Source organism: Apium graveolens, chromosome 7 (assembly GCF_009905375.1).
Source record: "Apium graveolens cultivar Ventura chromosome 7, ASM990537v1, whole genome shotgun sequence".
NCBI classification, from domain to species: domain Eukaryota; kingdom Viridiplantae; phylum Streptophyta; class Magnoliopsida; order Apiales; family Apiaceae; genus Apium; species Apium graveolens.
In genome coordinates, this window is record NC_133653.1 from 174,742,375 (window position 1) to 174,814,463 (window position 72,089).

At 35.7% G+C, this 72,089-nt stretch overlaps 1 protein-coding gene across 1 annotated transcript; it reads left to right on the forward strand.

Moving 5' to 3' along the window:
* The first annotated feature begins 29,406 nt into the window (after positions 1-29,406).
* LOC141671205 (serine/threonine-protein kinase/endoribonuclease IRE1a-like) lies at positions 29,407-43,811 on the forward strand. Its single transcript, XM_074477367.1, has 7 exons — positions 29,407-29,764; positions 30,372-30,594; positions 31,858-33,188; positions 33,788-33,960; positions 39,941-40,187; positions 41,632-41,935; positions 43,397-43,811. Exons 1-7 carry the CDS (start codon positions 29,634-29,636, stop codon positions 43,538-43,540), a joined length of 2,553 nt encoding a protein of 850 aa, XP_074333468.1. The 5' UTR covers positions 29,407-29,633; the 3' UTR covers positions 43,541-43,811.
* Positions 43,812-72,089: the final 28,278 nt, after the last annotated feature.

The following is a 72,089-nucleotide window of genomic DNA, read 5'->3' on the forward strand; positions in this document are numbered from 1 at the left end:
AGGCATTGTGATAAAAGAAAAGACAAATCCTGAAGCAATCATGGTTAAATCACAACTGCAGGATCCAAGGTCCAAGGGCAAAGAGAAAGTTGGTGAACCTATCAAGGTTTATGTGCCTCCTGTGAATGAAGAAATTACTGATGAAGATGCTGATCTTGCTCTGACTTTAAGAAAAGTTTCTAAGACAACCTCTGACATGGCTCAAGTTGTTCAGAGTCAAGAGATAGTTAGTTCTGATAAATCAAAGACACTCCTACCAGGATTCACTAAAGCCAAATAGACTCAAACTTTGAAGACTGCTGCAAGTGGTTTTGAAGCAAGAGTGGTTACTGGAAAGGAAGCAAGAGATAAAACTGGATTGGGAAGTGCTGATGAAAGAAGAATACAGAACACTACCAATGAACCAACTTCCTTAAGTGAACCAGGTACTGGAGCAACTCCTGAGAGATTGAATCAACTGGAATCTGTACAAATGGTTTACCATACCTACTTGAAAGAACACATTTTGTTGTACTTCATGACAGATGGTAGGGTTTATCATATAAGGGAAAATGCCATTCCACTGAAGTATTTTGAAGAACTGGAGCATGTATTATTCTTACTTCAAGTGAATGACAGAATAACAGAAAGTGTTGCAAACTATTTGAAGAATCAGATTCAGAGACAGAAAAGGCTTTATTCTGTTAAGTCTGACAGCACATATCTTCCAAAGTACAGAGATAACAAGGGTGATATAGTTGAGATGAAGCCCAACACTGCCAAGATTATAACTACCTTTCTGGGTTACAGGGCTGTGGAATTCAATCTTGAGTCTGATAAAGCTTATTTGATCAGACTGGATCAGGACATAAGGAAAGCTAAAATTAATGATCTCAGGGCTGCAATCTTTAAAATTGGTGAAGATTCTGCAGAACTTAAAGATGCTAAAAGGAGGATGATTGATGAACTCAGATATGCTGAGAGATGTTTGTTGAAGAATTATCTCAGAACAACTCTTGACATCAGAGAGATCAGAAGATGAAGCCAAGTCAAGATCTACAACTGCTTACATTCTGATATGAATACAGACTAAAGTTGTTATCAGAAGTTAAAGATTGGTAAAACTTTAAGGACTGTAAGTTGTAGTTATCTAGTCAAGTTCTCATGCATTTGTACTTAATGTTTTTGACATCATCAAATATCTGTTAAACTTGTATATTATGCTAATTTACAAGTTGGGGGAGATTGTTAGATATATTTGATAATGTCATGGCTAATGTGATTAATGTTTAGTTTTCAGATCTTACTTAAATAGGATAAATCAGTACTTACTGGAAGTCAGGACTTAAGGATATCAGTACTTATATTATCAGGAGATAATCATCAGAAGATCTATATCAGAACTTAAGTACTGAAGGACGTTTAGATAATGAAGTCAGTTGGTTAAATGATAGAAGATCGAGACAAACATAAGAAGAGATATGCATGAAGAAGGAATTCTATGAAGAATAGAATACTTGGAAGAAAAGATATATGATTGATATATTTTAGGAAGCAGAATTATATTCCATATCAATTAATGATTATCTTGTAACTGTGTAGTATATAAACACAGACATAGGGTTTACACTAGAAGTGTTATCACAATCGAGAAGATTAATTATTGTAACCCTAGCATCTCTCGTGATATTTGTTCATCACTGAGAGAGGACAGTTTTATACTGTAACAGAGTTTATTGTTCCAATAAAGTTTGTTTTCTGTTACTTGAGTTATTAAAGTTCGATTTGATTGTACTATACACTGTATTCACCCCCTCTACAGTGTGTGTGTGTGTGACCTAACATAGTCAAAATCAGTTTGATTTTTGAGAGCATACCCGATTTGTTGGCTGAATATGGGAATTGCATCGAAATTGGAACATTTGTTTGCAAAAGCCTTGGTTATGCAATCAAAGAAGAAACTCCATTCCCTCATTATGAAAGATCTCTTCAACTGGCCCAGCTTTACCAATGTCTTCTCATATCCCAAACTGGCCATCATGTTTTGAAGAACTGGCTCTTCAACAGTAGAATAAACACAGTTCTCAGGTAGCTGTAGTGCTTGTCGAATCGTAGACAATGTCACAACATACTCATCCTCCCCTGATGAAAAATAATACTTGGGGACCCTTGAGCACCACCATCATCATATACACTGCTTCTCCAGAACTCCAGTACTTGAGTACCAGAGACTGCTTCGGGTTCTGTCAGAGCATACCCAATATCAGAACTAGCAAGAAAGTCCTGAATGAAGTGAAATTCAGATAGGGCTTCTGACTTGCTAAGAATAGCGGAGAAGTTATTAGGAACAAACATAGCTCCATCAAAAATTATGTCCTTGGGTGCCATGAGAAATACGTAAGAGATAAAATTGCATGTAAGGTGTTTGATAAAATGTCTGTGTGAAAAATCGTCAGTAGATGTGAGAGAGAATAAAAGTAAAAAGAGAGAGATAAAATTTGAAGGTAAATAAAAGATTTTACAATCTTTTCTCTCTTTTACTTATACACGGTAAAAAAATAGCCGTTTGAGACACCTGTCAGACATGCAGCAGTAAAAGATAATTAATGGGCACGGGTATTCAGTAATCATTACTAATCACATGCAGTTTTTCAAGGAGAAAAACCGTTCCACTTACCAAGTAATCCCATTAATCAAGGACGTTCAGTTTTATTTTAAATTTTAAAACTGTTCCCACTAAATAAATTATTATTACTGCTTTAGCAATATTCTGTAAAAATATGACCAATGAGAGAATGACCATAAATAAACCAAGTAAATAAATACTGCCACGTCAGAATCAGAACTTGATTTGTATCAGAGCTAAAAAGGTCATCAGAATATGGTTAGTATCAGAATTTAAGATATCGTCAGAATATGGAACGACTCAGAGACAAAATCTTGCAAAAAGATAAAATTTCATTAATATATTAAGCAAAGACATTTCATGAAACTTAAAGTACATGCTTAAAATTACAAGATTGTCCTAAGCTACAATGTCTAACATCAACAGCTTTAGTCCTAAGCTAAGAAGCCTAATGACTAACTTCTTCTGCTGTTGAAGAAGAGCACTGTAAGACGGATAATCCGTTCTTGCTGATGGAGAGCTTCTCTCCTTTCTGCTTCCAATCTATCAAGATGGAGATGATACTCCATTGATAAAAACAAGAGTTCGGTGTCAACCTCTTGTGGAACCGAATCCCAGAGTTTATCAGGAATGGCAGTGACATGCCACTCCTGCTGCCAGTAAGCACAACTCAACTCAATAGTGAAAGTATCATAGTTCAAGAATATGTTGAAACGAACCATTGTTGGTGATATGAATAAGAAGATAGTGAGTTTGTGAGAAAGTGAAGAATGTTTTGGCTGGATGAAATGTTGGTTTAAATAGCCAAAGGAATACCAAGGGATGGAAGGATTGGGCAACAATTCCAAGTAAAAATGATGACCCCTCGACTCCCTAGATTGATGAGTAATAACAACAGCCATTGGAAGCTTAAAACAGGAGTTAATGAGCACACGAAACAAGTAAAAATTACTGTGCATATACAAGTACCACTAACCCAAATTATGTTGACTGTTTATATCTCACCCAAACATATTTTGATTTTAAATATGACTGTTTCAGATTTTAACCACAAATAAGTCAAGTAAAGAATCAGGATTTAATATCAGAACTTAGACTTATATCAGAACTTAACAGTCATTAGAACATGATTCCTTAACTCGAAAGGTGAATGCTTATTTCTGTAATTCTTCACACAAATTCTGATTTTGTTTCTGCAGAATTTAATCATCAAAATTTCCATCATAACTTGTCCTCAGAATTTATACCAGTGACACTTAACCTATTCATCTAAAACCACATTTATCGCCACAGTAATTTTCATCATTCATATGGAGTGTATGTGTGTGCAGTAAGCTAAATATCAGATAAAGATTAAAGTCTGATTCACTTCAGTACATCTTAGAAATAAGGCATAACTAAGAACGTTGCTCAAAATCTGTTAGTATTCTGAGGTCTACTTTAGAATGAGTTCATGCATGAGTCCACCTCAACTGTTTTGTGCTCATTTTATGCATCTTTTGAAATTCCATTTTATAGTGGCTTCTCAGTGTAAGTGAGTCACGACTGCTTATCAGAATTTATGCTATTACCAGAGTATTTCTCCAGTAATCATAGAGTGTGAAAAGTCACCAAGAAAAATATTTATTTTGCTTTTCTGATGCATATTACTTAATACCAGCAATGCACTTGGGTCTTCCCTTCCACACTTTTACTCTAGATCTCAAAGGAGTACCTGATTTTTATTATTATTTTTTTCTTTTCCTTTTTCTTTGGATAAGTGAGGTTTATCAGAACTTAGTACATCCATCAGATTTACTAACATCAGAACTTAACAGATAAGACACACTATTCTAGTTTTTGACTTAGTAATAAGATACACAAAGTAAACTTAACTAAGCTCAATATCAGAATTTGCTTGTGTTAAAAGATTTTCACATAAACGATTACTTCAAACATGGGACTTTAGTATATTGTAGACTACTAGGTCAGCATCTAGCACAATTATCCTCATTGGATTGAATAGTCACAGAAGCATGCATATCACTTTCAGAGTTTAGAAATTCACATCAGACAACAATCAGCACTTAAGCAATTTTCAATTTAAGCACATAATACATAAAGATAGTAATATCTGTAAATACTGATCATAACATTTGATGTATCAGAACATAAACTAAGCAGATTTAGAGAAAGAATCTGAAACCATTCCAAGTTCATTTACCAATCTTGTAAAAGTAGCTTCACACAATGGTTTTGTGAAGATATCTGCTAGCTGTTGATCTGTTGGAACAAAGTGCAATTCCACTGTACCTTCATCTACATATTCCCTTATGAAGTGGTACCTAATGTTGATGTGCTTTGTCATTGAGTGTTGAACTGGATTACCTGTCATAGCAATAGCACTTTGATTATCATAGTAAATAGGGATTTTAAAGTATGTTAACCCATAATCCAGTAACTGATTCTTCATCCAAAGAATCTGTGCACAACAGCTTCCTGCAGCAATGTACTCTGCTTCTACAGTTGATGTGGAAATTGACTTTTGTTTCTTGCTAAACCAAGAAACTAATCTGCCTCCAAGAAATTGGCAGCTTCCACTTGTGCTTTTCCTGTCAATTTTGAATCCTGCAAAATCTGCATCTGAGTAACCTATTAGCTTAAAATCTGATTCTCTGGGATACCACAATCCCAGATCAGTTGTACCCTTAAGGTACTTGAAATTTTTTTTCACAACTGTTAAGTGAGGTTCTCTTGGATCTGCTTGAAATCTTGCACAAAGACAGGTAGCATACATGATATCAGGTCTACTTGTAGTTAGACAGAGTAGTGAGCCAATCATACCTCTGTAATCAGTAATGTCTACTAATGTACCAGTATCCTTATCCAATTTTGTTGCAGTGGCCATGGGAGTGGATGCACTTGAACAATCTTGCATTCCAAATTTCTTCAGCAAATTTCTGGTGTACTTGGATTGACAAATAAAAGTGCCTTCTTCATTCTGCTTTACTTAAGGCCCAAAAAATAGCTAAGTTCCCCCATCATACTCATTTGATATCTTGACTGCATCAGTTTGGCAAACTATTTGCAAAGTATGTCATTTGTAGAACCAAAAATGATATCATCAACATATATCTGCACCAAAAGTAAGTCCTTTCCATTGTTGAGGTAGAACAGTGTTTTGTCAATAGTTCCTCTGTTAAATACACTTTCCATAAGAAACTGAGCTAAAGTCTCATACCATGCTCTTGGAGCTTGCTTAAGGCCATAAAGTGCTTTGTCTAGTCTGTAGACATGATTAAGAAATTTTGAATCTACAAAACCTGGAGGTTGTTCAACATATACTTCCTCTTCCAATTCTCCATTGAGAAAAGCACTTTTCACATCCATTTGAAAGATAGTAAACTTTTTGTGAGCAGCATAAGCCAAAAATATCCTTATGGCTTCCAATCTAGCAACGGGTGCAAATGTTTCATCATAATCAATTCCCTCATATTGAGAATATCCTTTTGCAACCAGCCTTGCTTTATTCCTTGTAATTATGCCATCACTATCAGTTTTGTTTCTGAAAACCCACTTTGTACCAACAACATATCTGTTTTTTGGTCTTGGCACTAGGGTCCAGACTTTGTTTCTTTCAAATTCATTTAACTCTTCCTGCATTGCTTGCACCCAATCAATATCTTGAAGAGCTTCTTCCACTTTCTTTGGTTCACTCTGAGAAAGAAAAGAATTATAAAAACATTTATTTGATGTAGCTGTTCTAGTTCTGACACCTGCATCAGGATTTCCAATTATTAAGTCAGGTGTATGTGATTTAGTCCACTTCCTTGCAGATGGAAGGTTTTCTCTAGAACTGGATGCTCCCCCATGATCCATGCTATCTTCATCAACATTTTCTGATACTCCCCCTGAAACTATGCTCTCTGAGTTGGATCCTTCAGAATTTGAGTTTCCAGACTTATCAGAACTTAGCTCATCAGAACTTGATGAATCAGAACTTGAAGAGCTAGTTGTAGGTTTTGATGTTTCTTGAGATGTGGTTGTATCAGTATGCTCCCCCTGCACAGGTGCATCTTCCTTTGGCGTAGTCACCACAGTTTTAATAACATCAGAGTTTAATCCATCAGAGTTTGCAGTATCAGAATTTAGACTGTCAGGATTTAGACTGTCAGGATTTACAGTATCAGAAATTAAATCTTCATTTTCAAATCTCAGCTGATCATTATCATTGAAATCTTCAAGTCCAGTAATCTTCTTATCATCAAAGGAGACATTGATAGATTCCATGACAACCCTTGTTCTTAAATTGTAGACTCTGAAGGCTTTTGTGGAAAGTGGATATCCAACAAAAATTCCTTCATCAGCTTTTAAAACAAATTTGGATAGCTGTTCAGGATGAGTCTTAAGAATAAAACACTTGCATCCAAATACATGGAAATACTTCAGATTTGGCTTCTTTTTCTTCATCATCTCATATGGTATCTTTCCATGCTTGTTAATGAGTGTTGCATTCTGAGTGAAACAAGCAGGCTGCACAATTTCAGCCCAAAAATAGGTTGGTAGCTTTGCTTCATCAAGCATAGTTCGTGCAGCTTCAATAAGAGTTCTATTCTTTCTTTCAACAACTCCATTTTTCTGTGGAGTTTCAGGAGAAGAAAATTCCTGCTTGATTCCATGGTCTTTGAAGAACTCTTCCATGATTAAATTCTTGAACTCAGTGCCATTATCACTTCTTATGATCTTCACAGAATCTTTGACCAATTTATCCAGTTGCTTGACATGATCAATCAAGATAGATGTAGTTTCACTTTTTGTGTCAAGAAATACACCCATGTGTATCTGGTGAACTCATCCACTATGACCATAACATATTTCTTCTTTGCAATAGACATGATATTAACTGGACCAAATAGATCAACATGTAGTAGGTGATAAGGCTCAAGAATTGATGACTCAGTCTTGCTCTTGAATGAAGATTTTCTTTATTTTGCCTTCTGACATGAATCACAAAGACCATCAGGAGCAAATACTGATTTTGGAAGTCCTCTCACAAGATCTTTCTTGACTAGTTCATTTATATTGTTGAAATTTAAATGAGAGAGTTTCTTGTGCCAATTCCAGCTTTCTTCAATTGATGCTCCACTTAACAGACAGATTGCAGAACCATCAGTACTTTTTGAAAGCTTGCCTTCATAAATGTTACCATGCCTGTATCCTTTCAGAACAACTTTGCCTGTAGATTTGCTTACAACTTCACAGTGTTCTTCAAAGAAATCCACATGATAACCTCTGTCACATATTTGACTAACACTCAGCAGATTGTGTTTAAGTCCTGAGACCAGAGCTACTTTCTCAATGATGACATTCCCAAGATTGATATTTCCATATCCCCGTGTTTTTCCAATATTGCCATCTCCATAAGAAACACTTGGGCCAACCTTCTCCACAAAGTCTGATAGCAGGACTATATTTCCAGTCATATGTCCTGAGCATCCACTGTCCAGAACTAGGATGTTTTTCCTGTTGCCCTGCAATCACAAAGACCACTAATGATTAGTTTTAAGGACCCAGACTTGCTTGAATCATTTGGCCTTATTAAGTTTTTTAACATTTGCAGTGGATTTAGCATCAGAGTTTGTGTTAACATTTTTCTTATCAGCATTTACACTATCAGACTTTGTATCAGAACTTACACTAGAAGGAACAATGCTAACTTTCTTTAAAGAAGGTTTTATTTGATAATAATCATAGTACAAACTATGATATTCCTTACAAGTATAAATGGAATGCCATAAACTACCACAATGAAAACAAGGATTTTGTGGCCTATATCTAACAGACTGACTCTTAACTCCTGACTTTGAAGGTAAGGAGTTTATGTTCTTATTTTTCCTGCAAAAAGAAGCAAGATGGTTAGAACTTCCACAGTTATGACATGTTTTTCTAGGAGCATTAGGAACAAACTTATAATCATTGCTTTTATTCACACCTTCCTTTCCATTCCTATTTTTCCTAGGTGACTTTACCTTATTTACATTCTTAACATCTTTCAGCTTATGTTTAAGTTGTTTCTTTGTCATTAAGCCTACGTTTACTTCAGTTGGCTTATCCTATTTTAGCTTGTCTGAAGTTAATTCCTCTTTAACTTCTGATTTTTCATTATCAGACTTTACAGCTACAAACTTAACAGGTTTAACCTTTGGCTTTTGTTTAACAACTATAGGCTTAATTTCTACAGTTCTTTTATCATTCTTATCATCTCCATAACCTATGTAATAACCCCAAATTTTGGAATTTTTGAAACCCTTATGAATAGTGATTTTGCTGAATAAGAAAACTTTTCATGCCACACTATGTAGGGGTTCTTCTATTGTTATTCTGAGATCTTATTAGTACTTTATATGGGATATAAGTGTATGTAAAGATCGTCAGAATCCAAATTCGAACACTTCGATTTTTCCCGAAAATCCACCAGATACAGAAAGAAGTGAGTATAAGGTAATAGGATAAATAGGATTTAAATTCAAGGATTTTAAGAGGGGATCATAAAAAGGAATATAATGTTTCGAGAAAGGTTAAGGAAACCTAAGTAATAAGATCCCGGGTATGATCCCTCAAACGATAAACGAAAACGAAAGTTAAGCGAACCGTATAACAGATCAGCGGTTATTAGCCAAATAATTAAAAGCTAATCAAAGAGATTAGTGGGGATGATGTCATCAAACCAATGAGAAGAGGACAAAGGAGGGAGGGTGACATCACATGGTGACATAAGCATGACCAAGCAAGTGTGTTGTTGGATGATTGTGAGCCACACAATATTTACCATGGTAACAACCTAATTAACAAGCAAAATAAACACAAAAATCAAAAGCAACCAAAACAAAAACATTTTCTTCTTCCCCCACTCTTTGCTCTCAGCTTTTCCATGAAAAGAAAAGGAGAAAATTTCAAAAATCAAGCTACACACCTTCATAATTCAAGAGGTTTGTTTCTTTAGCTTCCATAATTCATAACTAAGATGAGCCATAAGTTTAAGCTCAAGATTCCATGTTTAACATAGCTAATCAATTCATCAAAGTTCTTGGTGAATAGTGTTTTCAAGAAACTAACTTTGTGTTTTCTTATGTTTTCTTCAAGATCCAAGCTTAGTAAAGATAGTTAGTGGTTATTTAAGGCTTCCTAAGTGATTCTCCACTCTCCAAGGAAGTTATAACCCCTCCAAACCCTAACTTTACTTTGAGTATTAGGTTTGGTTTTGTTTGTTATAGTTCATGAGAGCATGATTCTTGTATGTTTAGAGTTTGGATGGAATTATAATGATTTTGGGTTATAAATCTTGGTTGTTGGTTGATGAACCTTAAGTATAATTAGTAGCTCTTGTTTGAGATTGAATAAGTTGGAAAAATCATGAGGTTATGGACTGAGTTAGTAAGGTTTGGATGAAGTTTGGTGGTATTGGTGGTTATGGGTTGATTTGTGGTTGATTGTGGTTGATTGGAGTAGTTTAAAATTTGGTAATCGCGTAAACATAGCCGTCGTAATGTCCAATTTACTTTAAGACTATTTTGTTCTTAACAATCAGGACCCGTGAACTCACTGTTATGTTTTGAACATTGCCATGATTAGATAGTTCATGTTACGAGCTTCGTTTTGATATGTGGTTCGTTTGAATCTGATGTACGGTTTAGGAGAAACGACCGTTTTAAATAACGGCGTTTCGCGACCGAACTATTACCCCTCGCCTTACTTTGAAACCTTGGTTAAGGACTTTAAATGACTAATTGGGGTATGAAACAATTATGTTAAGTTTATTAGGCAATTGGTAAGGTACTCGCGAAAGAATCGCTTTAAAATTCTTAATGGTTAATTTATTAAAAATGGTGGAGCCGAGGGTACTCGAGCGACATAAATGAATCGTTAAGCGCAAAAGCAAGCGTTAGAGTCTAATTGGTTAAAGTCTAGATTCTTAAGAGACTTTGGTTTAATTCTAACTTATATGTTGTTTATAGGTTACCAGACTCGTCCCAAGCCATTTATAACCCCCAGTCGCTCAGGCAAGTTTTCTACCCGTTATATTGTTGTTGTGATGTAAATATATGTATATGCATTATCTTGTGATAAGTGCATGATTGTTATTAACAAATCTTGCGATATATTGGAGCATGTGATATGGTATATATGCATGTCTATTTCGTAATCTTGATATCTAATTGTTGATTCAATTGCTTATAAGTTGCATAATACCTATGCTAGAGATAAGCAGTAGTTGCGTATACCCTTAGTATAGGGGACCCAAAGATGAACATTTTTCTAAACCGGGAGTCGATGTTCTCGAGTATAATATATATATATATATTGATATAGTTTTCAAAACTATTAATCGAATAAGGTTTATTCGATAACTTTATTTTATTTAATAAATATTATTATGAATATTCATTCGAGGATGTATGACTCCGCTTACTTTATTTAATGAATATTATTTTGAATATTCATTTGAGGACTTAAGACTCCGTTTATTTTATTTAATGAATAATATTCATAATATTCATTCGAGGTATTATGACTCCGCTTATTATTTAATAATATCCTTTATTTTATTAAAGAATAATGTTTTGATAATCAAACTTATTTTCGATTATTCAAATAAAGATAGTACTTTCATATAAGTATATCTTTGGTTATTTAATATCCATTTCAAGTATGAGTTTTAAAACTTCTACTTCGATTATTTTTATAAGGATTATCTTTATGAGAATATTATTTAAATAATAATATTCATATATTTCTAATATATCGGGACTGATTTATTTTAATAAATCAGCAGTACTCCAAACATTCTTAAAAATGTTTTCGAGTCTTCAAAATGATTTTTAAAAGTTAGGGCGGATCCCAAAACTCATTCTTTTATATTTAAGATCCTCCTTTCGAAGGGGATTTAAATACTCGCTCAAAACCTGGGAGATCCGGCTCTGTGGTGTATTTTACATTCGCAACATGGTTGCTGTTTTGAGAAAACAATTTGATTACTTGCCCAACGTTCGGGAAGTAAGTCCATCGAATTGAGTCGGCATAAGTGACAGGCCGGGGTACGGTCTATCAAAGTGTAAGTGGCTGGGTGGCAGTCCATCAATGCGTAAGAGGCCGGGTGGCGGTCCAGCACAAGGTCTTTATGTGGCCAGGGTGATGACCGGTGGGGGATTCATCCATCTACTAGTAGAAAAGGTTACTTATTGGTATCTTTGCCTGATCAGCAAGATATCAGGTTTATGCCAAAATTCTGCTTTTCCAAATTCATTGGATATTGCAACTCTGTTTATAATTTTTATAACAGAGGTTTTCAAGAAGTGTATGAAATGTATATATATAGGTGTATATATATATATATATCGGGACTTAATGAAGTATCTTGTAACTTCATTTCTTTCAAATGATATTTCAAAGATTGAATCTATTCAAGTCTTATCTTGTAGTCTCATCATTGTGATGAACTTTTAAAACTGATTATAACTTGAACGGTGGTAGTTCAAGTAGTATTTGGGAAAGATATAAGTATATTGGGGTATCTTGTAACTTTCTCTTTTCAACTTATATATGGTTATTGATTATCTTATGCATGGCAAAGATTTTCAGAAAAACGTTGAGACAAGGTTAGATATATGAGATCACCTTGCAACGATATTTTTATACAGTTATAAACTGGAACTCTGTGTATATTATACAAGTCAGAGAATTTCAAAGATTGTGAAAAGTATATATGTATATATACTGAATATTTTGTGACTTGGTCGCATAAGAGATCAAACTTGGTTCATTTCTTTTGACCAAGACTTTCACGAGTACTATGAGAATGCTCATATATTATTAATTATTCTACATATTATTTTGGTGGGCTTGTTGTTCACCCTTGCTTTCTTCTTTTATCACACAACAACAGATAGAAAAGATGAACGGGACCAAGCTCCCAATTCGCGAGCGGATAGGAAACGTTCCGCAGTTTCCTATAGGCGTTGATGTCGTTGTAGCTGAGGTAGGAACTACCAATAGGCTAGGCTTTCAACTTTTGATGTACCAGACTTATGTATCTTTATCAATTGTAATAATGGCAAAGGAATGTAAATCTATTCAGAAACTCTTTTAAGGTGTAATGGCGTATAATTTTGGAATAAAATGACTCGTGTTATTTTTGGATATTCATCTCTGAGACTATAACTTGTGGTGTGTGTGTTTATTGTGGGGTCACAGTACAGAGTAGTTGATTGTTTATTAAGATTGGGTGTTATTAAGGGAAATGGAACTCGTGACAACCCGGATCCCCGACCCCGAATTTGGGGGTGTTACAGAAATGGTATCAGAGCTAAGCGTTATAAACCTCAGAGATGATGTGACGTTAAGATAATAAGTTCACTAAGATAATAAGAACTCTTGCCAAGTTCATAGTCGGGCTACCTAACGTAGTACTGACAGTTAAAACCCTTATGGGAGCCCTTATAAATATCGTGATAGAATCGTAGTTCGTTATCGTATATGGTAGCGGGACTCCGAACCCTGAGGATGAGGAGCAACAGTGTGATGATGTTTTATTACTAATTGGAGATCGGATTGTGGATCCGATAGAGCGTCCTAACGCAGGACCAGATGATGTTCATATTGAGGATGTAGCGGTTGAGGATGTTGTCCTAGAAGGGATTGTGGCTGAGGAGGATTCCGTGGAGGATCCTGACAAGAATGAATAAAGGACCACTGAGGAATTGATGACCATGGTTAGGTCGACTACCAGAGGTAGGATTGGTCGGTCACTACCGGAGGTTCGTTCAAGTTTGTAAAGATAGTAGCCCCCTTTAATGCGGCTTACTCGTAAGACTGAGAAGTTCGAATGGACAGAGAAATACGAGAACAACTTCCAAGAACTGAAGCAAAGATTGGTGACGGCCCCTATGATGGCGTTGCCGGATGGAAAAGGAGATTTTGTGATGTGTAGTGACGCTTCGCATAAGGAATTAGGGTGCTTCTTATACAGCACAACAAGGTAATCGCGTACGCGTCAAGACAATTAAGGGAATATAAAATTCGATATCCCCACCCTTGAGCTTGGGCTGGTGGCAATAGTTTTGCCCTAAAGATTGGAGGCACTACTTGTATGGAGAGAAGTGCGAGAATTACCTAAGCCATAAGTGCTCTAGTACATTTTCACGCAGAAAGAGCTCAACATGCGCCAAATGAGGTGGTTAGAGCTAATCAAGGATTACGATTATGAGATTCTTTATCATTCGGGGAAAGCCAATGTGATGGCTGATACCCTTAGTAAAAAGGAGAGACTCAAGATGATAATATCTTTGAGAGAGTTTATAAGAGATTTTGAGAAAATGGAAATAGAAGTAGAGGTAACCGGAGCCGGTACAGAAAAGCTGTTTGAGATTGCAATACAACCTGAATTATTGGAAAAGAACATATTGTGCCAGAAAAAGTGATGAATGAAGGCAGAGAGCCAACAAATAGATAAGAGATTAATACCGAGAAAGATGATAAGGGAATAATGAGATATTCCTACAGAATTTGAGTTCCAAATGTTCAAGAGCTTAAAGATGAGATCTTAGATGAAAGCTAGTTTGAGGAATAAGATTTAGAGCAAACCCTGAACGTGATAGTCAGGGAGGTCGCCATCAAGATAGAAGGAACCCATAACATGATAAAGTGGAAGATGAGGATTTAAAATATGTAGGATGACCCCGATTATGGGGAGGAGGAGGGAATGTTCAGACTAAGGAAACAGAAGTCGAGTAAGGAAAGGAGACCCGAGACGGTACTCCTATACGAAAATTTATGGATCTATCTAGACAGAACTTAGACTATTATCCCCAACCACCACCCTGAGGAAACAATGCGGTGAGAAATTCTTTCAGGACCTCTAAGTCGCTAAGCTCTCAGAGTTCCAAGGAACAAGCTGACCCAGTCGAGGCAAGAGCCTGGCTAAAGGAAATATAGGAATCATTTGAGATTCTAAATGATTGACGAATCACAAAAGACTGTTTTTTCACTTACCCTCCTAAGAGAGAGGCCACCCGCTGGTGAAAGGCCAAGGAAGGCGCAAAGCAAGAGATTATAATAAACTGATTTAAGTTTAGTCAATTATTTTCAGGAAAGTACTTCCCAAGGTTATGGAGATAGTGTAAAAGCTTTAGAGCCAGAACAAAGGCAGACAAGTATGATGAATTATGAATCTAAGTTATAAAAGTTATCAAGATTCATTCTGAGGACACGAATCCAGAATGACGGGATGTTTGAAATCAATGCTTATGTTGTGTTGGTTCATGAAATAATGATAAGAGAAAGGAAAATAAAAAGAAACTGAAGTGGAAAGAAATATAAAGGCAATAGAGTTTGAGGTATGATAAGGGAGTTGGGTATGAGGAAACCCTAAAGACTCGTAGCAATAGAAATAGAAAAGTATGCATTCGTCAGGATGAGGGTGATTCACCTTGAGTTAAAATTAATGGTTGAAGGCATAAGAGATACATATATTTTATCCCCTGTAAGTTGGAAGGATTCGAGGAAACCTTGAGATAATTCGAAGGATAAATAATGAGACGCGGATAGATTGAGGAGACAAGGAAGTAAGAAATTAGGAAAATTGGATGAAGGAGGTGACCTTCAAGAATGTGAAGTGTAAGACCGGTGGCTCAATACCCAGAAAGGGAGACGTCAGGTATGAAAGATATCCCAACATTGAGGTGACTGTTGAGATAAACAACAAAAGTAAATAAGGAATTATTAAGAAGATGTTCACGTTGAACACGACCAATATCTTCCAGAACATCCTTATTATCGTTACCAAATTAGGCAAGAAAAGCGGATAACCGTTGATATCTTTTGGAGGCCATATTGATTGACCTCATTTTGAATACAGATGTTATTGTGAAATTAGGCATATACTATCGAGGTGGGAATGATTGAATAAGACACCCTTATCAGGGATATATGACTTGATTTATCCATGGAAGGATGCATGTACCTTTTTAAAGGTGGAATTAATAATAGAACATCGGTAACTGAAAACGAATCCTAGGGGAATGCATAAAGGTTGGCATTTCACCCTTAATAGGGATAGTATGAGTTTTGACAGTATGAATTGGAAAGGATTAAGGTAATAACAACCTTTAAGAATCAGTGGAGAAATTTTTTTCAGAAGTATATTGACAATGATTCTGGTATTAATAAATGGTATCTTGATATGCCCTGTATCTAGGGAATACAGGAGGAACGATTCAAGGATAACCTTAGAGGTTTTACAAGGAGAAAGGTAATATTCAAAATTCTCAAGAATAGAAATGTTGATAAAGGAAATGTGACGTAATTATAATGATGCCAAGTGGGGCACGTGTTAAACCACGAGAAAGTATGGATCGAACCAGTAATGGTCGAAATTGTTCAGGGCAATTAGGACTTAAGATAAAAGATGTTCTAAGTATGATTGAGAGTCAGTCGTGACAGTGATTAACCTCTAAAGACTGAGGCAATAACTTATGGAAAAATGGTGATATTTTTTTTTACTCATCAGATTTTAAGGAAAACATCTTCACATAAGCTGTGATTGAAATGAGGTAGAAAATTTATTTGGAGGTGGTTAAAATGACATTGACTGTAAGGAAATTTTACTATCAGGAAAGGCCAAAAAGGTGGCCGACACTTTAAAGGTAAGAGGATAATTATAGGCTTGTACCAAAGGAATACAGTGATGATGGTTAAAGCTATGAAGGTTGTATTATGGTTTGGAAGATTGACATTCCTTCTGATGACTGTGCAATACCCAACTGTAATAGTAGTTTGGTAAAGGTTTAATTCGTATAATCGCCATGAGCGGGCTATCTATCTTAGAAGGTACTATCTTGAGATAAGCCAGGACCATGTTACAGAAATGTTACGAAATGACTAAATGAACCTTTGAGATGCATGTCTCCCAATAAAGACATACGATTAAGAATGGTATTAACCTGCTATCGTTGCCTTCATTGAAACTCTTCTGCAATTTTATGTGCTTCATGTCATGAATGTACGTCAGGATCAGGAGTGTTCTTCATGAATCATGAACGGTGATCATGTTACCTCCTTAGAAGAATTCGATACGATATGTATGGACTCCGTATGGTTAGCTATTAAGACTTCATGGAAAGCAAATGACTATAGTAGGTCAGTGGTGGGCCATAGTAATACTCCAATGAGTCTATGAATAATGAGATAATGACAACTGTGAGAGTTGTATTGTAATGAATGTTGAGATTGAGTACCACTAATCGGGTCGTGGTGATGTATAAGTTATCATTGAATACACTAATTAAGTAGACTATTTACCTATTGAATATTTATTCCTCCTTATCAATAGAGGGTCGTATGACTATACGAGGAAGGTTGCGATGCAAGCATAGAATTCTAGTAACGATGATGTCTAGAATGAGATCCCAGATTCGATTTTCGATATCGAGGGAGTTTCAAAGGTGATTGTGTATAAGTTCGAGGAAGAGCATGGGTACATAGAATGATGGATGGAATAGTAAATATTTAAGCATGTAAAATGCGATGCGATAATACTTGATATATATACATATGTTTTGTTCTCCTATGACAAACCTCTATAGTTCAGAGGTAGGTTCCAAGCCAGATATTTTATGGCAGTATATTTTTTTTCTCATATACACAATTCTCTTCAATTCGTTCTTTTCTCTTCTTTTCATTTCATATAAGCTGAAAAGAACAACCCTTCCAGAAGGGGAGGTATTTCCGAATGACTATCTATCTGTGTGATAGAAGCCTAGTAGGATACCATCTGTTATTTAATTGCTTGTCAAGTACTAAAGGCTGGCCACCTTTTGTACTAACTCTGCAATAGAACAAGTGTTCATGATCATAGTGATCTCTCAACAAATTCCTTTACTTCTATATGATTGATCAAATTTTGGAAAATAGAAACAGCTGAAAAAGGAGTAGTAAAGTTATGGTGGTATTCGGAATGGAAACACATTCGTGATACTAAGGTGGACGTGGTTATTAAAAGGTTATAGAATGCTAACGAGCAAAAGTATAACCAGTATAATATTAGGAACGGAAGGTAGTAGCGATTACGAACTGGAAAAGAATGGGTATTGAGAAGCAAAAGCTCTAATGCTAGAAGCTATGATGAGAGTCTGTACAATAGACTTGAAAGAATTTGGAATGATCACTTAACACGGATTGAGTTTTCTTACGACAATAGATCATATGTCATTATCGAGTTGTCGCCTTATGAGATCCTTGAGGGAAGACAATGTCGATCTCCCTTATGTTAGGATGAAGTTGTAGAGCGCAAGATGCTCGGACCCGCAGCAGTCCAAAGGACCAAGGATATAATAGATCTAATCAGAGGACGGTTGGTAGTAGCCCAAGATGGACATAAGAAGTATGTTGATTTGACACGAAAGGACAAAGAATAGGAAGTAGGGGACCTAGTGTTTTTAAAGGTATCCCCTTGGAAACCCTTGGAAAGGATTGATGAGGTTCGGAAAGAAAGGAAAGCTAAGTCCACAATTTGTCGGACCCTTGGATATACTAAACATATTGGGAAGTTAGCATACGAGCTAGCCCTACCCCCGAACCTGTAGCAAGTTCATAACGTGTTCAACGTATCAATGTTAAGGAAGTGTAATTCGGATGCCAGATAAATAGGGGCATATGAGCGCATAGACATGCAACCCGACGTAACCTATATGGAGCAACCAGGAAGGGTTATTGTAAGGCATATGTCATAGCCTATTTGTATATTCGAGGATTCAACTCAACTCAAATAAGAATGTAATAAGTAAATAGTGGATCTACCGTCAAAGAGATCTCGCAAAGTAATATCTGTCAAAGGATTCAGAAACAAGGTTCATCTACAGACTTGAGGAATTAATTCACTCGAAGAAGTTCAAGAAATTGATCATGCCTCAGTGATATAAATCAAGATTGTGGATTTAATCAAGTGACAGAGATCTCGTCAGGGTATCAATTAATTACAAGGATTTAGTCTGAAAACAATCAAGAGTATCAAGGTCAAGGCTTGAAGAAACGTCACGGAAGTTAGTCACTCATGAACCAGACAGTACATCGAGTGTCAACATTGAAGTGGTGGAATTGATTCATAATTAACAGTGATTTTCAGAAGATTTTCAGAAGAATGGTTGCTGCTCAAGATTAGTATTAATTCTCTATTAATTAATTAAGTCATATAATTTAATTAAGAAAATAAATTATATCTACAAAGATTAATTTATTGATTAATTGAATTAATTGATTAATTAATTCTGAATTAATATTATGGTTTTTCAGAATTTTAATTGGATTAAAATCTGCATTAAATCAGCAAGACAATTGAAAATGAACTAGCATGACAATCAGGATTGTCATACCGATTGTCATGCCAGGCCATTTTCAATAGTCTCACCGAAAGTTACACTGGGAGGAGGATTGTCTTGCTAGTTCATTCTGATAGTCTTGCTAGTTCATTTGATTGTCATACCGAAAGTCTTGCTAGCTGTTGAGATTGTCTTGCTAGTTCAAAGGATAGTCTCACCGAAAGTCCTACCAGCTATGGGATTGTCATTCCAGTTCATTTCATTATGTTGATTGATTAAAACGACAGAAGCAGTCATTCAACAATTCAATCAAACAGAACACACAAGTCAAGAACACAGCAGAAACAAAAGCAAATTATTTCATTTTTCATCTGCTTTATTCAAGATCAAAATTCTAGATTGTAAAGTTAAATCCAAACCACTAGAATTATTTATCTTGTTCTTGTGTAACAATCTAGCGGATTAAAATCCCTAGAACTTAATCTCAAATCGCATTTAGCATTTGATCTTTTCATTGCAAAAATAGAAAAAGTTCATGTCGAATTTATTCTAGATTTGTAATAATTGATTTGAGATTAATCCCTTGTAACCGATACCGTTGTTGTAACACCTTTCAAGTTTAATAAAAGTTTTATTTAACTTAAATTTTGTTTCACCTTTTTATTCCGCATTTTATTCGATTAAACGGTATTATTTGCATTCAACCCCCCCTTCTACAAACAAATTGGGACCTAACAGTTATAGAGTGAAAAGGAACAAGTGCTTAGGAGAAGGGTTATCAAACTATTCAGAGTTTGATGGAAGAACCACAATGTGGGAAAATTTACTCGAGAGTTAGAAAGTGCAATGTTAAGAGAGTATCCCTATTCATTTTCTATCTGATTCCGGGACGGAATCCTTTTAAGGAGGGGAGACTGTAATAACCCCAAATTTTGGAATTTTTGAAACCCTTATGAATAGTGATTTTGCTGAATAAGAAAACTATTCATGCCACACTATGTTGGGGTTCTTCTATTGTTATTCTGAGATCTTATTAGTACTTTATATGGGATATAAGTGTATGTAAAGATCGTCAGAATCCAAATTCGAACACTTTGATTTTTCCTGAAAATCCACCAGATACAGAAAGAAGTGAGTATAAGGTAACAGGATAAATAGGATTTAAATTCAAGGATTTTAAGAGGGGATCATAAAAAGGAATATAATGTTTTGAGAAAGGTTAAGGAAACCTAAGTAATAAGATCCCGGGTATGATCCCTCAAACGATAAACGAAAACGAAAGTTAAGCGAACCGTATAACAGATCAGCGGTCATTAGCCAAATAATTAAAAGCTAATCAAAGAGATTAGTGGGGATGATGTCATCAAATCACTGAGAAGAGGACAAAGGAGGGAGGGTGACATCACATGGTGACATAAGCATGACCAAGCAAGTGTGTTGTTGGATGATTGTGAGCCACACAATATTTACCATGGTAACAACCTAATTAACAAGCAAAACAAACACAAAAATCAAAAGCAACCAAAACAAAAACATTTTCTTCTTCCCCCACTCTTTGCTCTCGGCTTTTCCATGAAAAGCAAAGGAGAAAATTTCAAAAATCAAGCTACACACCTTCATAATTCAAGAGGTTTGTTTCTTTAGCTTCCATAATTCATAACTAAGATGAGCCATAAGTTTAAGCTCAAGATTCCATGTTTAACATAGTTAATCAATTCATCAAAGTTCTTGGTGAATAGTGTTTTCAAGAAACTAACTTTGTGTTTTCTTATGTTTTCTTCAAGATCCAAGCTTAGTAAAGATAGTTAGTGGTTATTTAAGGCTTCCTAAGTGATTCTCCACTCTCCAAGGAAGGTATAACCCCTCCAAACCCTAACTTTACTTTGAGTATTAGGTTTGGTTTTGTTTGTTATAGTTCATGAGAGCATGATTCTTGTATGTTTAGAGTTTGGATGGAATTATAATGATTTTGGTTTATAAATCTTGGTTGTTGGTTGATGACCCTTAAGTATAATTAGTAGCTCTTGTTTGAGATTGAATAAGTTGGAAAATCATGAGGCTATGGACTGAGTTAGTAAGGTTTGGATGAAGTTTGGTAGTATTGGTGGTTATGGGTTGATTTGTGGTTGATTGTGGTTGATTGGAGTAATTTAAAATTTGGTAATCGCGTAAACATAGTCGTCGTAATGTCCGATTTACTTTAAGACTATTTTGTTCTTAACAATCAGGACCCGTGAACTCACTGTTAGTTTTTGACCATTGCCATGATTAGATAGCTCATGTTACGAGCTTCGTTTTGATATGTGGTTCGTTTGAATCCGATGTACGGTTTAGGAGAAACGACCGTTTTAAGTAACGACGTTTCGCGACCGAACCATTACCTCTCGCCTTACTTTGAAACGTTAGTTAAGGACTTTAAATGACTAATTGGGGTATGAAACAATTATGTTAAGTGGATTAGGCAGTTGGTAAGGTACTCGCGAAAGAATCGCTTTAAAATTCTTAATGATTAATTTATTAAAAATGGTGGAGCCGAGGGTACTCGAGCGACGTAAGTGAATCGTTAAGCGCAAAAGCAAGCGTTAGAGTCTAATTAGTTAAAGTCTAGATTCTTAAGCGACTTTGGTTTAATTCCAACTTATATGTTGTTTGTAGGTTACCAGACTCGTCCCAAGCCATTTATAACCCCCAGTCGCTCAGGCAAGTTTTCTACCCGTTATACTGTTGTTGTGATGTAAATATATGTATATGCATTATCTTGTGATAAGTGCATGATTGTTATTAACAAATCTTGCGATATATTGGAGCATGTGATATGGTATATATGCATGTCTGTTTCGTAATCTTGATATCTAATTGTTGATTCAATTGCTTATAAGTTGCATAATACCTATGCTAGAGATAAGCAGTAGTTGCGTATACCCTTAGTATAGGGGACCCAAAGGTGAACATTTTTCTAAACCGGGAGTCGATGTTCCCGAGTATAATATATATATATATATTGATATAGTTTTCAAAACTATTAATCGAATAAGGTTTATTCGATAACTTTATTTTATTTAATGAATATTATTATGAATATTCATTCGAGGACTTATGACTCCGCTTACTTTATTTAATGAATATTATTTTGAATATTCATTGGAGGACTTAAGACTCCGTTTATTTTATTTAATGAATATTATTCATAATATTCATTAGAGGTATTATGACTCCGCTTATTATTTAATAATATCCTTTATTTTATTAAAGAATAATATTTCGATAATCAAACTTATTTTCGATTATTCAAATAAAGATAGTACTTTCATATAAGTATATCTTTGGTTATTTAATATCCATTTCAAGTATGAGTTTTAAAACTTCTACTTCGATTATTTTTATAAGGATTATCTTTATGAGAATATTATTTAAATAATAATATTCAGATATTTCTAATATATCGGGACTGATTTATTTTAATAAATCAGCAGTACTCCAAACATTCTTAAAAATGTTTTCGAGTCTTCAAAATGATTTCTAAAAGTTAGGGCGGATCCCAAAACTCATTTTTTTATATTTAAGATCCTCCTTTCGAAGGGGATTTAAATACTCGCTCAAAACCTGGGGGATCCGGCTCTGTGGTGTATTTTACATTCGCAACGTGGTTGCTGTTTTGAGAAAACAATTTGATTAATTGCTCAACGTTCGGGAAGTAAGTCCATCTAATTGAGTCGGCATAAGCGACAGGTCGGGGTACGGTCTATCAAAGTGTAAGTGGCTGGGTGGCAGTCCATCAACGCGTAAGAGGCCGGGTGGCGGTCCAGCACAAGGTCCTTATGTGGCCAGGGTGATGACCGGTGGGGGATTCATCCATCTACTAGTAGAAAAGGTTACTTATTGGTATCTTTGCCTGATCAGCAAGATATCAGGTTTATGCCAAAATTCTGCTTTTCCAAATTCATTGGATATTGCAACTCTGTTTATAATTTTCATAACAGAGGTTTTCAAGAAGTGTATGAAATATATATATATAGGTGTATATATATATATATCAGGACTTAATAAAGTATCTCGTAACTTCATTTCTTTCAAATGATATTTCAAAGATTGAATCTATTCAAGTCTTATCTTGTAGTCTCATCATTGTGATGAACTTTTGAAACTGATTATAACTTGAACGGTGGTAGTTCAAGTAGTATTTGGGAAAGATATAAGTATATTGGGGTATTTTGTAACTTCCTCTTTTCAACTTATATCTGGTTATTGATTATCTTATGCATGGCAAAGATTTTCAGAAAAACGTTGAGACAAGGTTAGATATATGAGATCACCTTGCAACGATATTTTTATACAGTTATAAACTGGAACTCTGTGTATATTATACAGGTCAGAGAATTTCAAAGATTGTGAAAAGTATATATGTATATATACTGAATATTTTGTGACTTGGTCGCATAAGAGATTAAACTTGGTTCATTTCTTTTGACCAAGACTTTCACGAGTACTATGAGAATGCTCATATATTGTTAATTATTCTACATATTATTTTGGTGGGCTTGTTGCTCACCCTTGCTTTCTTCTTTCATCACACAACAACAGATAGAAAAGATGAACAGGACCAAGCTCCCAATTCGCGAGCGGATAGGAAACGTTACGCAGTTTCCTATAGGCGTTGATGTCGCTGTAGCAGAGGTAGGAACTACCAATAGGCTAGGCTTTCAATTTTTGATGTACCAGACTTATGTATCTTTATCAATTGTAATAATGGCAAAGAAATGTAAATCTATTCAGAAACCCTTTTAAGGTGTAATGGCGTATAATTTTGGAATAAAATGACTCGTGTTATTTTTGGATATTCATCTCTGAGACTATAACTTGTGGTGTGTGTGTTTATTATGGGGTCACAGTACAGAGTAATTGATTGTTTATTAAGATTGGGTGTTATTAAGGGAAATGGAACTCGTGACAACCCGGATCCCCGAGCCCGGATTTGGGGGTGTTACAACCTAAGCCCTCTTTCCAGTTTCCACTACTTAACAAATTCTGAGTTGTTCTGCTAGAGTTAGTCCAAGTCCTGATAATCTCTTTTTCCTTTTCTAACTCAGTTTTTAGAGATTCATTCATTTTAAGTACTTCATCCCTAACATAGAAAACATCATCTCTATCTTTCTGAGTTTGATGGAACATGACTAACTCTTTTTCTAAATAATCGTTCCTCTTTTTACAAGCAAGATTTCACATGTTAAAGTTTGATCTCTATAACTAATGAAAATGGTTTTAAGATATCTTTTCAACTCATTAATATCATCAGTATGAAAGGCATAAGTAGTTTGAGGTACCTTTAACTCAGCAGCTTCAGAACTGCTATCAGCATTTGCCATCAGGGCATAGTTCTCCTCACTTTCAGAATCTGAAGTGTCTGTCCAGCTTTTCTTCTTTATGACAAGAGCCTTGCCTTTGTCACTCTTCACTTTCTTGCAATCAAGAGATATGTGGCATTTCTCACAATTGTTGTAGCATTTGACATTTGTGTAATCTCCTATGTCAGACTTCCCTCCTTTGCCTTCAGATTTTCTGAAACTCTTCTTATTAGAACTTGCACCTTTCCTGGAAAACTTCTTTCCCTTCCTGAATTTTCTGTATGCAATCCTTGTGATTCCTTTCACCATAAGAGCACACAGCTTCATCATCTCTTCATCAGCATCCATCTCAGGCAAGCTTTCAGTTTCTGAGTCATCATCACTATCAGAACTTGATGACTCAGTATCAGACTTTGTGATGAGCGATTTTCCCTTGCCTTTCCTTGAGGTAGCTGCTTTGGGGGATTCTTCCTCAGCCTTAAGAGCAACTGTCCTTGACTTTCCTACTTTCCTCTTGCTTCTTTGTTCCATTTCAAGTTCATGAGTCTTGAGCATCCCATAAATTTCATCAAGAGTTGTTTCTTCAAGATTATAGTTGTCTCTTATAATTGTGGCCTTCAAATCCCAACTTTCAAGAAGAGCTAACAGGAATTTAAGGTTTGAATCTTCAAGATCATACTCTTTATCAACTAGTGACAAATCATTCAAGAGTTTGACGAATCTGTCATATAAATTAGTCAATGACTCATTAGGCTTTGAGTCAAAGTGTTCATACTCTTGAGTGAGTATAGTCTTCCTGTTCTTCTTAATCAAATCAGTTTCCTGGCATCTTGTCTCCAAGGCATCCCATATCTCCTTTGCAGTCTTGCAGTTAATTACCCTGTTTGACATTACATTATCAATGGCACTATGCAGCAAGTGTCGTACCTTAACATCCTTAGCAACTGATGCGATATCTTCAGCAGTGTAGTCACTCTTCTCCTTTGGTACAGACTTTGATGCTTCACCTGCAACTGCAACAGCGAGTTTGGTTGGCTTGTGAGGTCCTTCATTGATTCTGTCAAGATATTCTGGATCTGTAGCTTCCAAAAACATAGTCATCTTCACCTTCCATATGGGGTATTCAGATGGTTTCAGTATGGGAACTCTAATAGCCTCATATCGACTATGGATTTGAGTCTTTGGAGGTTCTTCAGTTTTGGTGGGCTTGGTTGGAGTTTCTGCTTCAGACATGATTGTTTTTGGATCTTAAACTGTTTGTGTGTTAACATATAGGCTCTGATACCACTTGTTAGGTCACATACACTGTAGAATGGGGGGTTGAATACAGTGTATAGCACAATCAAATCGAATTCAAAGAACACAAGTAACAGAAAACAAACTTTATTAAACTCTGTTATAATGTAGAACTGTCATCTCTCAGTGATGAACAAAATATCACGAGAGCTGCTAGGGTTACAATGAATATTATTCTCGATAATGATAACACTTATAGTGTAAACCCTATGTTTGTGTTTATATACTACACAGTTACAAGATAATCGCTAATTGATATGGAATATAATTCTGCTTCCTAAAATATATCAATCAGATATCTTTTCTTCCAAGTATTCTATTCTTCATAGAATTCCTTCTTCATGCATATCTCTTCTTGCATTTGTCTTGATCTTCTTTCCTTTCAATCAGTCGCCTTCCTTATCTGAAAGTCTTCTTAAGTCCTGATATTATCTCCTGATAAATATCTCCTGATAACTTAAGTTCTGACAACCTAAGTTCTGACTTCAGTATAAGTGCTGATTTCCAGTTAAGTACTGATTTGTCTTGTTTAAGTAAGATCTGAAAACTAAACACAAATCATATTAGACATGACATTATCAAATATATCTAACACCCAGTTAACTCTGCCTTTATCATCTCACTTTCCATAACCTCCTCGAATCTAGCATATGGCCTCCAAACCACCTCATCATCAACAACACCATCAAACTCACCTCTATAAAATGGTAAACTATGGTGAGGACCTGCCTTTCTGCGTTTCTTTGTAATACCCTAATGAGTAGAATAGGCCCATCCATCAGCAACCGGATAATCCTCATGACCGGGGGACCGTACAGGCACGCCAATGCGAGGAAATCTCTTATAAGACCAAACCTGTAATAACCATGCACAACAAGCAATGGTCTTACTACCCTTCTTCGCAATATTCTTCAATCCCTTGTATACGTGAGCTAACACACCTGCACCCCAACCATAATAAGGAATCTCCCGCAGATTAATCAGAGGGTGGATGTACCAAAAATGAACAAAAGACCTGTTGTTCGTAGGGAAGAGGATACAACCCATCACGAATAGCAAATACGCCTTCGTATGTACAACTGTGGCCAACATATTATTCTTCCTCGGATTTCTTTCTACCATATCTGTCAAACAACCAAGATAGCTTGATATTATTCTGATACAAAGCCTCCTCAACATCCTCATCGGTCAAAGGCTCAAACCATTTATCAACAAAATATCGAGCCTTGTTCTCTATCACCCCACATGTTAATGCATCCCTCTGAACAAGCAACCCAGAATGAAGCCCACATCCTCCAACATAACAGTCATCTCCCCATATCTCGTAAAGAAAGTGTTGGTCTCCGGTCTCCAACGCTCTACCAAAGCCGATATCAACTTAGTATCAGTAGCCAAGACAACACGAGTGTCTGCAAATATCCCAAACCCGAGCATGTGTAATAAATCACTCTGTGATCTTCTTAAATTCCAATCCTTCAACGACTTATTTCCGGAGTAGCTATCCAACTCCTCTCTCCCTACATCGTCCCAAACATCCTCACTAACATTATATCGGTTATCCCAAATAATGTTATGCACATTCGGATTCGGCAACATATTCCCGAAATCATCATAATTAGCCATACCTATTATAATTAAAATTCAATCACCACGTATTCAACAATAAATAATAACAATAATTTTGAATTAAAATACAATCAAAACAACAAAAATTTTGAATTAAATAATAACAATAACTTCGAATTTAAATACCATCAAAACACCGAAAAATTCAAATTAAATAATAATAAATTCAAAATTAATTACTAATTAATTTCCAATTAATAATAAATTCGGACCGAATTTCCAATTAATTTCCAAAAAAATCGAACTAGATAATAACAAATAGCCATCTCGTAAATACGTGTAATTACAAACACCTATTAACGCTAAATCAACCCTAATTTTTGAATATAACTAAAGCACTGCACAAATTTTAAGAATCAAAGTAAATGCACATACACGTATTATTGAATTAAGAGGGAGTAAATCGAGGGGCTTCCACTGGTTTTCTAGGGTTTGTCCATTTTCAAGTAAATCGAGGGGCTTCCACTGGTTTTCTCCGGTGGAAAGCCCCAATCCCTTCATTTTCTTTTATTTTCGTTGATCTCTTTTTAATAAAACCCAATTTTTTTGGGTATTTGTGTGTCTCTCCTTTTGGAGTGTGTGTTTGTCTCTCCTTTTGGAGTGTTTGTTATGTTTTTGCTTAGTCATGCTTGGGTTAATCTGGTATTGAATCTGTTGAGGACGAAGTTGCTGATATTTTTGGTGATCTGCAAAACCTGTATCGAATCTGGGATGGTGGTGATTATTGTAAGAGCTCACCTTTCACAACCAAAGATTGTTCATCTTTTATGGCTTTACACTTTCGGCATGTCTATAGCTGGTATCCGGCATGTAGATAGTTGGGGTGCCTTCGGCATGTCTATAGCTGGTGTCCGGCATGTAGATAGTTGGGGTGCCGCTTCTCCAATCTCATTTTATGCGATTGTTGTTTCTGAACATTGGGCTAACCATAATTTTTACGTGATATGGTCAAATGCGATGTTGCTATTTTCAGACATGCCGGTGCAATTTGGATCGCTTGGGATGTCTTTGATTTCGTTTTTAGCTTTAAGAATTTTTAAATTCTATGTGTTAAACGATTAGAAAACAAATCATCTAATTGATTTTAGTATGATATTTGTTTTATCACCTGGTTGTATCGACAGTTGGGGGTTTGTCCCGACTGTAATATATTCAATTTAATGAAAATTTTCTGCATTTGTCAAAAAAAGAGAGGGAGTTAATCGAACAAAACTACTGTTTAATCAAGAAAATATTCATGAATTTGCTTAAATAAAATCATATCAACAATAAAAAATAAAGGATTGAAATTGATAAGGAAAATGATCGATTATATACCCGTAATTAGGAAGAAGGGTACGATTCAATAGAGTGTTTGCTGCGTTTGTGTGTTAAATCTCCTTCACTTCAAGGGGGAAGATTCTATGTTCTTTGTAATGTGTTTTTTATGTAGTTTGCTGTGTGGTTTGCTAGGTAACTGCAAAAAAAAAAATATTCTCAACTGTTGACATTGTCCGCGGTTCGTGGGTGAGGAATATTTTGGTAATTATACTAAATAGCGGAAAATTTCAACGATCCCCTTCATATTTTTTTAATCTTAGAACCGTTTATTATATAACCGTCTCTGGCAAATATTTTTCGGAAACCAAACCCGATTGATAAATAATCAAATTATATAAGAAAATAAATAAAAGTATTATAATTATATGATGCATAAAAAAATTAAAAAAAATGACCGTGGCTTATTACGGTGGTCGATAAATGACCCGCAAAGTCATAGAAACACACCCAAAACCCAGCAAGGGGTGGTGGCTCTAAATGTCACTTGGGGGTTAAAAATGACCTTAAATGTCACTTCAAAACGGTACATCGTGTACCGTTTATGTAAAACACCTAAAACGGAACTTCGTGTAACGTTTTGGTATTTTGAATTTTTTTTAATGCGCAAAACGGTAGATGAAGTTCCGTTTTGGTACAAAACACTATATGATGTACCGTTTTGAGTCAAAACGCTACTTCAACCACCGTTTTGCCCATTATAAAAAAAATTAAAAGAAAAATTAAAATATCAAAATGGAACACGAAGTACTGTTTTGCATTAAAAATATAAAACGGAAGACGAAGTACTGTTTTAAAGTGACATTTTGGGCCATTATTTTCAAAAGTGACATTTTGGACAATTTAGCACTCAAAATTCACATTTTGGTCCATTGTTGGGAAGGGTGGAAGGGGGAATCCGGGTTACCGTGTTTCTCACCTTGTCGTCTTCCGTTATATTTACCGTGATTTGATCAACTTGTTCATTCTCCACGAGTCTTCCCTTGATTAATTAATTATTATTATGCCCTTGTCTCCTCCACAATCGTGATTCCCTCTAATTTTATATTTTCATCTATTACTTACTTACGACTTCCAAGTCAATTGAATTCCCCCGGGATGAATCCGCAGCAATTTCTCACCATTTGCCTCCTCCTGTTCGCCGTCTTCTCCGGCTCCGGCACTAAGGCTGTATCCTTTCGTTCCCCGGACAAGTCGCCCAGCCGCCGCACCCTCTTATCAGTTCCCAAGTCAGTCAACACCTAATTTTTTTTATTTTTTTTAGTAATTGTCATTCTCAGATATTTAAATACACAATCAATCTGTGGTAGCAAACACAAACTTTGATGTACATTCTCGCTTTTTTAACTAAATTTGTATCCTGTTAAACCCACAGCCTTCATTTGACGGGATCATATCTCATTTTAAGCTATATAATTTATGTTGGAAACATATAAAATGATATTCCCTATGTCCCGTTAATTCTATAACATGTTATTCAATACTCCTTTAAAGCATAACTCCACAATAAACATAAATTTTTATTCAGAAAAAAATTAAAAGAAAATATTGTGAAACTATACTTTATAAAAAGCCAGCCTCGAAAAGTGCACGTATAAAAATCAACGGGACGGAGAGAGGACACATATGATAACTGCCACTTTAATTTTGTAGGTAATTCATTGTAATTTAAGTTGATGCAGACACTAAACTAGTTTACTTTTAGATAGGCAGGCACCTGAGTGCTTGAATTGAATTGCATCTTATTCTGCAACCATCATTTATCTAATTATGTTTGCTGCTCCTCTTCCTTCCTGAATCAACTTTTTTCTGATTCCGTGTTTATCTATCTTAAAGCAGCGAACAAACAACTACTACATTAGTTGCAACATTGGATGGTACCATTCATTTAGTGGATCCAAAGTCTGAGAAACTACTATGGTCTCAGTCAACAGGGGCACCGATCTATACTTCATATCACACCCCTGTCAACCATAATGAATCTGGACCTGGAGCTCTTCACTATATGTATTGTGAAGACGACTGGATGTTGTATGCGGACACTGAGATTGGCAAAATTGTATGTCCTCTTAGTCTTACTTCTGCCGCTTTGTAATTCTGGATCAAACACCTGTATAGAACCTAAATATCTGATTTGTGAGACTGTTTAATGGAAAATTTGGGCCTGCTGCAGATGATGTAACATTATCAGTATATGTCGTTACTATGCCACAGTTCACCCAACATTACACCTATCACAGAATCAACCCCGCTCTACTAGTAGGATGATGCCTGTTTATCTTAAAATTGGTGTGTGCATGTATGTGCAGACTTTGTGTGTGTAGATATATCATATGTTTACTTGGTTTGGATGGATTGAATACTGGATTTAGCTATTTTTTGTGTTGGTTGCCTAATATTCACGTCATTTTAAGCAATGCCTCAGGTGACTTTTTGGTTTAGTTGATTGTCAGTATCTCTGCAGATTGGAGCTCTCGGCTCTGTACAAGGAGGAAATATGATAAAACATATAAGAACTTAACTGTAATGTCTGGACCCATTTGCATGGACCTTCAAATTCCAAAACCTCTCGCAGTGTCATGGAACTCACAAGTCCGAAATGACCTGAAGAGTAGAAGCTTCAGCAGTAATGCGGAGCACTAACTTAAACATTTTTTGTTTGATTTTTGTAAATTAAGGAATAGAGATCAATTAGTTTTTTTAATTGAATGATTAATTATGATAGGATTGGATTACTTCAATTATCTTTTTGATGTTTAGTCATAGTATTTACTTCTATAGTTAAGAGTACATGATAAACTAAATTATAATGGAATGATGATTTTTGAGGATGAATGTGCGGATTTGTTTGTGTGTCTATGGATTTTCCAAATGCTTCTTATTGTCTTCAGCAGTCTCGGAACACAAGTATGTCTTCAAAGAAGACCAATGTAAACTTTTTGAGATGTGGCTTAAGTACATCAATCATCAGGTTTTAAAAAGTAGCAGGAAACTTATATTTCCCCAAGTGAGTTTTGAAAGCTGTTTTATCCACATCGACCTCTTTTATTCTCATTCGGTGATATCCAACTCCTAGGTCCAGTTTGGAAAAAAACTTAGCTCCATGTTGTTCATTTAATAATTCCTTTGTCAAAGGAATTGGAAATTGTTCTTAATAGTCAAGGAATTCAATTTCCCGTAGTCAATACAAAACCTCCAAGTGCTATATTTTTTTTAAATTAAGTGTATATTCATGCTACGGTTATTTAATATTCTTATTAACTTGAGTTTTGTTTTTTTAATTGTTAAAACGTTACCTTATGCTAATAAATTATATCTGCAGAAACTTGATAGGAGCATTGGAGAGTTTGTTGTTAATACTCCACATGTATCAGAGGATGGTGGAATGTTGAATGGAGCTATGAAGACTACCGTGTTTGTTCTTGATGCTAATAGTGGAAGGAGAATCCACACGTTTGGGCCAACTGAATCTACTGAATTGCATAAAACTGGTACCATAAATGCGAAGGCAGATGAGTTTCCGCTTCACATCACTCGAACAGATTATTTATTGTCATATGCCTCAAAAAAATATACATGGAATGTGTCAGTTTCTGAAATTGGTGCTGCTTTTCTTTGTCAAGATATTGAGAATTTAATTAGTGGGTATCGTGCAAATTCTGGAAATGAACTTCCTTCCAAGCCTGGTGTTCAGTTTACTATGCCATTGCAATGCCAATCAAAAGCTGTAGTGACACGGCTACGCAGCAGTAATGTTTTAGACTACTTCTCAAAACCAGATAAACGACCACTAGGTTATCATGAAGACAAGAAGCCTCCTTCACAAGACAAGGCTGGTATGAGCCTAGACGTACAACCTGAAAATGATGCAAGAGTTATATTTTACTTACCAGAAATGAGTAAAACTTTCGAAATGTCCGGTTCAGGTGTGAAAAACTCCTACAGAGGTGTCCTTTCCCTCGTTCCGTTCCTTTTTATAGGCATGGGTGCTTTGATCTATTTCTGTGCTATAATTCCTAGAGATCCAGTTAGCAATATAAGTGCAAACAATTTTTCTTCCAAAAAGAAAAAAAACCGGAAATCAACAAAGAACAGTGGTAGTGTTGAAAAAAGGGATAAAAAAACACTGTTTGATCTTGAGGATGGCAATTTAACCACGGAGAGTTACAGGAAGCCGTTTTTGAATTTAAACAAGCTAATCAATCAGAAGGCTGATGGGCGTGTTGTAGGTAAATTATTTGTAATGAATAAAGAAATTGCCAAAGGAAGCAACGGCACTGTTGTCCTTGAAGGAATTTATGAAGGCCGACATGTTGCAGTTAAACGCCTTGTCAGGGCTCATCATGACGTGGCCTTCAAAGAGATTCAAAATCTTATTGCATCTGACAGCCATTCAAATATTGTTAGATGGTATGGAGTGGAGTATGACCAAGATTTTGTTTACCTCTCGCTTGAACTTTGTACCTGCACCTTGAATGATTTGATATATATGCAGTCTGATCATTCTGGGAAGTCGGTACAAACAGGAGCTCAGGCTTCTAGAGCTATGACAGATTATAAGGTTCGCTTGGATTCTATGAAAGGTATATTACAGGATATTGAGTTGTGGAAAGCAAACGGTTATCCTTCACCTATGCTCCTGAAGTTGATGAGGTTAGTTTTCATGCTGCAACTAAAAGATATATAATTGGATCACTTTTCATGTAAGTAATTAAGTTTAAAACTTTAAAGATATTTGTGCTTGTTCACAACCACAGATTTAAGAGTTGATCATTTATGTAGAATTTATCATTAACCACTGATTTTGTACTTAAGCACTTCGCTGGTGTCCTGCTTATTTTTTATATCATATTATGGTCAGGCATATGTAACATTGGAGATTCTGATTGAATACCAAATTCAAGGATACAGTATATATTATTATAGGATCCTTTGATCTTGATAATATGTTGGAGAGATATTATGGATCCTGAATTGCATTACTTTAACTTGGCACTTATTAAATGAATATTTCATCTTTAAGAAGTAGTTACTGGAATTAACTAAATACTTCCTTGTGTAGCCCTATTATTCAATTTATTGAAAAGAATGTGGTTCTGCCCTCAGTACCAGTTGTGTATGTGGCTTAGTACTAGTTTTTTTAAATGCGGCTTAGTACTAGTTACTAGTTGAAGATAGTTAAGAATTTTCTGTATATATACCCAAACGATTGGATTTAGCACTTACGTATAGTCTGTGCATGTGTAATACAGGGATATAGTTTCTGGTCTCACACATTTGCATGAACTGGGCATAGTTCACAGAGACTTGAAGCCTCAAAATGTGTTGATAGTCCAGGATAAAATTCCCAGTGCGAAGCTATCAGATATGGGCATTAGTAAGCGCCTTGCTCGGGATATGTCTTCCTTGGGTCATCATGCTACTGGCAAGTATCTTGAACTAGCTTTATGCAATTTTCATTTGTAGAAATTGCAAAGTTTGTTTAAATAGTGTTAGTTCCAGCTAATTTAATTACAGTAAAAATGATTTACTGTATATTGTTCTTTTACCTTGTTGAGTTCCAGTTTAAGTATAATTGTTTTTAGTATCACCAACTGCCTTGTAAATGTATCTTAGTTTGACCTCCTAAGCAACCTTCCTTCATGTGCAACATCACCAATACATGCACGTCTTCTTACACCTGGATGGGTGATGAGGTCCAAGGGAAAATATGTTATTAGTTATTAGAGTTTTGCTTTATATGCAATTGGCGGATTGGACCAGTACATACAGATCTTATACAGATCTTCTTTTGCCCGGCTAGGTTATGAGGAACATGAAAAGAATGTTATTTATTGTTATATATATATTATAATAAGCAAACTTGTGGATATTTGGTTGTAGTTTGGTTCAATTTTTGAAAAGAATAATGACTGTTAGATCTTTAGTAAATAAATAAGAACCGTTGGATATAATACTAGAACTTATCACAAGAATTGAACTTTCTCTGTTAAGAATTAGCTGGCAAAGTAATGTTCAATATAATGACGTATTAAATGGGCTCAGTTTTTGTTTTTTTATTAACGATTTTTCTGTGGTGTGCCCATGGGCATATGTTAAGCACAAAATTCTATAAGTTTAGCTTGTTTTGATTGGCTTACACTTTTTGATAATGGTGGACCCCCCTGTATTCACAACTACACCAATCAAAATGCACCAAAATTATAAATTTTAGTGCTTAGCATGTGCCCATGGGCACACACGGGACAAACCCTTTTATTAATGACCCATGAATACTTGAATGCACAACAATTTGTATCTGACCTCAACTTTTAATTAGATTAGCCATTTCAAGTTAAGTTCAGTTCTTTTTATGTATTATAGTTATAGATGCTAGATTTATGCTAGTAGCAATGGAATTTGTATCACAACTGAACTATTATTAAGATTTAGCTGGCATGATCCAGTATAACTGTGTTACTGTCATGGTTTACTTGAGGTTTTACTACTTTTAGGTACATTTTTGGTATTTTCTGTATATTGAGTGCAGAAATAAGAGTAAAACAGGTAGAATTAGAGATTGTAGAGTAGATATGAGAGAATCAGAGAGAGATTAGAAGAGAAACAGAGAGATTGAGATCAGAATTCAGAGAGAGACAAGACTTTAGAGAAAGAAATGAGGTAGAAATCCTAGAGACAAAAAGCAGTTATAGAGAGAGAAAGAGATTGGTGGAAATAGATTCCTTTTCATATATTTCATAATACCTCTAATAACAACATACAAGTCCTTATATAGGCTCTCCTAACAGAATTACACAGAAGAACAGAAAAAGACATACTTGCCGTTACTTGATTATACTTAGCTATACTATTAGCAATTACTAGTTCGTAGTAACACCTAATAGTATTATTACTACTGTCAATCATGATTCATGACAACCTCCCTCCTTACGATTGGAACCATGTCCTCAGGGTTCTGTGCAAAAGAGTGCTCAGCCACAGTTGTGTCTTCATGCGTTCTGGATAAAGCATCAGCAATAGTGTTGTCTTTACCCTTTCTGTAGAAAACAATATAATTGTATCCCAACAACTTACTAATCCACTTCTGCTGCAACAGATTGCTTAGCTTCTATTCTGCCAAGAACTTGAGAGCCCAATGATCTGTCTTAATAAAGAGATGTTTATCCATAAGGCAAGGAGACCATTTTTTCACATCTGCTACAACTGCAATCTATTGTTTTTCATAGGTTGACATAGCCTGGCCCATAACCCCTAGAGCCTTACTAAAGTAAGCCAGTGGTTGTCCCTCCCGAGTCAACACAACTCCAATCCCAGTATTACAGGCATCTGACTCCACTGTAAACTCCTTTGTAAAATCTGGCAATCTCAAAACACGAGTATTAGTCATGGCTTGCTTTAGAGTCTGGAAAACTGTTGTGGCTTCCTCAGTCCAGTTGAAACTATCCTTTTGTAGCAGGTTTGTTAAAGGTTTAGCTATGATGCCATAACCTTTTATAAGTAACCACTTATCCCCAGGAAGCCCCTTAAAGCTTTCAAACATTGAGGAACAGGCCAAGCCAGCATGTCAGCAACCTTAGACTGATCCACAGCTATCCCCTCTCTGCTGATGATATTGCAAGTAAGCTACATGAGTAGTCATAAACTCACATTTGGTCTGCTTAGCAAACAGCTGGTGCTTCTTCATAAGACTGAACACCTAATGTAGATGTTGCAAGAGATCTTCAGCTGTTTTAGAGTAAATTAGAATATCATCAAATAAGACTAGAGTGAACTTCTTTAAATGGGGTTTAAACACATCATTCACTAAGTTCTGAAAGGTTGCTGGGGCATTAGTAAGGCCAAATGGCATCACAGTGAACTCATAATGCCCTTGAGTCCTAAAGGCTGTCTTTTTCACATCTCCCTCCTTCGTTCTGACTTGATGGTAACCAACCCTCAAGTCCAACTTAGTAAAAAATGGAGCTCCATGAAGTTCATCTAATAATTCTTCAATCAAAGGAATTGGAAATTTATTCTTGATAGTGATAGAGTTAAGCTTCCTGTAATTTATGCAAAATTTCCAAGTTCCATCCTTCTTTTTTACCAACAGTATAGGAGATGCAAAAGGAGAACTACTGGGCCTTATAACACTAGATTCCAAAATCTCAGCCACAAGTTTCTCAATCTCATTCTTTTGGTCAAATGAGTTTCTATAGGGTCTCATAAAAAATAATTATGACCCTTCCTTTAGCTCAGTAGAATGTTAAATACCCCTCTGAGGAGGTAACCTCAGAAACCTCCTCTGGGGTTTTGAATATATCTGCATAGTTTTCCAATAACTTTTGAAGTTCCTCTGAATGTCCAGTTTTTGAGTCCTCTTCTATAGACTGATGATTTAACATCATTCCTTCAGGTTTTTCCACCACATCCAAGAGAAACATTAGGCCATGTTCTTGTCTTTGACAACTGCTGATAAACTGGTCTGCAATCATCTGTTGTAGTCTTGGTTTCTCTGACTTCAGAGTTTCCTGTCAGAGTTATCATTTTACCTTGATTTTTAAACTGCATCTGCAAGTGGTTAAAATTAAAGGTAACTGGCCCTAAAGACCCTAACAAGTCTACTCCAAGCACTAAATCATAGCTTCCCATGGGTAGACTCTTCACATCAGCTTGGAATTGATACCCTGCAATCTTCCAGTAAAGCTGCTTACATTCATACTGATTGGTTAAATGATTTCCATTAGCTGCTAAGACCTGCATTGGAGGAGTCTTTACTAGCTCACGTTTAAGTTGCTTGGCAGTATTTTCATCAATAAAACTGTGAGTACTACCTCCATCCACCAGAATAGAAAACTGTTTCCTTCCTTTTGTACCAGTCAAAGTGATGGTTTGATTTCCTTGTACTCCTTCAATAGCATGAACTGACACAACCGCCAAAGGAGAGAATCCAGACTCTGTAGAACAGGCTTTTAAAAAAGCTAGGTGCTGTGAACATCCAAAGAAATCAGAGAAGAAACTTCTTCCTGAATTAAGATCAAGGGAGGATAAAGGAAGAATTCAGACATTGGAAGTTCAAGGAGCTAACAGTTGCACTACTTCATGAATCTCCTTGCACAAACCACTAATAAAACATTCTGCAAAATAGCTCCCTGACAGAGAAGGCACCTTCCTCTTAAGCTGCTTCATATATCTTTCAAACAAATCATACTACTGCTCCACTGTTCCAGTTTGTTTGAGCTGTTTAAAGTTCTCAAACAGAAGCTCCTGTTCCTTTACAAGAAACCTATTCTTCATACAATCAGTGAAATGATCCCAATCAGTAACAGAATGCTCCAATATAAACAACTTGCCCCAATATAAACAACTGATACCAGCTCTTGGAATTGCCTTCCAGATGCATTCCACCAATAGCAATCTTCTTATTTCCACCAACTCTATAGATCTCAAAATACTGGTTGCAATCCTGTATCCAATCCTCCACAGCTTTTCCTTCTGTAAACCTTGGAAATTTAAGCTTAATGTGTTGTAAACTTTTGGTTTCCATTGGTTCCTTACTTCTTCTTTCTCTAAGTTTCTTTCTCTGATTAGAGCCAAAAGGATTTATAAATCCTTCCTCAACCTGTTGAGGCTTGAACTGCAGAAATTTCACCATTAATTTCATAGCTTCTTCAAATGTAGCCTCCAGCTTATTTAGCTTTCTATTAAGAATCTCCTCTCTATCTATTTCCTGTTGCTGCTTCAGTTCTCCAACATCCGTATATCCTTTATCGACTTCCTTACTAATTAGAGGCTCCATTATTCCTATCCTCAATCTCCAATTACTTCAAGTGACTAATATGACTTCAACGCTTCAGCAATGCTTAAGAGTTAAGCTTTGCCCTAAATTTGAATTCCTTCTCCTAATTTCAATCTTAGTTGATACTAACTAGATCTATTTCCACAATAGCAAGCAAAAGCAACACAAACTAACACTAATCTCAACAACTTAAAACAGATCTGCAAATAGAGATTAAAATGATATGAACACAAAATTCAAGTTCTGAACTTTGAGGTGAGATTGCTGAGTACTTAGGCTTGATCTGCTCGGAATTGTGTGTACAACATGATTGAAGCAGTGGCTGATCTAGATTTAGAGCTCTGATACTAATTTGTCATGGTTTACTTATGTTTTTACTACTTTTAAGTATATTTTTGGTATTTTCTGTATATTAAGTGCAGAAATCTATATATTATACTATAATAACTGGAATGAGGTATAATTTGGTATGTTTTTTTTTGGTTGGTTTGGTTATCCCCATTTATGACTGCCAGATCTTTTTAATCTAGTGATCAGAACCGTTCGATTCAAATACTAAAAGAATATACGCTACTGAAGCTCCCAGGTTCGAACCCCGCCTATGACAAATATTTATATTATTATTTATACAATACTAAAACTCCCAGGTTCGAACCCCACCAACAACAAATATTTATATTATTATTTATATACCACCCAAGATTCAGGTGCGAATCCCACCACCAACAAATATGTATTATATTATTTATAAATATACTAATAAGGTAATGATCTAAAAAGAAATTTATTATAATTATAAATAATATAAAAATATTAATGAAGACCTATGCATCGCGTGTGCATCGCGCGGGTTGTAAAGCTAGTCAGAGTAAAACAGGTAGAATTAGAGATAGAGATTGTAGAGTATATGTGAGAGAATCAGAGAGAGAGATTAGAAGAGAAACAGAGAGATTGAGATCAGAATTGAGAGAGAGACAAAGTTTAGAGAGAGAAATGAGGTAGAAACCCTAGAGAGAGAAAGCAGTTATAGTGAGAGAAAGAGATTGGTGGAAATAGATTCCTTTTCATATATTTCATAATACCCCTAATAACAGCGTACAAGTCCTTATATAGGCTCTCCTTAGGCTCTCCTAACCGAATTACACAGAAAAACAGAAAAAGACATTCTTGCCCTTGATTATACTTAGCTATACTACCAGCAATTACTAAAAACACCTAATAGTAATATTACTACTGTCAATCATGACAGTTACCTGTGTACACGAGATCCAGATTTGATTCCTATAAACGTGCTTGATTTTATTAATGACCCAAGCCTGAACACGTGTCTGCACAACAATTTGTGCCTTACCTTCTTTTAATAGATGTGCCAGACTAAGTTTAGTCGAAGTTTCTTATGTATTATAGTCGAAGTAGAATTTGACAATTTCATGCTCCACTTGTAGATAGACTAGCTTCATGTTTCAGCTTGGCTCAATAAGTAAACCTAATATAAGGCAAGTATTATTTAGGATCAAAGGGGCTCATTTGTATCCCTACTTTCTATATATGAAAGTTCTTTAAGGTATACTTACTCTTATACTAAAAAACCTTTGTGATTGCTTCAAATAAATTACTTGATTTATGGCAGGGAATGGAAGTTCAGGATGGCAAGCACCCGAACAGCTTCTCCATGGGCGCCAAACGCGTTCTGTTGATATATTTAGTTTGGGGTGTGTTCTCTTTTACTGCATTACCGGTGGTAGGCATCCATTCGGTGATCCTCTTGAACGTGATATCAATATTACAAGAAACATGGTGGACCTCTTTTTAGTGCAGCATATTCCAGAAGCAGTAGATCTCTTTTCATGTTTATTAGATCGTGAACCCGAACTTAGGTAAGAAATTGTGGTTCTCATCATTGAAGATAGTATGATTCTACTTCTGACACAGTGCCACTGAAATAAATAGTTGCTTTCTTATTTCTTACTATACTATTACAAATTTACAATTGCCTGTTTCAGTTGCTCGATTGTCTCGCTGTATTATTATATAATTACTTGGAACATATTATTCAGAATAAATTGAAAGAAATGAAAGATTGAGAACAAATTGAAGGAAATGAAATTTAAATTTTGTTTGGTTATTTCTATCACTTATTAGTCATTAACTATTTAATGGTTTTTTTGTTGATTTCAATCATTGAAGAAACATAAATTATTAGACCTAATTTATCTGGGACGGTATAAAGTATAAACACTCTAATGCTTATATTTTCTACCTTCCACTCTCTTTCTCTTTAAGGTTCCCTACATAATTTAAGTATCTGTTGTTGACAAGTATTTACATCTGGAAAGCACTAGTCACACTATAAATAGTTTAATAGTGTGTTTGAGATCTAGTTTTGGGTAACCTGCTGTGACGTACTTAGGGGAAGTAAATTGAGTAAGTTTTAACAAATTTGCGAAGTTCCATTCAGAAAACCATTCTGTAATTATTTTCTATACCGATAGGAGCTTCACAATTTTCAGTATCGGACTTGAACAATCTTTTTTTCTAAATTGCTGCCATTGCCCTATTCACTCTCTCCTCCCCTTCCTGCATGTTCTGCCATCTCTTTTCCTTATCCGCCCCTTCATCTGGGTCCATGCTAATCCTCTTTGTCACTCGTTACAAGATAGTTTTTTCTTGTGTGATCCAGATATCTTTCTTACTCTCTCTTTGTCCGTCTTATATCCGGCGATGCAAATTGTACTTAAGTCGGATATTTAGCTGTTTTCAGTAGGAGTCAAATCCTTTATGTTGTAGGTGAAGTGGAGAGAAATTGAAGGCGGAAGTAGAGAGACATTGACGAGGCCTTAATATCTTATTATAGACGAAAGAGAATTCTTTGAATCGTGAAAACTGCTGGACTGGGTGGACGGTCTATCTACCCTCAAGTGGTATTACCAGCCATTCTGGAGCAGTTGATTCATCAATTTCTAGTCCTCATCTATCTCGTGTTTCATCTATTTTAGGTTCTATTAAAAATTATTTAGTCAGGTAGGTTCTATGATCAATTTTATAACAACAATCTCTAACATTTCGTGGACCTGGAATGAAATATTTTTAATCGTGGAAATACCAGCACTCCTACTTAGGACCTCCAGTTGCACAGTGGATCTACTTTGATGAAAGTTTAATCACCAAACTTCGGGTTACTTACTCTAGGGGATGGTAGTAGTATTTTTAAATGTGAAAATGAGTCGTAGGTTTTTTTTCTTTTACTTGTAAAAGCTGTTTTGCTATGTGAATTTAGATGTTTGAACATTACTTAATATTTGATTGCTAATATTTTTGCAGGCCAACTGCACTAGAAGTCTTGCACCATCCTTTGTTTTGGAATCCCGAAATGAAACTGTCATTTCTCCGTGATACCAGTGACAGGTTAGAACTTGAAGATAGGGAAAGTGCTTCTGATATTTTAATAGAATTAGAAAGTGTAGCAGCAGTGGCTTTAGGTGTAAAATGGGATGAGAAGATGGAGCCTGCATTTATTGCTAATATTGGACGCTACAGGCGATACAAGTTTGACAGTGTTAGGGATCTGCTAAGGGTGATGCGAAACAAGTCAAATCATTATAGAGAACTGCCAAAGGATATTCAGGTTTATTTTCCCTGCCCAACTACTACTGTTTCTCGATGGACCAATTGTTTCTGTAGTTCCTTCTTAAATGGATTGCCCACACCATTTCTTAAATAGATTACTTACCCACATGCTGAGTGACAATCTATTTATATATATTATAATAGAAGAGAATTGGAAAGGCCCCAGATCTTTTTAAGCTATTTTTGTTAGATTCTTATTATTTTTATTTTTTATAAAAATATATATTTCTTGCACTTAATAGCAATCTTAATAGTCATTAATTACACTTATTAAATATATATTAAATTTACTTTATTTTACTTGTATAAAAGTTAAAGTAAAAAAATTTAAGAAATATAATTATTTTTCAATGTACTGTAAATATTAATTATTATTATAAAAAATATCACTTTCAGGCGAAGTAACAATTTAGAATTATTTATACTGTCATTTTATATTACCTATTTAAGAATAATCCAATTTATTTTCGAACAACTGTAGGTTAGATTTAACTTTTCGAGAAATCAATGGTTGTCTTTAGCAAATAAAAGAGAAATCAATAGTTGTGAAAGTGATTAGTTATGAAAGTATATAAATTGTTCAATGCACATTGAGAATTTGTATACAAGTAATCTCGGGAGGTTTTTACTCTACACATGTTAAATAACATCTGACCAACGTGGCCCTTTTTTATTATTAAATTTGATCAGCTGAACGCTTTTCTTTGCCGAATAATTCAATGAATTTTTTTTATCCTTATTGTTTCATTGTATTGTACCTGAATTAATTAATATTTTAATTAAATAATTTCTTAGAGTAATATTGGGCATGTATACTACGAGAGGGGTGTCGGGCTTTTAAAAATGTTATTTAGTTATATTTGAAATTTCTAGTTTTTTTATCGAAAAGACTACGTTCATATGGTAATTGTTTCATATTTATGATTTTTTTTCACAATTATTATATTTTTAAATGTATAATGAGACTATTCCTCCAACTAATTATTTATGTAAATCATTATTAATCAATTTGTTAAACAACTCTTAAAATAGCTATCAAACAATTTTTAAATAAAAAAGTTTTTTTTTTTAATTTTTTTTTAATAGTTAGAAATAAAGGTTTATAAATCGCGCGAAGCACGGAATAAGTTACCTAGTTATTTTAATTGGAAATATAGTACTTCGTAGCACACTCTAGATTTTTGACAAGATGTTGGCAGCCCATGATTAGAATAATTGAACTCGAGATTCCTCACCAGGGGAAGATATTGCCTGTGTCCACAGACAATCACTTGCACTGTGTTATATTAGTGCATAAATAAAGCAGGTTTATTAGAAGTTGGAAGATGTATTGTTATTTTTATTTACTGCATGACAGAAGGTTGATTAGAAGTTGGAAAACTGAGGCTTTGTATGTTATGCTTCACTGTTCTAGTTTAACAAATCGTTGACTAGTTTTTACGAATACGGGTTATTCCAGGAACTTTTGGGACCTATATCTGAAGGGTTTTATGATTATTTTGGAAGTCGATTTCCCAAACTCCTGATTGAAGTGTACAGGGTGATGTACAAGTGGTGCAAAGACGACGAAAGGTTCAGAAAATACTATAGCAGTTCAGTATGAATCTTCTATTGTAGCCTCTTTGATGATTCATGACCGAGTAGCGACAGCTGGACACCAAGTTCCCAATTGATGGATGCTATATATTTCTTCTTAGCCTCATTATGGTTCAAGACTCAAAAGAGTTACATTTGGCCATCAAGTGCCCGAATGTTGAATGTTATATATTTCTCTTATTTGTCAATCTTGACAGCAGGTTGTGTATGTAAATGTAGCTGTAATATACTAATGGTACGTAACAACTTAATTTATGTAATATAGTTTTATTTGCTAACATTGCATTACATTACTTATTTTCTTTATCTACTGTAGATACCAAAGTATTCTATTTTATTTTATTTTATTAGTTGACGTTTTGACTTTTGGCACATGTTTAATATTAATTTTAGCTATAAGGTCATACGAAGAAGCGTATCAAAAGTCAAAGTCCCGAAAATAATGTGTCAAAAGTTAAAATGTCAAATGGAGGTAGTAACTTTTGCGAAGCTGTCTGTGTACGCCTTTGAGTTTAATTTTGACCTATTCAAAGGTACAGTTATGCTAGGTTAATTTTTATAACTTTATTTGGATACTTAAAAGCTAGTTCTAGTTACATGTTAAAAGTTACTGGTCTCAATAAATGGCTTTGGTCAGATCAGAATTTGATTGGAAATTTTCTGAAACAGCGGAGATGTATACATAATGAGTAAAAATTTATTCAACCAAGGAACTTTCTATTCAACGACTACTTCCTGCGCGGGGGTTGCCCGCCTTTGTAATAATGTTAATGGTATTTTAAATATTGATTATGCTATTATAAATGGAACAAAACCAAGTTAACGTCTCCTTCCTAACAAAGTATGTTGTTATGGGTGAAAAAACTGTATTTATTTATTGCATGTATTTAATGTTGGGGTTTGAAAAGTTTTGAATTGTAATGGCTGTACTTGTATTTCGTGGCTTTAATCTGTCCTTATAAAATGCCTACGTACCTTAACGTATTCCATGAATCAAGTCAAAACGTAGTTCTTGGTGATACTTGCCTTCGGGGCTATGACAGCGAGAGCTCACCAATGACGTAGTGACGTTCATGTCTTTCAAGGACTAAGTCTAAAACGTCGTTCCAGGTATTGGACTCGTGGCTTGTAGGATGCCCTCACGACTTTATGACGTGTGAAGCTCTTATCAGGAAAAACGTCCCCCTGAAGTTGAAGGGGTAAGACCCTTTATATAGACGTCGATAGTATAGGAATTAGGGTAGAATTGGGTGACTTGGTGGGAAAGTCTCCTTTTTTAATTGGACTTTGGAGTCCTAGAAAGCAGAAATTAATTTTCATCTGAATTTAGGTTACTTGGAGGCTACTTCTTTTAGAAGTAGTTACTTATTTGAATACATTTATTGGGATGTTTAATTAGCACCTTTATTAATTACGAAAATAATAAATAATTAGGGTTTGGGCCTCATTATTTGGGCTTTTCCCTTTGACCAAATCATATCTAATTAATGCAACATTAATTCCGCAATTAGGGTTATTTTTATACCCTATCATTTGCCCCCAACTTCTGGGAAACACATTCAATATTTTGTAGAAGTTAAGTTATCAATAACACTATCCGGCGTATCGTTTTTAGCTTAACATGTTAAGCTACCTACACAATTACAACGATTTACCTTATCCGAGACTTCTTGATATTTTCTGGAATTTTTATAATTTTCTATACTCATTTTCTTAACTTATTCCTATTTTTAGAATTTTCTGGTATTTTTCCCTTAATTTTAGGGGAGTATCTCGTATTCACAAGTATTTTTCCAAAATTGTTAATAATTTTTTCGTGGCTCCAGTTATTTTTCCTAATATTTTAGGAATTATTCTGTACCTTTGGGTATTTTTCGTATTTTTTCCAAGTATTTTAGGAATTTTTCTGTACCTCCGGATATTTTCCGTGATTTTTTCTAATATTTTAGAAATTTTTCTATACCTTTCATATTTTTTCCTAATATTTTAGGAATTTATACCCCCTCCAGGTATTTTTTGATTTTTTCTAATATTTTAGGAATTTTTTCGTATCTTTCGTATTTTTTTCTAATATTTTAGGAAATTTTCAACACTTCCGAGTATTTTTTTTATGATTTTTCCTAATATTTTAGGAATATTTCGTATCTCTGGATATTTTTCCTAATATTTTAGAAATTTTTCTATATCTCCAGGTATTTTTCGTAATTTTTTTTAATATTTTAGGAATGTTTCTATACTTCCGGGTATTTTTCGTAATTTTTCCTAATATTTTAGGAATTTTTATATACTTCCGGGTATTTTTCATAATTTTTCATAATATTTTAGGAATTTTTATAAATTTACGAGGACTTATTTGTAAATTCTTAAACTTTAGGATAAAATTTGTAAATTCTCAAATTTTAGGATTAAAATCGTATTTTTAGATATTTCAGGGAGCGTTTTGTATAAAGGTAGTGCAACTTGGTACCCAAGTTGCGCTTTTCCACCTTAACACCTCCCGTCGAATTACCTTCCTATTTCACCTGGTCGTGGGGGTTTTCCACCAGGTTGATTCGGTCAGTACCCCCGACCTGGTTCTGGTCGCCCGATTTTTTTTTTTGAGTTTATGTTTCTAACCTTTTTTTTTCAAATATTATTATTGAAAAATAATAATATTAATTTTAATCAATATTTTAAATAATATGAGTCCCATGTCAGGAGTGTCCAACCCTGATAAAAAGTTTTTACGGTCCTTTTGAATAATAAATTTTCCGAATAATAGCTACACCGGATTAAAAAAATTCGAATAAAATTTAACTCGGATTAAATTTTCCGAATAATACCCCAAACCGGGTTTTAAAAATCTAAAATGAAATCTAACTCGGATTAAATTTTCCGTATAATAGCCCAAACCTGGTTAAAAAATCTCAAATAAAATTTAACTCGGATTAAGTTTTCCGAATAATAGCCCAAACCGGGTTTAAAAAATCTGGAATAAAATCTAACTCAGATTAAATTTTCCGAATAATAGCCCAAACCGGGTTAAAAAATCAGGAATAAAATCTAACTCAGATTAAATTTTCCGAATAATAGCCTAAACCGGGTTAAAAAATCTCAAATAAAATTTAACACAGAATAAATTTCCGACTAATAGCCCAAACCGGATTAAAAATCTTGAATAAAATTTAACTCGGATTAAATTTTCCGAATATTAGCCCAAACCAGGTTAAAAGATATCAAATAAAATTTAACTCGGATTAAAATTTCCGAATAATAGCCCAAACCGGGTATAAAAAATCTAGAATGAAATCTAACTCAGATTAAAATTTTCGAATAATAGCCCAAATCGGGTTAAAAAATCTCGAATAAAATTTAACTCATATTAAATTTTCCGAATAATATCCCAAACCAGGTTAAAAAATCTCGAATAAAATTTAACTCGGATTAAATTTTCCGAATAATAGCCCAAATCAGTTTAAAAAATCTCGATTAAAATTTAACTCGGATTAAATTTTCCGAATAATATCCCAAACCGGGTTAAAAAATCTCGAATAAAATTTAATAATATTTTTTTATGGCAGAAATCCCCCTTTGACCGGGATTCTGACCGAATTATGGACTCATTTGTCCTGGTCGTGGGATTTTCGACCAGGACCATTCGGTTGGGATTCTGGTCGAACACTTAACAAATTATGTCAGGAATCCTAACCCCTTGGACCAGGATTCTGACCCCCTAGAACCCGAATTTCGTACATGTAGATCAGGAATCCTGACCTCTTGAACCAGGATTCTAACCCCTAGTTGAACAATTCACGATTTAGATCAGGAATCCTGACCTCTGGTTGAACAATTCACAATTTAGATCAAGAATCCTGACCTCTTGAACGTGGATTCTGACCTCTTGGATCAGGAATATCCAATTACGAGCTGCAAGCCTTTCAACAGCCATAACTTTTTGCTAAATTTCCCGATTTGAACTTATAATATATCAAATCGAAGCTTATTCTGGGATCTAACTTATAATAGCATTCTCCTCTAGCCACTTGCAATCATTGATCCTTTAATCATATAAAATCATGGCTCTACGAGCGTTTGCTTGGACGATACATGCCTCCTTCAACCGGATGGAACGTGGCCTCTACGAGCCCCCCCAACTTCTTTTCCCTTAGTTAGTATGACTAAGTGCGTTATCCTATTTGGATGCTCGATTTAATTAAACCCTCAGGTTTAAAGTGTGTCAAGTCTAGACATCTTCCCGAGCCCTGTTCAGTTCTTGTTACCTCCTTTTCTTTAAACGTTTTCAAGCTTGTAGGAGCCTCATCTGAATTCTGTTCTTGACTAGATGCGGCCCTTCAAAACATGGGATTCATCTTTCCTTTCTGCCCAACTTCGAGTGCATTAATATTTCTAGGGAGTAATGCCCATTGTCAATAAAATCATTCTTTTACTTCCTGTGTTATAAGAAACTCATTTCTGATCCTCAGAAATCCCAGTGTTGGCTTAATCAATTTAGAGCATGTGTCATATCTTCTTCTTTCTTTCCGGACTCAAAGGCCTCAATCCTTGGGGTGGAATGATTCCAAAAGGTATGCCGATCTTAGCTTTGTAGGTTAACAAGAATGATGTAACTCCTGCATTTACTTTGTATGTGACACGATTCACCCGTAATATGGGAAGTAGATAGTCTGCCTTCTTCAGTTCATTAAGGACTATTTACATGGTCGTCTTGACTTGTTCTTGTATTTTGGACAAGCCTGAAGTAGGAATCACGGCAATTCTCCTTATAATTGTTTGTTTGTATTTATTTTTTTAAAATCCTTCTTGTTGAGCTAATGTTCATCATCCGCCACTGAGATTTACAGAAGTCCATATTCGTTTATCACACTTTCTCACGGAAATTGTGTCACTTGATTGGTGGTTATCATAGATAAATGCTTAGCCTCAATCCACCTTATGAAGTAACTAATGATTATTATCAGGAACTGCCTTTGGGCGTTGCTATGCGCTTGTTCCGGGCATCCATCATATTTTCTTCTCATTATCTTTGTCACCATCCATCATCTTCGACCGATGTATTATAAATATGATACGTTTTGGGCGACATCATTGCCCCCCGAACGTAGCTTATGGTTCTTCTTATGTACTTTCTTCAAGGCCAACTCCATTTTTCGGGGTTTCAGCACTTCAAGTAAGGAATCACGAACCACTTTTTCCATAATTCCTGCAATCAGATTGAAGCTTTAAAGCTTTTCTAGCATTTTTCATGCTCCCATGGCATTGTCGGGTCACCGAATAGTTTCGACTTGAGTCTTCTAGGAGACAATTCCTCACACATGTCGGTGCTATCAATTTTGTATTAGTTTTTGGGTCTTCGTGACTTATAAGTAAAAGCTTCGTGTGTAACTTTATATTTCCTAGGCAACGACCTTCATGCTTTCCTCCCCCGGGATGTAGCACTTAATAAATTGAGTCATGGCTTCACAAGTTTCTCATATTTTATTGTTGTCCGTCATTTGAGAAATCCAGTATCAAGACAAATGCTATCATAGATCCATCATGATCTTGCACTTACTTTTTTATTTTTGACGATCCATCAAAATAGAGAACTGAATTTCACTTGAGTATCATTCTTTCCCCCTCATGGGGTATGTCTTCCTGCCCCCCGACTTTTTGGTTGTCAATAGGGCAATCAACCATGAAGTCAGTCAAATCTCGAACCTTTAACATGGTACATGTTTATATTGAATTCGCCAGGCTTAGTTGTCTACTTAAACAACCTTCCACTAGGCTCAGGGCTGTGCATTCTGCCCAACTATAGGGGCTAGTTTTTTTAATATTACAGACATGGAAATACAATTTAATTTTCTCACGCCGTGGTCATGGCTAATGCGACCTTCTCAATACTAGAGTTATTCACACAAAACTTCACTGTTCTAATGGGTGGGTTGCTGAACCTCCATGTCTTTTTTTTTCACAGGGACAATTCTCAATTACACAATTGAGTTTTCCATGTATGGATTTAGTGCTTCTTCGGGTGTTCCGGTCATCTGCTTCTTTAATTCCTCAAAGATTACCTTGTTTTTATTAGTCCATGAAGAGTCCTTTACTTTCTTCCATGCGGTGAAGAAGGGCAAACACTTGTCACTAGATTCGGAGATGAACCTCTCCTAAATTGCACTTTTTAGTTTCTCTATGTTCTTAATGAAAGATGAAGGTTCCATAACCAGGATTCTTATCAACATTGGCCTTAATTCCCCAATCGGAGATGTGGCCCAAAAATTTCCAGATTCCTACCTCGAAGGAACACCTTGTAGGATTTAACATCATCTTGTGGTGCATTAGCACTTCAAATGCCTCTTGGAGGTGTTTCATGTATCCTTCCTTTTTCTAGGCTCTTAAGTCTATTATACCGTAAACTCTCATGATCTTTCAATGGAGATGCTCAAAAAATTCTACTTTCTAACCTTGGTAGGTGGTATCTAATTTCTCAAAATAAAAGCAACAAAAAATATACATAATATTACAACGTTAATGAGGAGTGGTAGGAATGTCGTCCTTATAATTAGCTTATTATTTTATGGTTTCTCGCCTGCCAAGGGCAAAAATTCCTTTTTGTTTTACTCACTGTACTCCGGTTACCATCATTATCGAGTTTATATGTAACCAACTCAAGATCAAATTCAGGCTTATCATCTTATTTGATCTTTCAGGTGAAAAATGGATAAGAATCACATATGCTGTTGGATTTCCTCATTGTTCTTTGGTCTTTCGAAATTCCATGTCTTCTTTTGGGAGGACCTGCCCCCCGACTCAATCGAGACTTTAATCGGGGCAACATAAAAAGCAAGTTCGGAATCAGCGAGTCCAATTTTCCAAGAATCTTTCAGAGTTTTATATCATAGTGTGATGATCATCGGGTCTTCATGGAGGAATTTCATCCCTTCCGAATCAGAATCATCAAAATTAGTGGCAATTTCCACTGTCGCTCCTTTTGGTGTACTATCTTTCGGGCACAAGTTTTTATTGAGCTTCTTGAAGTCCCATCGGTTGTTAGTCTTCTAAAAATCATTTTGATAACTAGCACTTGGGGATGCGTGTTTCTCTGGAGTATCTTGTTCTCCCCTCTTATTCTTTATAATATTTCACTTTATTGCTTCCTTCACTATCTTGGTAAACCTGTTCGGTATTCCTCTCTGGACTAGAAACTCAATTTTATTCCTTAGCTGATGGCAATCGTCGATGTCCTCTTCGTGAAATCTTGAATACAAATTTGTGGTCCTCTTTTCAGGATTTACGCGTAGTGGCTTTAGCCATCGACCATCTTCTTTTCATGTTTTTCAAGATTCGGATTCTTGGAGCATTAAAACGTACATACTTGATGAACTTCGATTCTCTGTTGTTCTTTCTCGGGGAAGAGTCTCCATCAGGGATACCTACCCTTAGCATCACACTTTTGATCCTTCTTTTGCTTCTAGTCGTTATTTTTATCACCTCCTATCAAGGGTCAAATTCCTCTTCATGTTGTTATTAGGTCACGAATTATCGTAGAATTGGGGGTTGATTACGATAATCACTTAATTAAAAATTCTTTCGAATCTTTAGCGGATAAAATATTTAGTTCTCGGTTAGTGGTTTCGTGTTCTTGAGAGAAATAGTGTTTGGAATGATAAAACGAGGAACACAAGATATTCTGGGAAATATATATTCGTATATAAATCCTCGAGGGTGTTGCTACACTCCGTTAAATAAATTAACCGGCTACAATCTAAGAACAATAAAGTTCCTAGATACTACAAAGATTTACAAATTAAATCCTATATAATAATCTAGCTTTTGTTTGTACTAGGATTTAATTACCGGGTAACGATTATAATGCCCCTAAGAATATACAAGAATTAAATTGGGCATTATAACATTACTCCGGTGAGAAGTTAAACGGATATTCAAGTAGCTTGAACTCCTCTGTAAATCTCCGCTGCCATTTTTATTACTCTCTTGGGAGAGAAGATGAACAGAAAATAAAATGAATGGCTTCACATCTTCTACTGCAAAGTGTAGACTTTATCCAATAATTTGTGTGGCTGAGAATTGAGGAGCTCTGTGGCGACAGCTTTGTCTGTGGCGACAGGTGTGTGTGGCGACACCTTGGAAACACATGGGAGGGAGTTGATATGCTCTAGTATATTTGTGTCTCTGTGGCGACACCAGGGGTACAGGGAGTTTCTCTGTGGCGACTCCCCTATACTACTACTATACCAAGTACATCAAATGTACTTAAACATTTATTAATCAAAACTTAAATAAACATCAACAAACATGTACACGTTTGTTTATATGTTTTATTTCATTTCCTTTTTGATTTTCTTCTTGTTTACTTTCTTTTCTTTTTCCTTTTTTTTCTTTTCTATTTTCTTTTTCTTTTTCTTTTCTATTTTCTTTTTCTTTTTCTTTTCTTTTTCTTTTCTTTTTCTTTTTCTTTTTCCTTTCCCTTTTTTTGTTTTTCTTTTTAAGTTTAAATTGTAATTAAATTAATTTATAAAATAAACTAAAATATAACTATATAAATAAACTAATTTAGATTTATAAAATAAACTTATTTAAAGTTTATAAGATAAATCATTTTAAGTTTATTAAATAAATTATATTAAAGTCCATTAAATAATTTATTTAATTTAACAATTAAACTTTGAGCTTCGCCAGTCCCCTGAGTTGTTTAGCTGTACACCCCGCGCACCTCTTCTCGTACTTTAACATATAAATGTTCAATCCAAGTACGTTCCTCAACTTAACAATTCTTCTATAAATAATACTCAGATTCCTTTCACGAGCTATTGACGCCTAGTGTAACCGGTCTGGTTCACAGACGACTAACCCCGATTCAGGTCTTCGTATTATAGCCTTGATTACATTGTTAAGCTTGCCTCAACTTTATTGCTTCGAACACTGACTGTCAATAAACAATTGTACTTTCACTGGAATCCTTTCTGGTACTTTAGGCAACGTCTTCATTAACCTCTGTCTATACCTTGTCTTCAATTCTTCAGATTCCTATGCTTCGAACACTGTCTATCTTCAATCAATGCCAATACACTGAAATCTTCCGGTAGCACTTTTCTACTGAATCTTCAACCTTTCTAAAACCCTGAAAGTCTTTAACCTTTGTTCTTCACTGAGGCATGATCATACTATTGTGTTGAGTTATCACGTAACTGTTCATACAGCTACACAGTCTCACCAACAGTTGTTTTATTTTTGCCTTCCCACTGTTGTAATTTATGTATGCTTTTCATAATGGTTACGGCCAATGATAACTTAAAGTTAACATCCCAAGCTCCTTGTTGAACTATCACTGACATTCGATTACTCAAGTATATATTGACCATGGATTGTCTTTGAATCGGTCTAGGTCATACAAGAATTCATTTTATCTTCATTTCATGTTCTTGGGGATGCAATGTAGCTCATGCACTTTTGCACCATAATCGAGTCATGCCCCCCAGGGTTTAAGAAAATGCCATGCTCGTTATCAATCGTGCATTGACTATTATAGTAGAGAGATTGAAAACTTTCTTGCGTGGCTATCCAGATGAAAACTTTCTTGCGTGGCTATCCAGATGAAAACTTTCTTGCGTGGCTATCCAGATTACTAAATCCATCATGCGCCCAGATTGGGGTACCTTCAGCTTCCTTGAAATATAGGTATCCATAGTTTCTCTAGTATAGAGATACGTTGGATCATTCAGACCTTTAAGGGGCATCAAATCTTTGGGATCAACCCCTGGAATTTCCATCTTCCTCCTTCATGGAAGGCCGTTCGAATGAACTACATCGGGGAATCGACCCTCAGGGCTCCAGGCTTTCCAAATTTACAAGCTGTTGAGTTTGTTGCTCCCTTTTCAGGTTTCTTTTACTCCACTAAATCATGATTTGATGAGATGAAAATTAGCTCTTCCTCATCATAAGATTCCAGTCCATGAGGCCCTCGAGGCTTGGGACATCAACCTTCGGTTGGTCACTTCCTGGATGTCACCTTCTTGGAGTGGCTACCTTATCAATTAAGATTTCATCATCCTCCGTATAGGGACTGGAATAATCATAAATTTGGTCATTGATGTATTTAAATCCTTGAATATAAGGGGTTGTACAACCTTTGCACGGTTGATGTCGAATTCTGCTTCTTGATTATAATATTTGAATCAATATCCCGGATCATTCATGGTTTGAAAGAGAAGAATATTGGTAAAGATAAGATCTCAACAACTATCTGAAATTGGGGATTTGTCCCTTAAACTTGTGGATTCTATCTTTTGAATTTGGGGATCTTAAATCGTCCCTTCGGGTTAAGATCGGGTTTTTCTTAACCCATCTTCAAACTTGTTAAATCTTGTTGATGTGATCCTCATGAGCTCGAATTATTTTTCGTAATGATTTGAGAAATCATCCCTTCGTTCCCTCGAGACTGTGAATGTATTCTGACAATGGGCTCTGTGTTTGGTCGTGTCCTTCTTAGCTCGGTCTCCTTACCAGATGGACTATCACTTTTCGAGGTATTGTGATAAAAAAGTCTCAGAATCTTTTACGAATGGGGCTCAACCTTTACAAATACCGGAATTCATACTTCTAATACGGTCGACTCTAAAGTTTACTTTAATCAGGTAGGTTAGTGCTCCTCCTAGATGAAAACATAATTTGTTAACATCTGAAATATGATTGGGAATTCACCCTTTGGTCTTCCACTCCATGAGATTGGGTATCAGACCCTTGAATCAGCATTCGGGTCACAAGGAATCCCATAATTACGGGACCAGCTTCTTGATTTGTGAATGAAAGTTGCGATATGGTGGAAGCGATAACTTGAGTTGTGGCTGGTAGATCGTGATTTCTCTATGATTCAAGATTTTTTGGGGTTCCCGGATGTGTACTTCATGAGCACGGATCCTCTTCTTTATTATGTGGGGATTCATCCTTTCATTTTATCGGGGCTAAAAATGCCCTTTGACAATACGTTCCTTATTCAGCCGCTCCTATCTCGGGACGATCTCCTCTTCATATGAACAATCACTATCCTCGATACAGGGATCATTGAAATCATAACTTCTCTCTTCAGTGAGGTTTGGCCTTTACAAATAACGAGGTTTGTACTCCTCATGTACTCAATGTTGTGTTCCTCCTTAAAATTACACATCCCATAAGGTGGGCGATCATTCGCCCTTAAGGGAAGCACAATTATTAACATTTGAAATCCAGATGTTCATTAGTGAGAACAACATCTATAGTTTGGGACTCTTTTCTTAATTATGCATCCCTTGAGGTTGGAGACCATTTTTTTGTTTTAATAAATGGTTGAGTAATGGGGATCTTCGTCCCTGAGAGATTAGTCCCTCAGATATTGAGGTTTGAATGCGGTGGAATCTCAACGTTGGATGCGACGTTGCGCATCTTAGCAGGTGGTTTCTCGGTACTTCTTCGCGCTTTCATGATTTTCGTCTTTTTCTCACAGAAGGCGCCAAATGTTATGGGTAAAATATCTGTATTTATTTATTGTGTGTATTTAATATTGGGGTTTGATAAGCTTCGAGTTTTAATGATTGCGCTTGTGTTTCGTGGCTTGAATCTGCCCTTACAAGATGCCTATGTACCTTGGCGTATGCCTACGTAGTTCTTGGTGATGCTTGCCCTTGGAGCTATGGCAGTGAGAGCTCCCCAAGGACGTAGTGACGTTCATTTCCTTCAAGGACCAAGTCTAAAACATCGTTCCAGGTATTGGCTTCGTGGCTTGTAGGATGCCCTCACGGCTTTGTGACGTGTGAAGCTCTTGTCCAGAAAAAAGTCCTCCTGAAGTTTAAGGGGTAATACCCATTATATAGACGTCGAGAGTCTAGGAATCAGTGTAGAATTGGGTCACTTGGTGGGCAAGTCTCTTTCTTTGATTGGACTTTGGAGTCCTAGAAAGCAGGAATTAGTTTTCTTCTGAATTTAGGTTGCTTGGAAGCTACTTTTTGTAGAAGTAGTTACTTATTTGAACATATTTATTGGGGTGTTTAATTAGCCCCTTTATTAATTATGAAAATAATAAATAATTAGGGTTTTGGGCCTCATTAATTGGGCTTTTACCTTTGACCAAATCATGTCTAATTAATGCGACATTAATTCCGCAATTAGGGTTATTTTTATACCCTATCATATGTTAACACCTAAATAAAATTTAAATAAATAGTATACTTTAATTATAAAAATTAAATCATGTATCCAATATATTTACAAACTCTATAAATTATTATTTAACTTAAATTCTAATCACACTCAACTTCTTTTTACCTCTTTCGTAGGGAACCAAACATTTCCAGAATTAATTTTAGTCATTCAAGTTATAATATAACAAAATATTAATAATCTAGAAAATATTTAAAAAAAATACCAAATCCACATACATCACTGCTATTCAAGACTTCAAGCGACCTATATATACTGTAATATAAGGACTTTTTTTAAGATTTTAACTATCTAAATTTTGAATTCTTCAATAATATAATACATAAAAAATAATACGTAATATTTTAACTTCGTTAATATGAATAATATATGATTATTATATTTTATAATTTATTTTTATAAAATAATAAAATTACAAATATTATGTATACATTTATACACAATATTGTTGTGCTAGTATATATATATGTATTAGTATATAACCCGTGCGATGCACGATCGTTTTTATCATTATATATTATAAATTATAATTTTAATAATATGTTACATGTAGGATTCGATCTTATATCACTTGAATAATAATATTTAATATTATATCTAACAGTTCTCATCAATTTAATTCGATAGCTCGAGATTGAGTGATCAAGGACCAACAACCAAATTTTTAATATTTCGTATTTAATATGGCACTTCCGTTGTTGTTTTACAGAAACCCCACAACAGCTCTGCCACAACCGCTACAAGGATCCAGGCGCGGCATCGAATAAGCAGCCCCGCACACCGGAGTTATCATTTGGTGCTAGGTCGGGCTCTCTATCATTTGGTCTCGGTGCCCCAGGATTTGCCTTCACCAACAAACTCTTAAGAGTCCATTTCTTTAATCTGTAAGAAATCAAACAACCTAGCTCTTTCATAACTATAAATGCCTTCTATTTTATGTCACGTTTGTGTGTGCTCATTATTTTATGCCACATTTGTGTGAGCCCAGTTTTTTCATTTCAGCCACGTTTGTGTGTGTTATGCATAGTTTTGACCGAACGCCTTTGTGTTCAAAGACCCACCTGCACTTATTCTACAATATTGTTAACCAATCCCAGAAAGTTGTTTGTTGTCGTTCTGGGTAACTTTTGCTATTGTTAAAAAGCAACCTTAGTTCTGCATTGTTAGCTTGAAATCTTGGTCAGTTGTTGTTTGTACACTTGAGATAATGGTTAGAGCAGGGAAGAGTACAACTGAGAGAACCTCTGCTAGTAACCAGGTTCAGGATCAGGACCACTCCCAGGCACATAACCCGGGGGCTGACTGAGACACCCTCCAGGAGCAACCATTGATGTATACCCCGGTTATGGAGAGAGCAATAACACGCTAGGATGCCAGGAACCTTATTGAGCTAATTAGTGATTGTGACTGGTTGAATATCAGTATTTGTTTCTCCAACTTGAGCAGTGTCAGTGGTTGGAATGATTTGTAACTTTTCAGCCCAATCATATCCATGAATCACCTTTTTTGTGAACCTAATTGGCTTCTTCTTTAAAATTCTTCCCTTCATCAACATCATCATGAGTTTGGTTTACTGAATAGACTGGATCTATCAATATTTGAGTTTTGGTATATGCTGATTTCTTCTTAGACTTTGGATTTGGCTTAGACTTTGATTTCTTACCAACTTTCTCCTTTCCCTTATAACTCCTATCATCATTTAATATAGCTTGAAACCTTAGAATAGGTCTTTCAGCTTCAGTTCAGATGATATCTTTGATAACTACTCCTTTAGTTGGTCTTTGTCCAGGAATATCTTCAAATGGTGAGACAGTATCTGTGGTTACTGGTCTCAAAGATTTGAATTCCTCTTCCATAAGCCTCAATTGCTCAAGATAAACTCCTGGATTTTTCCTTTTAAAAATCCTTTTACTCACCTCAGAATCAGAAGCTTGCATTTTAGGGTCCTTGTAGAACATAGTTGTTTTCTTTCCTTTAACCTTCAGTGTTTATAAAAACTGACTTTTGCCTCAGCACCAGCTTCTATCTCCAGAATACCTTGGTTTTCATCAATATTTTTGACTGTCAGTGTCTGTTTTGTAGTCACAGTTAGTTCTTTGAAAGCACAGTCTTTGAGACTTGTTGTTTTTCACTTCTCCCTCTCTCTCCATCTTTTTCAAGATTGGCTAGTGGTTTTAGAAGTACTACAAGGACCAACTAGATCTCCACCTTTCTTCTCAAGTACCTTTCTCCTTTCTTTACTTCCTCCATTTGCAGTATCATCCTTGTCATCAGCTTTTAGCTGGAGCTAAAAAATTTCTCTCCCATTTTGGCATCATCACCAAGTAGAAGGGAAACAATTAGCTCCATGGACTGCTGCACCTCATCCAATTGCCCAGACATTTTCTGTTGAGTAGCTTCCAACTTAGCCTGATTGGCTTCAATTTTATCTTGTTTGGCAAGGATAGGCTTCAATTGTTTTTGCATATCTAGTCCAGATATGATTTTAGCTTCGAAGAAAGTATCATTGAGGTTATCCATTTGGGAATTGGATTTAGTCTGAGTAGTGTGAATGAACTTGACCATTAATGCTGAAGCTTTAAGATAAGTAAGAATATCAGGATTTGAAATATTCTTCTCAGCTGTCTCCAAATGTTGAGAAGCATGAGCAACAAAAATAGGATAGTTATAATCCTTCCATTTAGAAGTCCATTCCTCATCAAAAAACTTCTTGGTATTTATAACATTCAACTCAGCTAACTTCAACTTCTTTTTCCTTTCTATCATGCCTTCAGGAAAGATGATTTCATCAAGATCTTCATCAGGACCTAATTACACATTAATTTTTGAGACATCAACATCGTCTTCATCATCAGGCTCATTATCAACAGATTCTTCATCAGCAACTTGTTCCTTGACTATCTATGTCACTTCCCCTTCAACATTAGCATTTAATATTGAGTCAGGAATTGGCGCAGTATGTGATCCAACTGTTTCAAAAACTGCCATATCATCAACATTTAGCTCTACATCTTCAAGAATTATGGTCATATGAACTGGAACATCAGTGTTTAGCTCCAGAATCTCAGTACTAGTAGAGTGATGTGGTGATTCAAGAATGATGGCTTCATTTTGAGTGGACTGTTCTTTAACTTGATCAACAACAAGAATAGGGAGGGTAATGATGGATGGAATAGAAATATGAGTGGACTGCAAGAAAGTATTAGTACTTAGACCTGCAGGGAAATTATCACCATTTGGTGCATGAAAGTTAGACCGAGGGACTACATGCTGGATATCAGCAACTGTTTCTTTAAGACTCTATGCACCTGCAAAATCAATCAAAGAACCACTTAAATCTCTACTTTATTTTAAAGTAGTCTCATTACTACTCACTCCACTCATCTCATGATTTTTAAGAGTAAGAGTTTCCTCACAAGGATTTTTTTAATCCTGACACTCATCCGCCTCTCCTTTTGCCAGGTAAGGATCCTGCCTATCTTTAATTCTGTTTTTCTCTAAATCTTTTCTCTCATTCTCGCATGAAAGGATTAGAATATGTTTTCATACAGAAATAAAAGGTGGCTGAGAAGATATGTCTGTGGTCACATGACTAGGGGTACCCTTTTATAAAGGACTATATATGATCTTACCATCATGATTTATGGAACTAGTAAAAGCTGACAAAATAATAGCAGTATTTAAACTAAATGATGATAAATAAAAGTCAGTATTTATACCTTGTGCTTCTGAAAGGTCATCTTCTAGGATATCATCCAAAGGTGGAACTGAAAGAACTTCAGTTGACTTTAAAGTAAGATTTATCTTTCCTTCTGTGTCTAGTGCCAAAATGACTGCATCAGGAGCCAATCATGTACTACCACTTTGAGGTAGCGGTTCTTATGTGGCTGGAGATCCAGGAGTAGCCAGAGATCTAGGAGTTTCTGGATTACTTTAAAACCCAGGTTCTTGTGTACTCCTCTCCTCAGATTCATAATCAGACTCCAATTTAACTCCAAGTTGCAAACCAGCTGTCTTCTTTTTGGTAAGAGATTTAACAGTCATACATAAATCTTTGACTTTTGAGACCTCACTTGTGATTTTGGCAGTGGCTACATCATGCCATTCTTAGACTGACTTGGTAGCAAGAGGTGCAATGTTTTCATAGTCTGCTACACCACTTTGAGGTGTAGGTTCTTGTGGGAATGGATCAGAGGTTGTAGTAGCTGCTGCATTCCTTTGAGATGCAGGTTCTTGTGTGCTTGATCCATGAACTTTTTTTTGTTTCTGCAAACTTTTTGCTTTCTTCTCAACCTTCTCATGAGTGACTTATCTCACTCTTCTCTTTAGCTTTACTGGAGAATCAGTAGTTGTGACAGGTGCACCAGAATTTTTATCCTCTTGAGCATCAGTAATTGGCTTTGCTGAAATGAATGCATATGTCCCTCTTCAACTAATTCTTCTTTGAGCTTCAACTTTTGTTGAGCAAGATAAGATTTGACCAACTTCTTTTTCTTTGGTCTAGGGCTTGAATCATCAGTATTTACAACATCAGTATTTGTTGTGCCCTCTTCTGTTGGTAATACAACTGGAATCTAAGTAGAATTAGGATTTAAGTTCTTGAATTTGGATGATAAGGTAGCATTGTCCGCATCATCTGATTCTGACTAAGCCAACATAAGCTTTCTCTTGACAATTTTTGAAGGCTTAGAAGAATGAGATGCTTGTACCTTTGATCCACCCTGTCCAATACCAGATTTTCCAGCAATGTCATTAGCACCAGTAATAACACTGGCACCAGTGTTCTAAGCAAACTTCAAGACTGCTCTCTGACTATAAGGCCTAGCAGACTAGACAATAATGTCCTGTGGATTTTCTTGAGGAGCATCAGACTTTGCCAATGAGTTTTTTCTGAGAAGCCCTTAGTCCTGATCCTTAAGAGGAATCTGTAATAACCCCAATTTTTGTAAATATATGAAACCCTGATGAATAGTATATTTTGCTGATTGTGAAATATTATCAGACGACCTTATTCCATTAAATTTTGAGTACATAGTAGTATTCCGTAATGAATTTGAGTGTATATAAAGGTCGTCAGAATTCGACAACGAGCACTTTGATTTTTCCCGAAAATCCACCATGCACCGAAGGAATTAAGTATAAAGCATTAAGATTAAAGGAATCAAATCCAAGAATAATAAAAGAGGATGAGTAGGAAATAAAAGATACTGAAAAAGTCTTACAGAAACCCTAATGATAAGATCACATATTTCGACTCATATATTTTGTATTATTTTAATAGTGTAATTGTTGATTAATTAGTTATATAAAAAGTGTATAATAGTTTTGACAACTGTGTGTTTTTTATTATTATTTATGTATGATTCATTGGTGTATAGGGTTGAATTGTGTAGTTAATTATTGAGTGTATTATTTTGTTTCACATTTAAAAGTGATTTCATTGCAGTTTTATTTTCATAAATATTTGGGTTTTCTCTAAAATTGTTTTTATGATTTTATAATTTCAATAAATATTTTTGGGATTTTATAAAATTGAGAAATCAATATTTCATTAATTTTTATTTTTAAATGATTTTCTGATTGCATTTATTTGTAAAATCGGTATTTAATTCCAGAATTTTTCAAAAATTATGAAACTCATATTTTATGAAGTTTATAAAATTTTGAGAATTTTAAAATTATTTCTGAAATTTTTGGGATTAATTTCACCCGCGTGTTGATTCGGTTAATCACTAAATACGGGTATACGTTGCATTTCAAAAATGATTTAAAAATTATGACATTTATGTTTTATTAATTACGGGATATTTATAAAATTTTAAAACTATTTTGATAATTTATGGGATTATTTTACCCGCAACTTGGTCCGATAATTCGCGAATTGTCGGAACAGATTGAGATAGCAGGACACGTGTACGCATTTCCTGTACTTGTTTTGATACGTGGCAATATCAAAAGGGAGTAGGAAAAGATATTATATTAAACCCCCCCATTTTCTTTCACCCCTGTGCTCATTTGTCTATCTCTAATCTCGACTCTCCTCTCTCCCGTTTCTTCAGTTCTTCCTCCTCCTTCCTTCGTTTTTTCCGTTTCCGGTGTCATCTCGGTAATCTCCGGTGATTTCCTTGCCTTATCCCTATTCGATTCAATATATATAATCATATATATATATGTGTTGATATTGGTAGTGATTGTGTGAGTGTGTTTTGTGTGTGTGTGTTTGTATGTGCATGTATTTGTGCTCGTGTGTGGTGTGTGTCTGTGCTTCTCCGGTGATGTTGCCGCCCTGTGTTTTCCGGCCTTGGTTTGGTTCTGTGTGGGCAGCCCGTGTTATACGCGTGTGTTGGTGATGGAATTTTAATTATTTATTATTATCTCTGCAGGATTGTTTTGAATAATATTCATGAAATTAATTATTCGTGCGAGAATGATTTTAAGTAATCGACGAAGTTTTACGTTGGAAACCCGAAAATTTATCGAGTACCTGCCGCCATCCGAGATGAATGTCGACGAGCGGATGGTGGACGGTGATGATTTTTATCTGAGTCCTAATTATATAAAATAAATAAAACGATTCGTATAAACTATTTTCGAAACTAAATAAATGTTTGTGTTACGAGTCATATCGAAATGCGATTTGTGGATTGTGTTTTGTTGAGAATTGGACGTCAATGATGTTTCGACGGGTAGGATTATAAATAGAAGAGTCGCTGTCAATTTTTTTCTAAAATTTATTTTAAAATCCGAAAACGTACTTTTCAATATAGAGCGTTTTATCCTTATGTGAATACTGATTATGTGATTATGTGTATATACATTATACGAGTCGGGTATCAAATTGGGTTATTAGGTTGAGGATATCAAGCATGTCGGTACAACTAATTAGGTTATTCTGTTACTGTAGATCCCGGCCGAGTCTCGCAAGGACCGAAGTCAGCGTAAAAGCTACCTAGGGTTTCTGTAAAGCGTTATAAGGTAAGTACCCCTGACCATTCTTTTATGGTTCAGTACATATGAATAAACTGTTGTTTTATTCTCGTACAAGAACATAAACATTTTAAGTTACATATCCCCTGTAGTTATAAATAAATGTTTTCAACCTTTTTTGCGGAAAGGTAACTTCGAAAGGTACCTATCTCGAATAAAAATAATTTGTGAACCAGTTTTACGTGTGCTGTTAAATGAATGATTTTTAAAATAAGATAGGTACAAGTATTTTGAAAACTGGATAAAATGATCAGATATGGGATACATAGGGTCCAGAGTGGCCTAGTAAGGTTGCGTAAGAGGCTAACTCGGTTGCGCACATTACATAACCGATTAGTCTAGCAAGTCAGAGACCTAGCTAGTCTCTGAGTTCCGGAACAGGTGTATGGGATGGCAGTTGGAGCCGTCTGGTGTTGATAGCCTGATGAGCTGTCTTCACATATCCGTTACGTATCTGATTTGGCTTTGCGATTCCCGTAAAGGAATAAGTGATTGATACAGTTGAATAACAAATGTGAATAGCATGCTAAAATTGGACTCTGGTACTTACACAACACACAACTACATTTGTTTTATAAAGAGCATGCTAGTCAGTGATATCCAGTTTCTTTTATCGATGTTTATTTACTATTGTTCAAAATTATTTACAGATTACGGTTTCCTATTGATTTATAGTTCTGTTCCTATAACTGTATACTTTAACCGTTTTTATCTTAATGTTCATATGTTGGTACTGCTGAGCGATTATATGCTCACCCTTATAACCTGTTATATATATATCACAGATGCCTAGAAGACCACTCAGACCTTGGCAGAACCGTGTCTCATCCCCTTCTGGACCTGACTCCTCAGAGGTAGTAGTATCAGACCATGTGCGGTCTGATGAGTTGCTGAATAAGTTTAGTGAGTTAGGTTTTAATAAATGATTGGTAATAATGAGTAACTTGAATCATACTTGAACCTGGACCGGGTCTTGGTTTGGGGTCGAGTTAGTATAATAATAATAATCTTGTAGTTTAGATTTCTGTTTTGTTGTGTTTGGTGACGTCAACTCCTGACCCCGGGGTTGAGGCCGTCATAGTTGGTATCAGAGCCACAGGTTCAAGTCCCTCATTTAGGTTAGAGATTGATTTAAAAATATATAGAAACAATGTCTTAAGGTCTGAGTCAGCAACTCATGTAGAGAAGCAAACGTTAGAGTCTTTCGAGGGTTCCGACGACATTACCCTAGCACCTATTGATGTTTTGATAGAACTGCCTTAACCTTGTTGTGTATTTCCTGTATAATTATATTATTGGCAGTGGCCCATAGTGCTCTCCAGTTCTCCATCCCGGGAGAGCAGATTAGACTTAGACAGTTCTGAATCAGAGAGGACCTTAGATGTGGTAGCTGAGGAGACTCCTTTACCTCCCCCGCCAGCGCCCCCGTTTGTACCGAGGGATATGTCAGGACCAAGTTCCCATCCCCGTTAGGTACGGAGATCGGTATCTACTGTTAGGGATTTACCACCAGGATGTGGACCCAATACTTCTTCCTCTAGACCTCCGGTTCCTCCATCTGCTCCTTCAGGTACGTCTTCCCTGATTCCTTATCATGTTCACCGGGCGGTGAATAGGTCTTTCATTAGAGAGCAGATCCCGGAGCTGGCCCCACACCTCGATTGAGTGCCAGTTGGACCTTTTCAGGGCATCCCTATCCCTTCACCTGATATTCAGGCCCGAGTGATGTCTTTGACTCAGACCACTGTGGAGCGAGCTAGGTGTATTGACCCTTTTATTAGCTCAAAGTTTAGGGCCATTCAGTACCAGAACCTGGTTAACTGGCCGGTGTTCGAGTTAGGCTCCATTGGTGGCAGTGGAAGTGGTTAGAGAAAAGTTGCAACGGTGTTAGACAGAGCTCATAGTTGGTTCTTCAAGAGTTCTGTAGTTGTTTTCTTTATATGTACATTATGTTGTTGTAGTTTGTACTAGTCGAAGGCTGTTATTTCAGCCAAATTTTGTTGTGTACTCGGATGGTTTAGTAGTTGGATATCAGTTGGATTTTTGTATGGTTGTTATATAGTAGTTGCTTTATTATGTTGTTCAGTTTTCATATACTTGTGTGTTGTTATTATTGTCATTACAATTAGTGTTGCTTCTGTTGCTGGTATTTTTAAAATATAATCATTCACTCAGGATGGATCCAATTAACTGAGGATGAGGATATTGTCTTAATGGCTACACTCTTCTGATATATATGTTTAAACTGTTTGGAGCAATCCATTTTTTTATATATGACTGCTATGTTTCAGGAGAATGCCACCAAAAAAGAATCCTCAACCCAACAAAGGATCTGCTGGGAATCCCTCCATGAGTGAATTGATAAATTTGTTGTGTCAGCAGTCTACTCAACTGGCCCAACATCAACAACTATTCCAGCAGCAACAACAACAATTTCAACAACAACAACAGCAGCAGCTCATACAACAACAACATCAAATCCAACAGTAGCAATTGCAGATCCAACAGCAACACCAGATGAGGGGGACAACCCAAGCTGTTACTTTAAGTCTTTTCAGCCTGTGAAACCCCCAGAATTTAAAGGTAAAGTGGATCCTGTTGTTGCCAGGATCTGGTTGAAGGAAATGAAGAAGGCTTTAGCACTCACCAAGGTGAGTGAGGATTTAAAGACAGATTATGCTAGTTATTTCCTGAAAAATGTTTCAAACTATTGGTGGGAGTCTACACAAGCGTTAGAAGGAGAAGGTCTTATTCCCTGGACCCGATTCACAGAACTGTTCTTGAAAAAATATTTTTCAGATTTTCTCCAGAGTCAGATGGAGATGGAGTTTTTAGAATTGAAGCAAGGGAACAGAAGTGTCACAGAGTACGAAGCCAAATTCACGGAGTTGGCTCGTATAGTACCAGAGTATGTGAGTTCGGAAGCTCAGAGAGCGAGGCGGTTTCAACAAGGATTGAAGCCAGAGATTAGGAGTGGAGTTATAGCCTTACAACTCAAGATGTATACTTCGGTATCAACCACCTTCTCCTCTTGACTAGAAACTGCAACAGCCAGTTTCATGGGCCTGTGACATATTTTAAGCATTTTTCTGAGTTATGCCGTATTTCTAAGATGTACTGAAGTTGATCAGACCTTAATCTCTATTTGATATTTTGCTGAATGCACACACTTTCACTCCATATGAATGATGAAAATTACTGTGGTGATTAAGTTGTTTTTGACAAACAGTTAAGTGTCATTTGCATAAATTCTGAGAACAAGTTCTGCTGGAAGTTCTTATGATTAAACTCTGAAGAAAACAAGTCAGTATTTGTATAAAGAATCACAGAAAAAGATATTCACTATTTGAGTACAAAAGCCATGTTCTGATGACTGTTAAAATCTGATATAAGTTAAGTTCTGATATTAAATCCTGATGGAATTTTTGATGCTTACGTGGCATTTTTCTTTACTTGACTTATTTGTGGTAAAATCTGAAACAATCATATTTCAATCAGAATAAATTTGGGTGAGATAAAAAAAACAGTCATAATCATAATGGGTTAGTGGTTAACGTGTTGGTTTTGAATAACTGCATTACATGATAATATTGCCTATTTTACATGCCCATTAACTCATGTTTTAACTTTTTACTTACTGTCCATGCGTTGCCAGGTGTAAAGTGTATCCCATGCTTCAAAAATATAACTATTGAGTGGAGAGAGTATATATATGGGAGTGAAAAGATTTTATATTCTTTTATTTACTTTTCTATTTTCCATCTCTCTTATTCTCTCTTTCTCTAATATTCTCTGAAGCGGTTTTCTTTTAGGACTTTTATCAAACACTTTACAAACACTCTCTGTCTCACTTAATTTCTTATAGAGATGGCACCAAAAGACGTGATTTTCAATGGAGCTAAGTTTGTTCCTAACAACTACTCTGCCATTCTTAGCAAGGCTGAAGCTCCATCGCAACTTCATTTCATTAAGGATTTTCTCACTAATTCTGATATTGGGTACGCTCTAACCCAACCTGATGTAGTCTCTGGAACTCAAGTGCTGGAGTTCTGGAGAAGTGGAGTATATGATGATGGTGGTGCTCAAAGGTCCCCAAGTATTATCCTTTCATCAGGGAAGGATGAGCATTTCGTGATATTGGCCACGGTTCGACAAGCACTGCAGCTGCCTGAGAACTGCGTTTACTCTACTGTTGAGGAACCAGTTCTTTAAAATATAATGGCCAGTCTGAGGTATGAAAAGACATTAGCAAAGCTGGGTCAATTGAAGAGACCTTACATAAGGAGGGAATGAAGATTCTTCTTTGACTGTATTACCAAGGCTTTTGCAAACAAATGTTCTAACTTCGATGCAATCCCCATATTCAGTCAATAAATCGGGTATGCTCTCATTAATCAAACTAATTTTGATTATGCAAGTGCTGTCTTAGGTTTCACTGGGGATAGGATGAAAGATGACTGAAATACTGTTTAGTTTGCTAGATTCTGTCAGCTTATTTATAGCTTTTGTTGTGATAATAAGCCCCAAGTAGCTCATGAATTACTTCTATCATTCAAACTAGCCAAAAGAGCTTTTAATGACTTATTATCTACTGATAATAAGAAGGCTGTGTTAAGACCCCTCCAGATACCTTTATCTGTCAAACAAGCCTTAATAATCTATGATCCGGTAAAATACACTGCATTATATCCTGATGTTCAACCATCAGAACCTCAACCATCGGCACCTACCACCTTTACACAAACACCTCAGATTTCTCAACCATCAGCACAAACAACCATACCTTCATCTTCCAAACCTTCAAAGAGGACAAAGTCTGTTCCTCAACCTCCACAAAAGAGAAGGAAGATGATTCTCAGAAATGAGTCTGAGAGCGAAGAGGAAACAATTGAAGCACGAGTTCATGCATCTGAACCTGTGATACTTGAAGCCGAGAATGTTACTTCTCAGAAAGAAACAGCAGCTCAAAGTTCTTATACTTTGAAAAGGAAATTTGTAAATTTTGATGCTGCTGAAGCAACTCCTTCATTGGCAAGGAGATTGAAGAAAATGAAGGCAATGAGGTATTTGGCTAAGGCTATATCAGAAGATACTGAAGAAGCTGAGGAAGGGGATTAGGAATCTCTGATCTCACAAGAACCAATTATCATTGAATCCCTTCCAGCTCAAGCCAAAGACACTACTAATGACACAGTTCTTACCCCTCCTATCACTCCTATTAAAGCTACAGATGAAGCTAAAGAACAAACTGATAATTCTGAAATAGATATTCATAATTTGAATATACCTGAAGTTTTTTATCTGGAAGCTCCATCTACATCAAAGACACCGGCTCTAGAGATAAATTCTGATGATCAGAATTTAGATGATGTTATTCCTGAATCTTCAGTTGCTTCACACACTGTTGAGCTATCAGAACAGAATGAGTCTTCCTGAAGTTCTGATGATAGTGTTTCTGTTGAGACTCCAGTACCTACTCTGGGCAAGGAAGAATTGGAAAAGAAATTTGTTGAAAGGGAAGCACTTATTCCTTGGGAGGATACTCATAGAGGTGTTGAGTGGACCAAGAGGTGGAATGAATCAGATTTTATTCCATGCTCTAAAATTCTGACAGAACATATTGAAAAAGCTGATGAGTTGCTCACAAATGCTGATTTCAAGACACAACTCAAGATCACAACTCTGTCTACAAAACATCTCCAAGGTCTACACATTACTACTCATGAAAAAGTTGATACACTCAGAGAACAAGCTGATAAGCTCGATCAGGTGCTCAATCTTGACAAAAACAGGTATATCAGACCTATTTCTGAAAAAGTTGCATCCATTGAGAAAGCTCAAGAGAAGCAACAGGCCCAAATTGCTGAGGTTCTGGTTAATCAAGCTTCTCAGAAAGCTCAATTGGATGAAATCCAATCTTCAGTTGAACTTCTTCTTTCTCTCTTACATCCTGATGATGCCAAAAAGGGGGAGAAGGTAGTTAAGTCCAAATGCTCACTTACTCAAGAACTGAAGAAAAAGGATGATAAAGGTGATGACCAGGGAAACTCTGAAAAGAGCAGAGCTCAAAGAAAAGTTCAAGGAAAATCTTCTATTCAGACCAAGTCAAGTTATGATGTTGTGAATGCTCAAAGACTGAAGTCAAGTGGTGATAAGCAAAGTCTGATGTCAAGTTCTGATATTCTGATTCAGTTAGGATCTGAAGCCTCTCAGAAGTTTTTGCAAACTCTGAAGTTAAAGGGGAATCAGACTACTGTTTATTACAAAGATCTTAAAATCCAGACACTTGATGAGGAGATAGCAAATAGATTATTTCTGAAACACAATCCAGGAATGGATTTAGAAACTCTCGAGGAGGAAGAAGCTAGATTTGCTGCTGAGAAGACAAATCCTAAGTCTAAAGCTTCTGATGCAAAGAAACCTCCAAGGCCAAAGGAAAAGGGAATTGTGATCAAGGAAAAGTCAAATTCTGAAACTTCAAAGTTCAAGATTAGATCACAGATTGAGAGTAATCCCAAAAACAAAGGGAATGGAAAAATTGATGAACCAACCAAGTCACTGGACTTGAAAACTTCTCAAGATCTAATGAAACCAGTGTGTAAAATGGTTCAAGTATCCGATGATAATCTTGTTGAAGATGAAACTGTTCAAATTCTGAAAAGAAGAAAGATAGGTGAAGATTCTAAAACAACCTCTAACACTGCTCAAGTTGTTATTTAGAATAAAGGACATGAAGGTACAGAAGAAACAACAAATTCTGATCAAGCTATCAAGACATCAACTATTGACAATGCTCAAGTTGATTTGGATAAATTGACAATTGCTGATAAGAAGAAGCTGTTATGGAAGAAGGCTACTCCAGTTGAACCAAAATCCAATCTCATGATTAATCAACTTGCTACATTTGGGTTGAAAGCCAAGCAACCTAGAGATAAAGTTGGATTAGGTTCTGATGAAGAGAAGATTCAAACAGGAGTAGAGGTTACTCTAAGAGATTCTTTCATGTTGACAGACAAACCATATGAACAAATCAAGCAAAGGTACCTTGACAAGGTGTTTTCTGCTCAAGTTGTGATAGATGCCCATGATAAGGAGAATCTAAAAGAGAAAATGATCTTATTTCTCAATAATGGAAGGACTTATAGATTAGCTGATACTGATGTATTAAAGTAGTTTATTAGAGAACTTCAACATATTCACTATCTTCTGGAAGTAAAATCTGATATTACAAGAAGATGCTCAGAATATATTTTGAAGGCTATAAGAGATCTATTCAGATTGCTCCGGTACAAAGACTTCTCATTACAGTCCAATGATTACTGAAGGTGATGGAAGAGAAATTCCTATGCTGAAGAATTCTGCTAAGGTGGAAGTTATTCTGAAAGGAAGATGCTTATGTTATAATGAAAACTCTTCACATCCATTCAAGCTCTCAGAACAACCATTTATCAAATTGGTGATAGTAATGAAGAAGAACCGATGCAGGTCAAAGCACAGTTAGCTGAAGTTCTGAAGAAAGCTGAAGATAATCTGATAAATGATTTTGTTAAGAATCATTATGGAATCAGATTGATTCAGTGATGTTGGTAAAGCTAAATTATTAAACTCTTATTGCATTTGAACTTAAATGTTTTTGACATCATCAAATCTATTAACTTGTACATTCTTGCATAATTACAAGTTGGGGGAGATTGTTGGATATATTTGAGATGTCATGTCTAATATGTTTCATGTTTAGTTTTCAGATCTTAACTAACAGGAAATATCATTACTTACTGGAATCAGGACTTACTGGAAGTCAGGACTTAAGGATATCAGAACTTAGATTATCTAAAGATAATATCAGAAGATGGATATCAGAACTTAAGTACTGGAGGACTAACAGTTAAGGAAGGAAGCTGATTCATAGGAAAGAAGATCAAGACTAATATAAGAAGAAGATATGCATGGAAAGAGTTCGAGGACTAGAAGAAAGGCACAAAAATCACTCCACCTGATGATGATGAAGAAGTTGATAGGGAGTACATTCCCGAACATGAGAGCTTGTCCGATGCTGAAGAAGAAGATGTGCGAGTTGTTATAAAGAAAGCTGAGCAAGTTGGTAACAAGAGAGCAAAAAATAAAAAGGCGACCATTCTGGTGAAAAGACCGAACACACGTTCAAGGGCCACAGCTCCTACTGAACCCACTGAAAAATCACCCCAACAACCAACTCGAGAATTAACCCCTCCACTGCCACCTCCCCCTCCCTTACCTGAAGTTACATCACCATTCTTCCCATTGAAAGTGGCTTCTACCAAAAAATTCAATAATTTAGGAATTGGTACGATGGAAGCTTATGTTTTAATGAAAGAATGTCAAAAGAACCTTGAAAAAGATAAAGGGCTAGGGGATGCTGGTGGTCAAACATCTAAGCCACAACCTGATGAGGAACTGAGTGATGATAATTTAGGAGGTCAATTTCTATTTCTTGATTTTGGCTGAATTCTATTGTTAATTTTTTTCTTGATTTAATTGGAATTCAACTATTAATTAAGTGTTTTGTAATATATTTAGGTGCACCCAAGAATAGAAAGCGTCGAGGACCTACACTCATGAATGACGTTTACAGAAGAAGGCCTGATGAAAGAAAGGTCATTAAACTGAATTGCGAGCTTCAGGCCATCGCTGATGATGACAAGGCCCTCTCTGAATTTACCAACTTTTTAGGTACGTTGGCTAGGCAGTCTTTCCCACTTAATTGCCTCTCTTGGCATAAATTTCCTGAACAGCAGAAGGAAGAGCTCTGGAGTTTTATTAAGGTAAACCGGAAACATAAACACGATAATTTACTATGGTATTTTGTATTGTCTTTAGGTTCAGATCGAGTTGCACTAATTTTAACTAATTTTGCTAGTCAAAATATGATATTCCTGAGGAAAGAAGGACGTACACATTGCAAACAATTTGCGCTTTGTGGAGGCTGCACAAAAGCCGATTTAAGAACCATCATCTTAATTATGAAATGACGAGGACAGACTCAAAAATAGGCCAAATGTTGTTTCAGTCGAAGAATTTAAGATTTTACTTAAATACTGGGGGGATAAAGACGTGAAGGTATGCATTTTAAATATTGAATAGCTAGCCAGTACTCTACATCATATTGGAAATTAATTAATTGTTTGCACATTATTGAATGATCAGGATCGAGCTTCGCAAGTTAATTGTCGAAACACACACTGCTGGTCGTAAAAGCTTTGCACAAATTGGGGAAAAAATTGTATGTCCATAATTTATAAAATTGATGTTTTTATTATCTATTTATGATTTCATAGGTTCACTTTTTCTTGTGAATTTTTCTTGAGTTCTTGGTTTATCTTTGTAAAAAGCAAAGAAAA

Bases quoted from the DNA above. Each gene is read 5' to 3' on its own strand.
- LOC141671205 (XM_074477367.1), top strand. From the start codon at position 29,634: ATGAATCCGCAGCAATTTCTCACCATTTGCCTCCTCCTGTTCGCCGTC. The intron at 40,188-41,631 runs GTAAGAAATTGT...ATATTTTTGCAG, and splicing joins GATCGTGAACCCGAACTTAG to GCCAACTGCACTAGAAGTCT. The intron at 41,936-43,396 runs GTTTATTTTCCC...GGGTTATTCCAG, and splicing joins AACTGCCAAAGGATATTCAG to GAACTTTTGGGACCTATATC.